Below are 72,089 nucleotides of genomic sequence, written 5' to 3' on the forward strand. Positions count from 1 at the left end.
CCCATAAGGATAACATTTATAGCATTTAACATTTAGCTTGTCGACCATCATCCATGTCCTCTTTGCGAGCTTCATTGACCTGAGTCAGATTGGTGACCATCTGATTAGTAAAAACTCATTCCTTCTATTTATTATACCATAACCATGACCCTGAGTGCTTCTACCACCACATCCTCTACAATTACCTCGCTGGCCTCTACCACGGCCTCTACTATTTCCATAGCTTTTCAGCACCAATGTCATCATTGCTTGCATCCGATCCCTAACTCAACCTCGACTCAGCTGAATCAAACCAACGGTAACTGGTTACATGGGAGGGATGCAAAACCCGGCCGAGCGGCGAGATTAGGTCGGCGCCGTCGCGAATCAATCGGCGAAGCATGCAAAAATTCCCAGAACGCTCGCCCCTTTTCCTTTTTCTCATCCCGTTTCTCTCCCTCAAATTCCTCTCTACCTCCTCAACCCTTGACCTTGCGCCAGCCTCTTTCTCCTTGCTGGATTCCAAGCATTGAGTTTCCATTCCAATCCCGGCAAGCTCGTGTAGGAATTCTTTATCTTTTTCTTCTTCTCTCTCTATTCCACCCTCTGAAGGCTTGCACATCGACATCCCGCCGGATTCCACCACCCGGCGGCGATCGATCCCGAGTTTGTCTTTGGGGTACCGATCCCATAGACTCATTTCACCAATTTTTTTCCCTACTTCCAACCATCGCTCATCTTGCCGGCAGGGTGGCCGGACATTGCGACTCACTCGAGCGGCCGATCTGAGCCAAGCCGACCGCCAAATCCCTTATTTTCTTGGTCGAGAAGTCCCTGTTCTGGAACTGCCCTGTTTTGACCCTTCTCCTTCCTCCCATCGCCATCATGCCTGACGCCGCCTGTGGATCCTCCGCCTACCTATGGTGTCATCGTAGATGGGTCCCAACCCCCTCCATTTCACTTCCCTCGTCCCTTTCCCTCTCACACTTTTTCCTTTCTTTTCCTCTTTTTATTATTATTATTATTATTATTATGAATGAATCATACATAACGGACACGAGTGCACTCAAAAAAAAAAAATAAATAAAAAAAAATAAAAAAAAAAATTCACCGGATAGTTCCTTCTCCCCCAGCCATAAGGTTTCCCCACAGTGGTTAGCTATATAGGAGGGTATCTAATCTACTGTCCCGTTTGCCTCTCGATACACAAGCTTGGCCTGCAGGGCCATCCTCCTTCACCATCTTCCGAATATTTCTAAATAGCGGATGGTATGTGGGAGACCTTACGGATCTGATCCCAATCTTGAGAAGATGAACCGCCTCAAACTACAATACCTGGAGACTTTTCTTGGATGCTAAAGGCGTGGATCACTGGTTCTTTAATGGTAGTAAAGAACAAGAGCTAAGCGAAAATAGGCTCTTCTTCCTTATGGCCTAGGGTTCTTAGGGACGGCGGCTTACGTGCATAAGAGGAAGAGAAGAGAAGAGAAGAAAATAGGGTTTTTAGGGAGAAAGGAGTATCATCTAATTTCATTCCCCATACACAAAAGACGTGAGTGTATACATACATAGTTACTCATGACCCAAATCCAAAAACTCCCCTAGGCTAAACCACGTGAGAAAGCACTCAACCCAAGCCCATGTACACCCATGACTTGCATGCTCTCTCTCCCTTTGAGCCTAAACCTAGCCCAATAATAGTTAGCCACCTCAAGATCCAAGTACTTGAGTCTCAAGCAGGTAGAAAACTAAATTCCGTCTCTACCTAAATCTGAAACAGACCAGGGGTCGACCCTTTAACAGCATGAGTCGACCCTTGCTCTTCAGGAGTCGACTCTTTAACAGCATAGGCGACCCTTGCTTTTCAGGAGTCGACTCTTTAACAGCATGAGCCAACCTTTGCTCTTTAGGGGTCAACTCTTTAACAGCATGAGTCGACCCTTACACTATTTTTTCTGCAGTTTCTTGCATTCCTTGCTTTGGATGCACCACACTTGTGCCCACAATCTCCACCTTGGTGCTCCAAAGCCTCCGCAAGCTCCACCTGGTTCGTCAACCCCATCAACCCCACATAAGAGAGAAAACTATCCCGTATAAGAATCTTCGTAAGTGTATCCGACTGGTTCTTCTTCGTATGAACTTTCACCAACATCATTTCACCATCCTCCACTAACTCTCTGATCTTGTGGTACCTCGCGTCTATATACTTTGTGCGACCATGATAGACTGGATTCTGAACCAATTGCGGAGTACTCTGACTGTCGCTGTGTAGCACCACTGTACTCTGCTTCACCCCCATCTCCTAAATGAGTCTCTTGAACCAAAGAGCCTCCTTGGCAGCCTTTGTGATCCCTATGTACTCGGCCTCTGTGGTGGACAAGGCCATGATAGGTTGAAGGGTTGATCTCCATGAAACCGGTCCACTAAACATACTGAACACATAACCTGTAGTAGACCTCCTCGTATTTAGATCACCTGCAAAATTTGCATCCACAAACTCTTGCAATGGACCTGAAAACTCCCTTGAGGCATTGGAGTTCCTCCCATGTCCATCTTGCTGCTCAAAAGTCAGACCAAGTTTCCGAGTTCCTTGTAGATATCGAAATATCCACTTTAGTGTCTGCCAGTGCTCCTTCCCCGGGTTTGCCATATACTTGCTCACCTGGCTCACTGCATGTGCTATGTCTGGCCTACAACACACCATAGCATACATCATGCTGCCCACGACATTGGCATATGGAACTCTATCCATGTACTCTTTCTCCTCATCCGTCTGGGAGGACTGCAACTTCGAAAGAGACATGTGGCTTGCAAGCGGTGTTCCAACTGATTTAGATTTATCCATCCAAACCTAATCAAAACCTTCTGAATGTATCCTCCCAATGACAAGTGGAGGACATCTTCATTTCTATCTCTACAAATCTCCATTCCATGAATTTTCTTGGAAGGATCTAAATTTTTCATCTCAAATTCTGCTGACAATGCTGATTTCAGCTCATTCACTGCATTGATACTCCTGCTGGCAATGAGCATATCATCCACATGTAGAAGCAAATATAGAGCATTCTCCTCATCCACTTCCTTCACATAGACACAATTATCATGCTCACATCTGAAAAATTCAAGGCTAAGAACAAATGTATCAAACCTCTTATACCACTTTCGGGGTGACTGCTTCAAACCGTAAAGAGATCTCTTCTGTAGACACACCTTTTCTTCCAACCCCGGTTGTCTGAAACCAGCTGGTTGCTGCATGTATATCCTCTCCTCTAGGCTCCCATGTAAGAATGCCGTCTTCACATCCATCTGCTCCAATTCCATATCATACTGTGCTACCAAAGACAATAACACCCGAATTGAAGCATGTCGCACTACCGGAGAGAATACCTCTGTGTGGTCCACTCCCTCTCTCTGTGAATACCCCTTGGCTACTAGCCTTGCCTTGTACCTAACTCCACTTTGCTCTGAAGGCACCTCTTTCTTTGTGAAAACCCATTTAGAACCAATGGCCCGAGCACCTTCCGGTTGATCCACAAGCTGCCATGTCCCGTTCTTCTCAAGAGATTGCATCTCTTCCATCATGGTTTGAATCCATGATTCCCTTTCAGAGCTCTCCATGGCCTCTTCAAATGTCTCTGGATCTCCATTTGCAGTGATGAGAGCATAGGAGATGGTCTCATCAATGCCATACCTGATAGGCTTAAAGATGATATGTTTTTGCCTATGCGATGCCACTCCCCTAACAAGGTCCCTCAAACCGGAACTCTATGGCTCTACCTGCACCTCTTCCTGGACTGATGGCCCTCCTAGCTGGTCCTCCACACGTGTGGGAACATGCCTACCAAATTTCATCTCAAAAGAAACACGTTTCGAGATAGAATTTGAAGGAATATCACCTGTTAGTGAGTGTTGTCCACTGCTGTCCTGTCCAGCCTTTTGCGCTTCATCTGCTACTCCCGGCCTCTTCAGGATGCTCTCTTCATCAAAGATAACATTTTTACTGATGGTGGATTTCTGTGAATGAGGATCCCATAGCAAATAACCCTTGATCCCTTATGGATATCCGATGAAGACCATCTTCTGCGATTTTGGATCAAGTTTGCTTCTTTCGGTTGCCTCCACTAATGCTTAGGCCGGGCAACCAAATACCTTTAGGTGGCCAAGCTCCATCTTCTTTCCACTCCAGATCTCCTCTGGAATGCCTCCATCAAGTTTTCTATTGGGGGACCTGTTAACAAGAAAACAAGAGAAAGTTATCGCATCACCCCAAAATATTTTGGGAAGTGATGTCTGCAGCCTCAAACTCCTAGCCTTCTCTGTCAATGTACGGTTCATCCTCTTGGCCACACCATTCTGTTGGGGAGTCATCCTCACTGTGAAATGGCGTTTGATCCCATTCTTCTCACAGTATCTTCTGAACTCAAAGCTTGTGTACTCCCCTCCATTGTCAGACCTCAGGTACCTTACTGACTGCCCTGTTTCTTTTTTAACTTCAGCCCTCTAGGATTTAAACCGAGCAAACACCTCTGATTTTTCTCTAGTCAGATAGACCCATACCTTCCTGGAGAAGTCATCAATGAAGGTCAAAAAATACCTTGTTCCACCTCTAGCTGAAACAGGCGCCGGTCCCCAAACATCCGAGTGAACTAGCTGTAGAACGCCTTCACTCCGCTTGAAACTGTTGGCAAACTTTACCCTATGCTGTTTGCCATAAATGCAAGGCTCACATATGTTATTTCCTTCCTTTTCAACTACTGGAATCAGACCTCTCTTACCGAGTTTTGTGAGCCCTCTGTCGCTCATGTGACCCATCCAATAGTGCCACAGTTTGTAGACCAACTGCTTCTCCTGTGCTGCCGCCAACACCTCTGCACCATCTGTCACCACTGAGTCTTCCATCTCATAGAGATTATTGGCCATCCTTCTGCCCTTCATCACCACCAAGGCCCCCTTAGTGATCCTCAAACAGCCGCTGCCCGGTTGGCTACCAAAAGCACACCCGTGCTTCTCCAAGTAGCCTAATAAAATCAGATTTTTCTTCAACTCCGGGACATGCTTGGTATTGGTCAATGTTCTGATGACTCCATCATACATCCTCACCTTAATGGTGCCTACCCCAGCAACCTTGCAAGGATGATCATCACCTAAACTCACACTCCCTCCATCGATTTTCTCATAGGTATCAAACCACTCCCGATGTGAAGTGTAGTGATGCGAACATGCTGAATCCAATGTCCACCGACTGTCTTCCTTCATGTGACCATCTGAAACAACCAGGATATCATCTCCACTGTCTTCAGATGTAAGAGCACCACCATGACTGGCCGAACCACCCTTTGAAGAGTTTTTTTCCTTCTCAGATTTCAGCAAAGGACAATTTCTCCTTATGTGACCAATCTGATGACACTTATAGCACTTCCAAGCCTTCTGCTTGCCCCGAGACTTAGATCTGCCCTTGGACTTCTCTCTAATCCTTTCCCGAGGCCTCCCTTACCTCTCATTAATAGCAAGAACCTCTGAGTTAGAACTCCCCTTGCATTTTTTCTTCCTTTGCTTATTAGACCGAAGAACACCAATCACCTCTTCATAATTCAGGGTGTTTTTCCCATACACCAGGGTAGTGATCAACCCATCATATGATCCTGGAAGAGAACACAGTAGTAGAAGGGTCCTATCTTCTTCCTCAATCTTCACATCAAGGCTCATGACCTCTGAGCAAACTTGATTGAATTTCTAAATATGAGAAATCAAATCTCCTCCCTCCGGCATCCGCAGACTATACAACTGTTTCTTCAACCACAGTTTATTTGTCATGCTCTTGCCCATGTAGGTGTTCTCTAACCTCTCTCATAGCCCTCTGGCCGTTGTCTTTGAACAAATCTCAGGTAGTACCTGAACAGCCAAGCACATACGAATCGTGCTAAAAGCAATCTCTTCTAACTCCTCCCAGTCTTCCAAACTAATCCTTTCCGGTCTTTCCCTAACCAAGACCTTATAGATCCGCTGTTGCACCAGCAAATCCTTCACTCTTTGCTGCCATAGGGTGAAGTTTCCCTTGCCATCAAACTTCTCAAAATCTGTTTTGAGATTTTCCGAAGCCATAACGCCAAACAGAGATTTAATGAACGCAGAAAATTCTATTTTGAAGACTTACCACAGATTTTGATTTTCCTCCACCGAATCAGTAACCAATAGCTCTGATACCAATTGTGGGAGACCTTACGGATTTGATCCCAATCTTGAGAAGATGAACTGCCTCAAACCACAGCACCTGTAGACTTTCCTTGGCTGCTAGAGGTGTGGATCGCTGGTTCTTTAATGGTAGAGGAGAACAAGAGCCAAGCGAAAATAGGCTCTTCTTCCTTACGACCTAGGGTTCTTAGGGACAGCGGCTTACGTGCATGAGAGGAAGAGAAGAGAAGAGAATAGGGTTTTCAAGGAGAAAGGAATATCATCTAATTTCATTCCCCATACACAAAAGACGTGAGTGTATATATACTTGGTTAATCATGACCCAAATCCAAAAACTCCTCTAGGCTAAACCACGTGAGAAAGCACTCAACCCAAGCCCATGTACACCCATGACTTGCATGCTCTCTCTCCCTTTGAGCCTAAACCTAGACCAATAATAGTTAGCCACCTCAAGACCCAAGTACTTGAGTCTTAAGCAGGTAGAAGACCAAATCTCATCTCTACCTAAATTTGAAACAGACCAGGGGTCGACCCTTTAACAACATGAGTCGACCCTTGCTCTTCAGGAGTCGACTCTTTAACAGCATGAGCCGACCCTTGCTCTTCAAGAGTCGACTCTTTAACAACATGAGTCGACCTTTACACTGTTTTTTCTACAGTTTCTTGTATTTTCTGCTTTGGATGCACCACACTTGTGCCCACATGGTAATCATCCGCTCCTCCCACACTCTGCTAGATCCAACTAATGACAGTAGCTGAGTCGCTCTTAAGCACTAAGGTATTGACCTGCAACACACGTCAAGCATACTTTAGGCCGGTCTAGGCAGTCCTCAATTCTACCTCGAGGATAAAGGTATCGAAAATCTGGAGCCGTCTGAACCCCTAATGATGAAGCCAGCTCCCTCTCACTTTCTCTCTCCTTCCCCTGACGCCATTTGCACCGTTTGATTCCCGTGATGACACCCCTACCGACCATCCTCTTTTGGCAGGTCATTCACGACTTTGGACCCCTAATCCTTGCTTATATTGGATCCCCCTTCCCTTGACCTTGTTGATTGCCCCTTGGTTCGGGTCGGATTTAGGATGTTAGGCACCTTGCTAGTGGAATTGGGCGTGACCTGCTTTTCTCAGCTTTGATGGAAGTTGGCTTTGGAGAGCTTGCTTGATCGGTTTCTCTGCACTTTTCACATTCAACCGCTGCTCATGAGCTTCTAGTGAGCCTGTTAACTCATCCATTGTCATTATGGATAAATCCTTCGACTCTTTAATTGTTCAAACCATACTATTAGTATTCACAAGACTAATCACTTGCGATGACAATGTGTTCAAATGTTGCTATTAGTATTCGCAAGATCCTTTCTGCCATAGCAATCTCCATTTGCTCTCATCTAGTTTGTCAAGGCCAACACTCGAAATATTAGGAAGAAATAGTTTTGACATTTATCATTTGTAAAAGCTCAAATTGATATCTCAAAGTTTGAAGGCTCATATTTTTAGCTAAATTTGTTTTCATTTGTCCTTCATTTCCTCATTATTTTTCTAAAAAAATAAAATACAAAAATAAAATGATTCGAGCCTAAATTCGGTTTTGTTTCAACCTTTATTCGGGCCCAGGCTCGGTCAGACCAGGGACATACCCGAGCCCGGCCCAAAAAATAAATTCGGACTCTGTTTCAGCCCTTATATGTATCTACGCGTGCTTGGCATGTAGCCTATTCCTTGGTACCTTCCAAATTTTTTATATGAACCCATGCATGCATTTCTAATAGCTACAAACTTGCTAACCATATATATGTTTTCAGGACTAGGCCAATTTTTTCCTTCGAACAGCCCCAAACACCTTATCTTAATTCATCCCCAAATATTTTTCACATAATCTCACAAAACCAATGAGAATAGGAAGGGCAAACTTGTGCAATCCAATGAAATATCACCTTTTCTACCCTGATACTCATAAAAGACACAAACAGCAATTTCAGCTTACAGGTAATCACTACTGGGGATAACAGCCTTTATCCCAGAACACAATTTCCTTATCCTGGAACCACCAGTATCCACCCGAGTAACTCCAATTTATCCCCACTTCCCCCCTATTCTCCAACCAAACTGGATCTCATGACCTACTATGGAAAAAGGAGAAGCAATCCAAGGACAAGATGTTGTTATCCTCAATGAGTATAACTAATTCAAGAATAATGTAGGATAAGGCTTGTCTTTTTTGGGATAAATCATTTTTATCCTGTCTCATGATTATGCTGTACAATTGCACTAACTGATATTATAATAACTATCTTGAAAGCGAGCGATCCGTGCCTTATTCTTTATCAAAAAAATATTATAGTAATTATTTTTGGATTAAATGACTAACAAGACTTTACCTTCTTGCTTGGTTACCCTTAAAGATAAATTATCCCCCGGATGCCAACAATCCGCTAAACACCAATTGTCCCAGACCTGACCATAATTGTCAAGGACCAGTAACTGCGTCCCACTGAAACAGTCCATTTGTCAATTGCCATTAATTCCACGGATTATGCAGGTAACTGCCTTATCCCAACCTCTTATTCACTTTCCATATGCATTAATCCTTCAAGGGCATGAATGTTACAATAGGAGGCAAGGTGGGCCTTTATCCTCCAAGCTTACAAAATGGAGAAGCAAACAAACAAACAGACAGATAAAAAGCATGGGGAGTTCGTGAAAACAATGTTCCCTGTTTTGGGTGCATATATTCATTGTGTTTGAAACTTTACTAGACTGGCAGACAGACAGACTTGCTCACCAAACTGTCAAAGATTTATACAAGAAGAATATACTCCCTGGATTAATTTTGCATAGGACATCAGAAGCTATATAAATAGTCAGAAAGTCATAAAGAAATTCTGAATGCATGTAGAATAATTTTTTGAATTGGTGTGGTTATACGGAACTATTAAAAATATCTTATAAATAAATAATCTTTTGAAAAAAAATCAATCATCGCATCTTGGATTTCATGATCCATGGATACATGTTCAGGCAAAAGGACTTGTACACAACCCCAACACATTTGACATATATATGAATGCACACAAAAAATACTTTTTTTTGAGATGGAAATACTATTATGGAAGAGATCTTGCACATTGATCTGCAACTTTAAATTCAGAAAAAAATACAAAATTAAGCTCTTAACACTGCCTATTCTTTGGGAAGCTGCTCTCGAACATAAGATAGTGAGCTCCAATTCACCTTGTTGACAAATTGCTAATCAACTTATATACAACACTAGGTATATGTTTGGCCGTGAGCGAAAAAGAGGTATCAGCAGGCTTCTCAGCTGGGCAGAATCTTATCTGTCGAAAGAATGTAGATGCTAAGAAATACTTCAAAAGCAATAAATTTATGTCATGAAAAAAATACCTCTTTATTATGTACAGAAATGTCAGACCTCTTCTAATACAATGTCAACCTTTTCAAATATCAATTCTTTCCCACCCTAGTAGTTTCTCTTGAATGCCAGGCCAAGTTGGTGCAGTGCCTACTTTCTTCCCCACCTCCTAATCAATTCAACTCATAGGTATGGTTTTAATTACTACGCAGGAACCATTGCATTCTCCAAACAGTATATTAAATCTTCATCCATGTTTTGCATCGGCCATTACTCCAGTGGAAGAAATAGTAAATGCTGGATTGATTTTTTTTCTCCTTGACCGCAAAAATGTTCAGAGCTAAAAAGGATGTTTGTTCTTTTCCACTTGTATATGAACCGAGCATAATCTTCTATAATAGCAGGAGTCTTCAGCATCATACATGATAAACCATGCCGACCTCAATCAGGGAGGCATGTGGGATCCCAAGTGCGGCGGCTGGCCTGCGGGAGTTACGCCGAAGAAACCCGTACACAACATCAATCACAAACTTCTTGATAAATGATGAGGACTCATGAGCCACCACACATGTATGGCCCATCATGTATGACACACCAGCCTCCCTCTCGTCCGCCAATTCCCTCACCTCTTGCCTCACATCTGCACCAACCGCCTCTTTGAATCGCACCCTCTTCTTACTTCTCTCAGTCCTTTCAGACCCCATCACAGCATCCACCACCAGGTTAGATGGCTGACCAACCACTGACATCTCACCATTAACCAACGAATCCCCCACTTCCTGCTGCAGATATTCTGCCACTTTCATGAGCAGCTGATTCTCAAACTCGTAACTGTCCCTTCCTCCATCCTTGTACCCATACCTCACAATGCACCGAAAGAGGCGATACTCTGGTGGGCCAATCCTTCCAATCAAGAAGCGCTCATCAACTGGAACTTTTGGCACTGTAAGTGTCCGTAAGCAGACAAAGATGAGGATGCGATGGAATGCAGGAAAGTTTGTGACAAAGTGAGCAAACATGGGAGGGACACCAGTCATGATGTTGGAGTATACAAGGCCAACTCCAGGCACTCGAACAAGGCCAAGGCTGGGGCTGATGCTGAGGAGATAGTCGAGGCAGACCTTGTTCTGTAGCTCGAAGGCCTGTTTCTTAGCAGTGCCATAGTGCCATGCGGACATAACAAGCAAAATGATTAGTGAAAAGATGAGGGGAAACCAGCCTCCATGAGGAACTTTGACAAGGCATGCGGAGAAGTAGAGGAGCTCCAAGGATCCGAAGGTAATAACAAAGAGGAGCACCAAGAATATGGATCGCTTCCAGACAGTAGTGATGATTAGGAACATAAGACAAGTTGTTACAAACATTACAATAATCACAGCAAGGCCTGCAAAAGGAAATATATGTCATATGCTCACATAACACCAGTCCACTCTGTTTCGTTATAATCAAAATGGAAAGTGAAGAAACACATACCATAAGCATTTCCTATCATATCAATGTCTCTAAAGCCAATGGTGACAGCAAGACATAACAGCATGAGAAGCCAGTTCACCTCTGGTATGTATATCTGCCCATGTACATGGCTCGATGTGTGTATAATTTTCACACGGGGGAAACATCCCAAAGCCCTACATTGACTAATTATGGAGAAGGTAGCTGAGATAATTGCCTGACTCCCAACAACCGTGGCTAACGTTGCAATGACAAGCACTGGCCAAAATACGCTCTCTGGATTGGGGGAAAACAGATTGCAGAGAAAGCATAAGATTATATCACTTAAAAATGATTAGTAAACTAGTAGCTCATGAATAAATACTAAATGTTTTATATGATAAAGCCATCATAATAAAGGACCAGCTTGACCCAGTTCTTACATCTACAAGTAAATAATAGAGGACCCAGCAAATATTAGCGAGCAATATTAGGTGAAACAAAAAAAGCTCATAAGGTTATAGTTGTCAGTAACAAACTAAATAATCATGTAAATTCCTAACATTTCCTTCTTCAATTTTATAGGATTATTAAAGGGACAAGTTAAGATTTCCTTTGTTGATGTCCATGAATCACTCTAAAAGCAAGTGGTTAAAAAAAGACAGGCACTTTGACTTTTTTTAATTATGTAGGACAACAAACGTGATCTTCATCTTCCAGTATGTTCATAAACAAAGCATATCTTATGTTTCCATGTCATAAAACAGGAGCTGTAAGCTAATATACCAGGAAGGGCTTTGTAGAAGCTACTGTGGAGGTCCTCCCTATGCTTTGATAGGTAGGCAGCTTCACCCATGTATGCCACTACCAAGCAGGGATAAACTACTGCTGTAAATGCCACCTGCCACCAGAACACATCTAACATAAATATAAATTAACACTGAATAAGCACAGTATTTGGCAGACTAGAGGTATATTAATGATAATAATCAACATGATAGTATGAAGAAAATATGGAATGCACAACAAGATAACTTGGGAATTCAAGAAAATGAGATCACAAGTCTCAAACAACCACAAGAATATATGTAAATGACTGTGAATATTGATGCGTAATTGGCGAAGCAAAATGCAAGGCCTCTGCTATCTTTTGCATCACCATAAATAGACCATGATTTTGAATTTTGGCCATACTTGGAAACTGGACTTGATTATGCTAAGAATCAGTCTGAAACTAGGTTGGTTTCAAAGTTTTGGCCAAAAATGACATACTGGCCCAATTTAATGTGTATATTGACTGTTTGTATTACTTTAAATACATAATGTGTATATTGGCTTGTTTACTTTAAATACATAATCATATATTAACTTCATTAATTTTTTAGTTTTATCTCTTTTTCTGGCCAAAAATCCTAAACTCAAAGTGTAAGTACAGACATTGAAGCTTAATTGGTCCAGCCTAAACTGAAATTGATTTTTCAAACCTTGATAAACAAAATTACGATTGTTGTCATTTTATCCAATCCTAGACAACTAGTTGTTTCATGAATCATTAAAGTGAAAGTTACAAATAATACATTTATAAATCAAATCCATCTGTTTCCCTTCTCCAGAAGTGATATTCATAGTGCATAACACTATGACAACAATAAAACAATCCGGTACCCAATTAATGGATAGAGTTGCATATATTTTATGAGTACATGTCTTCTACATACAAAGATGAGAGAATCCTCATCCCTTCCATACTTGCCTCCTCTAATTGATGTGTCCTCGTATCTTCCCAAATGCATAAAATGCAAGGATATTTGTAGTTTTACCTTCAAGTCAGGGTACATCCATACATGTGAAAGTGCATGTGAGATACCAAGATATTCACAAAATAGAGATAACCTTTTGAATGATATCATCATTCTAGAGTTTGCATCTTGCGGTCATGCTAAATATTTGAATTAATTAAGAACTCATGAACTGAAGAGGTATACATGGAATCATGGAGGACAAGATGCATAAAGCAAACCCTGTACTAATAAGGGTTGCCTATTAAAATTATGATCATGATATCATCAGGTAAAAGGTAGAAGAGCAAAGTTACGACGCATATATCTTAGAAAATTGGTGCATAACAAAATCTCCAGATAGATACTAGATAAGAAGATCAATTTTAAGAACAATTTGGTATTCTTGATGTGGGGAGGTTCGGATATCTTTAGCCTAACAGTGTTTGAAGTAAGATAAAAGCTAGGAAGCCACACCTAGCTCTCCCAACTGATATGCCAGTCATCTGAAACTGGCCACACCTGTTCCCTGAAAGCAAAAAGATTATCGCAACAGTCCTCTTAATCCATATACCAACTACCTTTGCCCCACCTCATACAATTCCAATCCCCTGGTTGTCAAGTTCCCTGTCCCTCTCACCTCCTCCCTACTTTCTTTTCCCTCTCTCATGCAGCTTCAGACCACATTGATCCCCTTACCCCGTATCCCCTCTTATCTATCTCATGGACCTTCCTTCTCTCCACTGCTGATCTATAAATCCAATCCACCCTCACTCCAACCCCAGTACAAGTCATAAGAAGGCCTTCAATTGTAGGCCTCCATGAGAAGGTGGTATCACAAGAGAGTGAATGGTAATTTCCTGCAAAAAAAAAAAAATTGGGCTGAATATATAGAGGCTGAGAAGGCTTCTCGTGCCTTCTCAATGCCTCTTCTCTCATTTTTTGTAAAATCTTGAAAACTCACAAAAAGAGAGGGGATTTTGATGATTTCAAGCTGGATCCAAACCAAAGAAATGTATCGTTCCTCTCTCTCCCTCTTCATTTCTTCTCTTTTCTTTTCATTTTGATGCCGGCAGTAAATTAGAAAAATAGGAAAGGTCATGCCAAATTTTTCAATTTTGGCATGATTTCATGCTACTATTGTAGATCTGGAAATGATCTACAAGACACCGAAATCTTTATTTTTTAATAAATCTGTAATTTTTAAATTTAAAAATATATATTTTTGGATTAAAAATAAGAAATAAATTAATAATAATAAAATACTATAAAATAACAAGCATCTTTAGGGGTATGCATGCTACACTCGACCAACATTTAATGTCACTTTATTCAAGTTTAGGTACAATCATGCGCATAGTGATAAAGGCCCAAATTTGAATAAAATCGAAAAATAAGTGGGCTTCCACATATGACCATGGGCTGAGAAAGAGACATGCAGCATGGCTGCATATCTTTATTTTTAGATGTAACTTGGCTATTGCAAGAACTAAAAACATTATGAGGTTGGAGCAAGTGATGCTTTTCGATAATACTCAACTTATTGGAACTGTTCCATGATTACGCAAAGGGCATCGAGACAGCATACTCAACTTTATGAAAAATTTTGGCTTCAAACTTTCGGCTTTCATTTTATTTAAAAGAACCTCAGCTAACAAAATAACCTTCAACATGCTAGCTTCTTCAGTTTGACAAAAGTTCTTTTAACAAAACTATTGCAATGATATGGAATGTAAAGTTAGTTCCTTGATCTTGATCAAATTTATGATTCCATAAATTTGACAACAAAAACTATTATCAGAAATATTAAACCAGCAGCAGCTAAAGATGAAGAATCTTAATTCTAAAAAAAGAATAGCAGTAGTCCAAGCATATTTTATATTATATGCCTGTACATAGATACAAATGTATTTTCTGAATGTACATGTATATACGTACGCATGTGCACATAACTGAAAATTTTTAGCCCAACAAATAAACTAGTAAAAGATAAAAAGAGTTTCTTGGATGTAAAAGTCATGTTATAAAGATCAAAGGAACTTTTGAACCTATCTTTTTTCATTACTCGGATACCTTCTAAATTATATAGTCAACATGTTTGCGTCTAAAAAATGACCTTACCCTGATTGAAAGCTTTGAGAAGTGCCCCAGGTCAGCAAACATGGCCTCAGCACCTGGTCAAGCATACCCAGTTTATGAGCCCAAGTGAAAGAGTAAAGACTATATTCTACATAGACATATACATATGTACATACATGAATATATATATATAGATGTTTATTTGTACACAGACACATATACATGTACATATGTTTGTATGTTTGTACAGATATATGTATAAATATGTATATATGCATTTGTATACAACCAAAATGCCACCAACCTGTAATGCAAAGAACAACACCTCCAAGTGAACTCCAGCCATCTTTTCCAGCTTTCTTAAAGAAGTTATAAACATAATATGGTGATAGGGCACGGACAACACCAGGATTCCACTTGAATATGTTGTAAATCCCAATTCCACTAATGCAGCCAAGCCACGCAATCAAGATTGGAGCAAAAAGAAAGCTGACACGATGTGTCCCATAGTGTTGCAATGCAAAAAGGCCCACTAACACAATGCAGGACACAAATACAATGCAATCTGTATGCCAAAAGATAGTTCAATAAGACAGAACAGTTGTAGATGATAATGCATGTACTATTGGGATAATATTTTCCTGTTTGGGTTAAGTATGTAAATCTATGACAAAATAAAATATATACATGCACTAATAACAACTCCCGGGCAGAAAGAAATTATCTGGGAAGGAATGGTATAACAGTACCAAGGACAAAAACAGATCATAGATCAAAGCATAAAAGCTGATAATGTAAGAGCTCTACATAATAACGATAGCATACTCCAGTAAGGAGCCTTCAGTGCATATTCAAAAACAACGCTGTAGACTTACAGCATCAGTGAGGTTATCTTTCCAGGCGCTGGTGACTTTTCAAAAGTAAGAAATTATCATATGGAAGAACCCACAGTTCAGGTAGAGAAGTTGATGCTTACTTTCATGTAGTCTGGGAATCTTAATTTTGAGGCCAGATACTGCAGAGAGGACTGGAAAAATGCAAATGAAACAAAGGTTAGTGAAAATTTCACAAAGGTGTTAATAACTTGATATAAAAACTTCTAAAAGTATCAGAATCTTCGTGTTCTACAAACATATACGAAGAAAAAAGGTTTCCATCATTTTCAGCAAATTTGAGCAAGAGAGTCAGTCAGCTACTACTACAAAAATTCTAAATTTCAGCACTAAACAATTTTACTATCTGTAAAACCTTCAACCTGTCATGTGAAACTAGAACAGAAATGCTATCAAATATGAGGTGGATTTCCCAAAATTGCCAAACTCGAAGCCTGCAATCGACCTGTCATCCCATATTTCTCAACACAGAAAAAAAGAGAGAGAGAGAGAGGGAGAGAATGTTTTGCAGATTAACGTTACCAGATCTCAAGGTTTGCAAATACCAATAGTACCAGTGTACCGGTGAAGACCGGTTTCGGTACGGTACCGGTCAGAATCGGTACCGGTCGGAACCGGTACCGAACCGGTTGAGATAGAAAAAAAACCTACGTCCGACGTGCGGACGCGCACGCACCCGCACGCCTGCGCGTTAAAGCCACTCTGTGCAGCATTTAAAGCCCACGCGGGCTGCCCCACGTAGGCTTGCTGCCCCGTGCGGTGAGCCCGCACAGGGAATCGAGCCAGCGCAGGTAACCGCGTGCGGGCACGGTTCCCTGCAAGCGGGCTCGCGATTCCCCACTCGTGCCCAGTTCCCCACTCGGCCCCACGCGCGGGGGTTTTTTTTCCCCTTTATTTTTTTTCTTCCCCTTCTTCTTCCCGAACCCTTCTTCTTCCCCTCTCTCCTCTCTTCTCCTCTCTTTCCCGATTCCCCCGTTCTCCCACGAGCAAGGAAGGAAGAGAGGTTCTGCTCGCGAGCAAGGAACCTTTCTTTATTTTTTCTTCCCCTTCTTCTTCCCGAACCCTTCTTCTTCCCCTCTCTCCTCTCTTCTCCTCTCTTTTCCAATTCCCCCGTTCTCCCGCGAGCAAGGAAGGAAGAGAGGTTCCGCTCGAGAGCAAGGAAGAGAGGTCCTCCTTTTTCCGGTACTTGCTTTTTCTTCTTCCCCGCTTCTTCTCTTCTTTCTTTCTCTTCTTCCCCGCTTCTTCTCTTCTTTCTTCCTCTTCTTCCTCCTCTTCTTTCCTGCTTCTACCGGTGCCGATCGCACCGGTTTCAGTTCGGTACTGGTTTTCACAGCCGAACCGTACCGGTAGCTGTCAGCACCGATTCGGTACAACCTGAACCGACCGGTTCCAGTCAATTCGGCAGACCATGCCAGATCTTTAAAAACCTATAACTGTCATAAATTTGTAAACTAAAGAATATGGATTTCGTATGTCAAGAAGCATTTAGAATAAATAATAGTTCATCAAAACATCAAATCATTCCCCATTCAAAATAAAGACCTATTTATAGGATTTTTTTGGTAAATAAGACCTATTTATTTGATTGAAGTAGACATATTATATCATTTTTAACAAGCAGGCCAACCATACCCGACATTGCTGGGGTCAAAACACCATCACCGATAACCATGCTTGTCCCCAGAAGCACAAAAAGAAGCAATGCAATTCGAGAAGTCCGATGCTTCTCAAAAAAATTCTTCACCAACAAACTAGTCCGTGTCTCCTTGCTAGATGTTTCCAGTTTATAAGCAGATAAATGCTCGTTGGCAGCTTGAGGGGTAGCCAGAAGTCCCATCTTTGTTTTCCGGCACATTAATGAATACAAAGCAAATGTCCCACCTGCACACGTTATAACAACTAAGAAAAGGGCTTGAACCAATTCATAGAAGAAAGAAGAATTTTAGACAGACATTTTGTGGATCCTGGGACCACCTTCGCCGTTGTCATCTGCTCCTAACACAAAGATGATGTACTTGCAAAGAGGAATCAGAGTCAGAGTCCAGAATACCAGAGAGAGGACTCCAAGGACTTCAGCTTCTTCCTCGTGGAGGCGTAGCTTTCCCGAGAAAGTGCTCTTGTAGACGTAGATGGGTGAAATGCTTAGATCACCATATACAACACCAAAGCTCTGGTAGGCCAACAAAAGAGTGGTTCTGTATGCTTTCTACAAGTGAAATAGCAAAACCCATCAGGTCTTTCATCCAAACAAACAGACAAGGGAAAAATTGATGAAGTGGAATCAATAAAATTTAAAAAAGGGTTGGTATGAATGGATTTGACAAATTCTACAATAAACCAAAAAGAAAAAAAAAGGAATCAGAACAATCTGAGAAATAAAAAAATACGAAGAATCAGAGGGATAAGATAAAGGGTGTGATTGGAGGAAACTAAATGTAAGAAAAAAGAAAGAAGATATCCAATAAAAAAACAATGATTAACTTGATATTTCTGCAGTTAAGCAGGTTCTTAAGCATGAAAAAGACCGCTCAAGATAGTTTGGTAGCCAGAACATATAATCCATGGAACTGTTATCTTACGCGATAACCAGATTAAACCAAAATTTACAGAATTGCGTAAGTGCAGTGGATTAAAAATTTCATACTTTTCCTCCAATAACACTCCAGCAAAAACATTATAGTTAATTGTTGGAAAACAGAATATAAACTTAGTTAAACGAATCGTTGAAAATCTTCACAGATAATAAAAAAAATTGAGAACCCATGGGGAATAATGATATGGCTTTAATAATCAAGACACTGGTGATACTAAAAGAAAATCATATTTTTTCAAAATTTAAGAAGCAAATGCTTTAAAAATTATTCTCTTAAAAAAATAAAATTCTAGATAATTGAACGCGGAAATATTAAACCTTCCATTGCAATAATCATTATTTCGTTAAAATTACACACACACAAACACACACACACACACACACACACACATACTTAAGGATTTCTCAGAATCTTAAAAGGAAAGACTTTGAAAAAAATAAAATAAAATGATCTGATCACCCGAGAATTTCGCAGTCCGCAAATCCCTTAACAAGAAAATATAAAGAAAATTAAACAAGAACAAAACCTTATCTCTTTTTCATTGACCAAAATGTCAGTCAGCATACAAAACAGATTTTTTTCATAATTTTCTAAAGAAAACAATTTGAAATAAATAAGACCTGAAACAAAATCTGTACATTTGTATACTGAATGACCATAAAAATTACATTTTTGTAATCAAGATTCCAGTACAGATAATAAAAATTAGATTTTCTCAGAATTTTACGAAGTAAACACCTCAACAAATTAAAATTTAATTCTATAAAAAGTAAAATGTCAACAGCTATCTCCCGTAAAATCAGAAGAATTCTTCACTGTGCCCAGTAGACACCAGAAGAGTACACTCGCATTCAAGAAATTTGATAAAAGGAAAATGTTTTAACATGCAACAAATAAAACAAGAACAGCAAGATAAGTCAGTAAAATCACTGAAAAAATCAACCTTCAAACAACAAGAGGAAGGACAAAGAAAAGGGGAAATTTAAGAGCGCCGAAGAAACACTCACCCAAGAGCGACTCCCGGGAGACCGAGAGCCGGACTCCGGATCCATCACCCGAGCCCCGGTCACAAACCCCTTAATACTCCCACTCCCGAACAACGCCACCGCCGAAATCCACCGCCAGGGGATAAAAATTTCGCCCGGAAGAAGGAATTCCGAACGGAGAGCTCGATCGAACGCCTCTCGAAGTTTCGTTCGCGTCGCGCGCCGAGAGAGAGAGAGAGAGAGAGCGGTTAAGGGGGAAGACGTGTCCTAGAAGACTGTGAGAGAGAGAGAGAGAGAGGGAGCGCCAAAACGTCTCTCCTCTTTCAGGGGCATCTTGAGCCCACTTCCTTTTATAGCCAAATTTGATATTCTACACCCCCAAATTTTTTTTTTGTCCTCGCACTCTGATACTGTGTAAACAGTACAGTGTACTGCACGGCCTCGACTAGCCTGAGGACTGGCTTCCAAGCCTACAGGAATTTGGTTACTTTCTGGTTCGACTCGAGCTCAAGATGCCTCTGATAGGCTAGTTATGAAAAGGAATAAGATAATGTCACTGATAGGCAAGTTGTGAAAAGGAATAGAGGATGACAACCTTTGATTCATTGAAGGGTTTCTTTATAGCTAAGGAATATTTTGGTTATATAAGATAATAACGGTTTTTGTTTCCAATGTAAGTAAGAACTAAATTTGGTTGCTACCTAAACTTTTCGACAAGAAACCATCAGGGCTGGCCACTTCTTCTAGAGGTGGTTGTGATATCGGAATTTAAATACCTACTTTAGTATGGCACAACATATAATAATTATTTAGATTAGTAAATGCAGAACACCTCACAAGATATAAGTTGTTTTGGGATTATATATATAGAGGATTTAAGGTGGATTTCTGGTTGCCAATGACAATTTTATCTTAAACAAATTTGCTGATCTTTATTTCTGTATACTTAAAACAAAAAATAACTTTTCATAATTTAATTATATATTAATGACATCCTAAAAACTTCATATGGATAGAGAATGACATAGTAGATGCCAAATTAAAATAGAATTACTATTTATTTTTGTATAAATAGAAGAATGAAGATGGCGGATCTGATTTTAGGGTATCTGCAAGTTATTCCACTTGATATAATCAGATTGAAGCAAAAAATAGTCACATTTCAAACTAAGAAGTTCTTTATATTTAGATCTTAATCTTAAGTTTGGATTATTATTTTATTTATTTATCAACCAAGTAAATTGGTGTAGCCAAACATCAAAGAGAAAAAAAAAAAAAAAAAAAAAAGCACCACCCCATCCATGAATAGCCACAAATTAAAGCGGCGGACAAAATTTAGAAGTCAGAGAGTAACAATAGCACTAACGTTTTTTTATTATTAGTTTTAAAAACTTTTACCGTTCCCAACGTTTACACCTACCCACCTCCCATTTCTCCGATGCGGCCAAACTACCTTACGGATATCCTCATAGACATTCAAAAACGAGCGCGTCATCCCGTCTGTCCGCATACGGCACCAACCCTCGACCCGTTGGACGGGCGGGATGTTTTCAGGTAGCCATATGGACGGTAAATATTATCTCGGCATATAAATATTTATGCGGTGCTTTGGATGAAAGACCCATCACCGGTTTGCTGTTTGGTCTCAAATTAGAGTCCTAATGGATATAGAAAAGGTGACAGCTGTTGGTTTCATTATTCCTTTCCATGTGGGGCCCGCGTGGGAATCCTCCGCTTCCGTGTGTCCTCTTATGGGTACAAGCGCAAGCAAATGGCAGCCTACCGTACGATGACGGATATGATCTACCGCTGTAGCTGACATGATGAAAGATATGGTGTATGTTTTGGATCAGCTGTGGGAAGGAAACAGCGGATATGATATCTTACGGACACTGACCTGGCACGTTGCCAGTGTTGGGTAGGACTCGTTTGAGTTTGGGCTTGACATGATCTTTACCCAATTCAGGCAGAAATGTGTACCAAACTTTAGCATGGAATTTAAATGATGATGGATTGAGTTGGGTTGGTTAGGTGGGTTATGATGGACCATATCGAATTGGATATTAACTCGAAGGAAATCGACTAATCTACTAGAGATTAGATTAGAAACATAGTCAGTATTTACAAAATTTGCTCTAGCAATTGGACCTTCTATATGTGTAATGGGCCATTTCGGCTCATGTGCTTGTAATTAATGAAGAGAAGTGATGACTCTGACCTAAGTTTGACAAATAGTATTACTAGACCTTTAAAGAGCAAGGCCACGATTAGTGTGGCTCTATGTATACGAGGTTAATTAAACTTATTCTTGCTCTATGCCAGTATGGATCGAGTTGAATTCAAATTCATATGTTTATGTAGTGTTTTTAAGCTTGCATTAGACTTCAATCAGCCTAAATATTTATTGGACATGGATCACAAACACATACTGAGTTTTACCCTTTTTTTTTTGGCAAAATGCATAGCTAATTTTGTGCGGGAGAAGCTTATGGAGATTGCTATGTTTAACGAATACATAGAGTTTAACCCGAAGTTAAATCCCATAAAAAATATTTATTTTCTAGTAATTTATATGATATAGTCCATTGTAGGTTAAGCAATCTCCTCCCAAGAGACCAAAGCCTTGCTTATTTTATCAAGGATCGAATTTGCCTCCAATGCGTAATGAAAACTCATTACTTGTTAGATCCAATGATTTAAGAAGTAATGCTAAACTCTCAAACTTAGTTATCCTCAAAAAAAATTTGAAAGTAAGGGAGCTAAACCTAGTACAAAATACTGATCTTCTTCTGCCATACAACATGCTCACAACACAAGTTTTTCAAAATTGTTATCTCAAACATTTTTCTCATTTAAAATGTATCACTTTTTTTTGTCAAAGAATACATATTCTGAGAAGGTTCTTCATGAGGAGTATTTACCCAATATTGGATTACACATTCTGAGAAAGTTTCTCATGAAGAATATTTATCCAACATTGGATTCCATCCATCCATTACTCATACATACATTGTGGCTGTGTGGAGACCGGCATCTGGAAAACAGGAAGGGCCACCAAGGTGATAGCCTAATGGTACTGGATGGGGATTCTAACCTTATGGTCCCAAGTTCGAGTTGCTGCGGCGACGATTAAAATGTGGCTTCGGCCACTACTTGAAACTAGTTATGTTTGGAAAACAGGAAGGGCCACCAAGGTGATAGCCTAATGGTACTGGACGGGGATTCTAACTTTATGGTCCCAAGTTCGAGTTGCTGCGGCGACGATTAAAATGTGGCTTCGGCCACTACTTGAACATGAGGTATAGGACCGATTTAGCAAAAAAAAAAAAGAAAAAGAAAGAAAGAACTGGAAGAAAAGAAAAACTAGTTAGTGCTTATGAGAATGTCAAGACGAAGATTGTGATTTCTAAATCATGTAATTTTTCATTAATCATGTTCTAGATTGATAAGACTTCAGCAGTCGTAATGGACCGGCAACATGATGGGCCATTAATTTCTATGTAAGACTTCTTCAAAAAGATTTGTATTTTATGTATAACGTCTACATCCAGCTTGATTGATCTTCAACATGACCACCATTATTGAACTATAGTTAAATAATTTTATTGGCACACGAGTGTATTTTTTTTTGGAAATTTATTCTCACTTCCAATCTTTATCTCATAAAAAGAAAAAAAACTTATTCTCTTTCACCTTTTTATTTTTTTTTCTTTCTTTTTAATAAAGTACTAGCACGTGCCTCACAATAATTTTGTATTATAATGCATATGATCCAAAACTGATGCTTGTCGTTCCGAGGAATACATTGTTACTATAGTATTTATCGATCAAAATATAAGGATCTTTTGATAATATTACATCTTTCTCTCTCAAAAATAAAAGTCTTGTTATGGTTTGCACTTATTTCTTGTGGCAGCAAATACAGGATTGTTTGGAGCCTCAACAAGAACTTCGTCTTAAAACACAAGTTATAAAGGGATAGTTGTAGACACTCTATTCTTGACTCACTGCACACTATTTGCAGGTGTCACCATACATAATTAGCCAAAAACTTAGGCCTATTGAGCTTTTGCAGTCCAACTCATCATTCATTCATGCACTATGCCTCAATCACAGCAGCCCTAGCATTAGGCCTTCTGATGGTAAATTTCTTTCTTCGAAAGGGTTTCAAATCTTTTCTTTTTTGTTTTGATATTCGGACTAGTATAGTTTCGCAATCAGATTCAAATTTTGAATTTTGTTGTCCTTGGATTTGTCCTTGAGATCATGGAATGGCCTAACAGCATGCTAGTACCCCATGGTAGATTCTACCATCAGGGACTTCTAGTGGCATTTTTTTTTTTTTTTTTTTGCCTTGAAGCTTTCTTATGGTAGAGTTCTACCATTAAAAGTTCTTTTCCTTGATGTGATTTTGGTGCAACAAAATTTCAAATTTGCTTGGTGGATAGGCTAAGGTTATCCACCTCCAAGGGCCTCTATAAATAGGCCTCCACCCTCGCCTCACAAATGATGGTCAATATTCATATTCCACTCCTAGTTCTTGAGTAATGGAAGGCTTTAAAAGGGTCATGTTAAATTGCGAGGGTAGAGCTGGAGGTGCTAGGCATTATAGAGGTGCTCAGGGATTATCCTACATCAAACCTACTCTCTCTCTTTTACTCTCTCTTCCTTTTTTTTCCCTTCATTCACATTTTTTCATTCATACCTCCTATGCAAACATATACAGTACTATTTGACCTACCTACTCTTTTCTTAAGTAGTTTAGAGAGAGTCTCATACCCCATTGCTTCCCCACCATACACCAATGTGTATCACTTAACGGTAGTGTTATTCATAATGCATGTATTGACTATGATACTATGTTTCTATGAGTCTAGTCCTCAATCCCACCTATTTATGTAGCTGTCTCATGAAGCCCCTAATGCTAAGCATGCTCTAAGCTAGGGAGAAAGAGTCCACATCACAAATTGCCACAATATTTATCAAGGAGGCATCTCCACGATCAACGATCGAGTGGTGATCATCCAGCCTGAGTAGAGCCCAACACAGCAGTTGGAATATTGCATTAGTAGTAACCCTGCATCGATGGAGTGTGGTGCACCAGGCTTTACGTGTGGGGGTGCCAATACATTACAACCCACAAAGAAACACTGGTACTTCTTACTAAAAAGCATTGAGAGGAAACATGCTGGATGGAAGAAAAATATTCTTTCAATAGGAGGATAGTTTATACTTCTCAATCCAGTTTTATCTTCAATTGTTACATTGGATGGCTACATTTTTTTCAAATTGGCTAATTAAAAGGATCAATAGAGAGAAAATTTTGTATAGAAAGGCAAGGAGGAGGGTAAGCTCTTGTTGGAGTTTGTCTAAATGAAAAAGTATGAAAGATGTAAAGAAGTTTAATGGAACAATGCTAGCTAAATAGTGGTGCTATGAACAAAGAAGTATTTGGAAGCCATTAATAAAGAGCAAGTACCATCAGAGAAGAAAACTTGGAGGTAACTACATTAATGAAATTAGCATGGTGTCACCATTCTCAAAAGCGGGGTAAATAATTGTGAGAAGCTAAACTTTGAAAGGCTCGAGCTTCATGTGAAAGATTTGTAATGACGTAGAACCTTATTCAAAAAAGCTAACCAAGAATGTATTATTTAGATTTCTTAACCACATATAAACGCCCATAATCTCCCCACTATATAACTAATGTAGAACTATACACACGCCAACACGGGCTCTCTCCGTTTAAGCCTTGGCATTCTCTAGGCTAAAGATCCAAATCCAGTTAGAAACACCAAGATTAGCCCATGCTATAGTGTCTCCTAGTCTATATGAGTTATGGGTTGCATTTGCTCTATTATCATTTGTAGCAATGCATGATCTCACTCAAAAATATCTGATCGAAAGGTATTGTTTAAAATTTTTTGACTCTTAAGTACCCAAAATCTCCTCATTGTATAAGTAATGTAGGACTAAATATATGCCGATACAGGCTCTCACAAGATTGGTTGAGTACTAACTTTTGGCTAACAATGACAATTTTTGGTCACTTCTCAACTTGCTTTCATTATCTCTAAACCAGGATAGCTTAGTTAAACAATGCTTGAAGAGGTCAAGGCACGGGGAGCATTAAACTTAGAGAACCGATTTCAAATGAAGCTGCGAAGGAAGCTCAAGTGATGCATGGTATTCTTATAATTAACTGAAGGAAGGATATAGTCCAATGGAGATGGATTGGAAGGGGTAAACTTTCAAAAAGGAAGCTTTCAGAGTTCTTAATTATGTAGTATTGTCATATAGTGCTTTAAGTATCCTTGGAAACTGGTCTCTTCCATCAAAAGCTTTCATTTTTGAGTTTGGATCCTCTACAGTGTTTGCTTTGCATCGCAAAGAGCTGTGCATATTTGGATCGGCGATATATTGCCCATCTTGGACATAGATGGCTATCGCCCATCACTTGCTATGCCAAATATGGCTAGTATACCGAACATGGTAGGTTGGAAGATAGGTGATAACCATCTATTTTTGTGAAAGGCAACATGCTACCCATCCAAATATACACGAGACTTTGCTGTGCAAAACTCGCACCATAGAGGATCCCAGTTCCTTGTGTTTTCTAATTGGCTAACTACTCAAGATAGAATATTAGGGGAGGAAAATTCAAAGAAGCAATGCTAGAATGCCCCTTTGCTTGAACTACATGAACAAGGAGGAGGCTAGTGGCAATTTATTATTGGGTTGTGCATTTTCCAAATAGATTTGGAATTTCATCACTTAGTTTGTTGGATTGCCTCTTGTACCCGAGGACCTTGTGAATTTACCAGCTATTTGGAGGAGCAATTCAATGAAGAGCAACTTCACAAAGGATAGATTGTTCTCGTAGTTATTATGACTTGGTCATTATGGCTGGAGAGAAATAGAAGGCTAGCATGGAGTTTTTGTTGAATAGTTGGCCGTGTTTGTAGGGAAAAAAGTTCATTTTGCTGAAACCTATCTTATGCTTAATGGCCAGATGCTTATAACCAATATGTAGGTTAGTTTCTAAGAAAAAAAGGATGCATCATTTCTCTTTGGGGTAAACCATCATCTTTGACTTCCATTCGAAACAGGATGCTTTATAACTACTTTTGAAATATGCTTTGAAGGTTTGGGTTGCCTTCTAGCCTGATTTGTATAAGACTAAAATCTATTTTTGGTTGAGAATAAGATAAAATATAAAATCAAAATCTTGTCTAGGTTCAAATTTTTATGTTGCAAGCAAAATATGGTTCTTGGCAAGCTAGTGGAAGATGCTAAGAAATTAGATAGAATTTATGAACGTTGGGCACACTTAGTGGTTGATTGGAGTCTGTGGGTGTTTGGCAACTACAATTAGTTGGTTTGTACTAAATAATTCTCTTAATTGCAAACATACTTAGCGATGATTGTGACAAGATTATATTTCCGAAATAGAAAAAAATACTAGCATATAACAATCCTTGAGGTACATTATCTTTTTCTTCTTGAAATATAATATAAAAATATAATAAATTATAGTAAATAAAATATTCTAATAGTCAAATTTTTGTTTTATATTAAACAATAAATGCGAACAATAGCTAAGTAGAAATTTTTATCATTAATAGCAGCATATGTATAATGAATGAAAAATACTGTACGAGCTAAGCCTTCATGGAAATTTTTTTTTATTAATACCGTGTCTAATAATGGGCAATATAGTGGTGCATCACAAGAGGATGGTTGGTCTGCATGTATTTTAGGATATAGAAGGCCATGGACCATTGAATTCGATGGCAAATGCTCTATTTTAGCATAAGGCATAATTTGATCTGCTAGGTTGTTTATGATCTACATATTGTAAAATGTCTAAAGATAGGCTTTGGGGATTTTTTTGTTTTTACATCAAGTTGCTAAAGAAATAAACTACACCAGTAATACTCTTAAGCGATATCCAAAGTAAAATTCAGATTCATATAGCTGATTAAAATTTACATGCACCCAAAAAAAAAGCATGAAGCAATTTAGTTTCTAAACTACTAATTGTATCAAAACATTGTATCCAACCATTAAAAATTTTAGTTGAATTCAAGTTCTAATCCCTACTGAAAGTATCTCTCTCTGGTAACTATCATCCAACGGCTAGCCCAAGCATCTAATTAAAAAAAAAAAAGAGGATTGCGCATTTTATTCTCATATAATTATTATACTTCAAAAATGTCTCCCTCTTAATAGCAACAAAAACTGCACAAACTAAAAGTAAGAGCACATTTATCAATCAAGTAAATATTAAAAAAAATCATGACAAAGAGCGGATTACGTTCACATATCTCGTCGATTAAGGAACAGACATTCATCTAAAATTCTTCCCTTAGATCAACCAATCATTTTGTAATGAGAGAGGAAGGATGAAGCCCTCACGACAAGCACTTTTTTTTTGTTTTTCTTTTTTTGACCTGAGGCACAACAACGGACGACAATACCCCGTCTGACGCAATATGCTGAGGTGTCACCATGTCCATATCAATCACCATTTCATTTGCTCTTCAAGTCTCCGCATGTCCATATCAATCACAGTTTCATTTTTTCCTTCCAGCCTCAGCATGTCACCTCAACTCTCAGGCTATACAAATAGATTATAGTTTGACTCTGATGAGGAGGACCACTCATTCACATATACGCCTAATGTCAAGCTCCAAGGAGTGCACGGAACCCAAAAGACACCAAGACCACTCAATTGCCTCCCTTCAGTGCGGGACAAAAATAACAGTTTAAAAAGAAAAACAAAAGGCATTGGTACGGTCTGTCTGTCGGCAGAAGGTATCAAATTAGGTGTTATAAGTATGTGGCCTTTCACGTTTCCTAATGAGGTGTGAAAAAGGAATCCAAACTACCAATTTTTTCAGTAGATAAGGGAGGACAATCAGTTGACATCAAACGAGCTGGCACGAAGGCTTTCAAAATTTCCGGCATTAGGGTTTTAGCTCCAAACTATTGGAGAAATCTTTGAAAAAATCTTCCAAAAAAAAGGATCGGATGATGAGAGCAGATCCTGAAAAATCACTCGCCCGTACAGCACATCATAATCAACCAACTGAAATTGTAACCAAGCACCTTTCATATTGCACGTGTCATGCAATGCGTGGTATTTTTGTCGGCATGAATTTATGAATGAAATAATATCGATAATTATAGTGACTGGGCTATAAGAAAAATGGACTTGAATAATTTGAAAATTTCATCAAATAAAAACTCCACCACATAAATTTGTTGGCAGATCTTCTGCAACCACCACACTAACAAGAAATTTTTATGGAGCACACGAAAGCATTTGATAGGTTTCCATATTTCTTATAGAGTTGTATCATCTATTTTCTCTTATTACACCATATATCTAATATTCGTTTGGATGGTCTGAGTGCCAATCGCTTCGATTGGCGAAGTTACTCAAGATTCATCGTCGATGGCAAAGTTTGAGTTGTGCACTCACTTGCTCATTTTGGTCGGACTTCTGACTATCCCTTTTTTTCCCTTTTTTTTCCAATGAATGACGGTCAAAAGTAAAACTCATATTGCCACCAAGGTGGTAGCCTAGTGGTATTGGGTGTATTTTCTATCCTCATGGTTCCAAGTTCGAGTCGCTGCGGCGTCGATTAAAATGTGGCTATTACATTGATTCAAGTCGCCTGTATACGTGTTCGACATGAATTTAAACTTAAAGTTATTTCGAGATATCTTGACCTGCTCATAAACTAGGTCTGTTTTAGGGCAAACTTTGATTTGATTGTTACGTGCATGAATTTGAGTTTTCATTGGGCTGGGTTCCAAGATTGTCATGGTTGGGCCATGGAGCCTTGGGTTGTCTGCTAGATACTACAAGGAGCCATGATAGCTACTATTATCAAATCTTGTAGGAGTCACCATGGTTTTAGCTTCGTTAGGTTGACTTTAAAAGGTTAGGACAATGTTTACAGGAACATGTAGCTGAAACTTGCTTGAACTCTGACTTGAATCAAATGTATGGTCCACTTTCAAAGCAGAGAATGTATCACCAACCTTCCTGTGCGTAAGTTCATACGTAGAAAGTACCAACCTTCTCATTTGATGTTTAGAGTAACTAAGAAATCTTTAGATCTCCAAACTCCACATTATTAAGGTTTGGAACAAATTCTGTTTCTTTTCATATATCTTAAAACACATATGATCAACCCTGAACCTCCTCTCAAGTCCCAGCAGTTGTAGGATCACATTTTTCTTATGTACAGATCCACGGCTCTCCACAGCAGTTGGCATTCCATTTTTCACCACCATAGATCGAGCAGATTGTTATGCACCCTCCATGCCTCTAGATCATCAGAATATGATCGGGTAGAATTTGGGCATCAACAGATGCTATATTAATGACATCGATATTTGATGTTTTTAGCCATTATAAAAATATATTACTTTATGTGTAACAAAAATTTGGATATTAAAGTCTTCTATTTATTGTAATTTGTTGTATTATTACATTTCAAAAATTGTTAAAAAAGAAGAAAAAGAAAGCGTACCTCATCCATCGCATGAGATTAGTATTAATGACGTTGGTATTAATAGTGGCAGTTTATCAAAGTCCAAAATATATTACTTTTAATATAATAATCCCATGAAATTATAACGGTGATCCTAATACTATTACTAGAGGCTTCTAATTCAATGTATATGTTGAGAATGAGAACCTAAATAACATCAACTATTTGAGACAGAATTTAAGTCCGGTGGCCCGGATTCTATCTACATTGCACTTGTGGCAGAGGATTGTTTAGCTTGAACCGGAACTAAGGCATTTCTTTTATAAACTTTTTGGATCATTTGATGTTATCATTTTCATCAAAATAAAATCCTTTTATTTTTAAACTAAAATATCTATGCCAACTAGATCAAACATCTAATTTGTTATTTAATGAATGATGATTAAAACAAAGAATGGTATTTCTTTCGTTATTGACTATTAGTTTTCTATTATCACAATAATAAGTGTTATTTCATTTCCAAATATCTCCATTTAGGAGTTCAAATTCAAAACAACAACTAATTTTGAATATAATGCGCCTATGTCAACCTTGCATGGTTCATATAGATTTGGACACCATATCAGAATTTTTTTTAAAAAAAAGGAACAAAAGCCCAAAAAATCAAGAAGATTAGTCAAAAAATAATGCACTTGATTATGAGAATAATGTCAAAAATCATTAGCCATGGGGCCCATCGAGAATGGATGTTTGTTGCCTTTCAAAGATATTTGGGTCTGAAGGGAGGTCATGGGACTAGACTTTTGGGGCCGACCATCATCAAGCTATCAATCAAGTTGGAGATGTGCCACTTCAGTTTGACATTATAGGGATGGAAGCTGAATTTTATAGCTAGACGTGGTTCACAATTGGTTAAAGAAGCACAGAACTACCACCGAAGTGGTGGCATGGTGGGACCGAGGCTTTAATTCCACCGGAGTGGCCTAGGTTTGAAATGCGCGGACGTCGATTAAATATAGAGACCGGATGCCTTCCGTCTGGTTTGCCCGATGAAGTCGCTATCTGGTCTGCCGTTTGCTTAGGTGGTGCTGGTGTGACGTACTCACACAGGGATAGGGCTGCCATGCTGGTGGGGCTCTGCCTCAGGTGGGGAGGATATGAGTAAAAAGGGTTCTACCTGCATTGAAGATTCTCCAGTGGAGAGGGGGCTCAGTGGGGATTGCTACGCGGGTGAGGTTCTCCTCATCCCCGGCTTCCCATTTTCCTAACAAAAAAAAAAAAGAAGCGCAGAACTTGGGATTGGATGATGGAAGGAGATCTTGTGGGCCACCCGGCTTGTGGAACATGCTGACCCACGTGTATCTTATGCTCTACTTTGGTGCCCATGTCAAGCTGCAAATCAATTGATGTTAGTTTATGATCTGACATCCAAATTTTAAAGTCATATTTGGGTTAGTTGATAATTTGGTCGACTGTGACATGAAATTTGAAATGGAGGAATCGAATTCGAAAAATTATTGAGTTTCTTACAAGTATGATTTGCGTTTAAAGTCAAAAGTAATGAAAAATAAATTCTAAGTAAGGTTGCGGTGTTATCTCATCCGCATATACCTAGCAAGGTCCAAGCATGACAAGATAACATATTGTCAAGCCTTGACCAATGTAGTAACACCATATTTGATGGTTAATGTGACTACGGATAAGCACGATTACAAAAAAATTCTTTGCCGAAATAGGTTTCTCATCAATAACATCAGTGCAATGTTATATATATATATATATATATATATATATATATATATATATATATATATATATATATATATATATATATATATATATATATATATAGACACACACACACACATGGACAATCTAAATTACACGAAATTATATATATATATATATATATATATATATATATATATATATATATATATATATATATATATATATATATATATATATATTAATCACTTGATGAATAGATTAGGAAATTTTCAAACTATATAATTTTTAATATATAAGTAGTCTTAAAGTTAGTAGATTACATCCAATGGTTCGGATCATCAACGTGAGACCTCTACTGTCCAGCATAGACTTAACCAAATCTAAGTAGAGATCCACTTGAGTGGAGCACAGTCTAGCTCTCTCTGTATATGTCTATATATAGTGTGTGTGTAGCTAGTAAAGAGCCACAAAAGAGTGTTCGATACAGAAAGATGTATGCCCATATACATGTAGACATATAGCATGTAAATGATAATCACTTAAGGGGGGCTGCAATGGGCTGGTCCTATGCCCCATATACCAAAATGTACGGTCAGACTAAAGTTGCAAACTGGGCAAATATAATATTGGCAAATAGGCTAGCTCATTTGCTTCTCTAGTAGACCTATTCACAAGTTGGGTGGCCCGCTCAGCCAGCTCAACCTCAAATTCGAAGCATTTGGAAAGAGGAGAGGGGGAGGCTCGACATGCTGTAGATTATTGATAATATTTTATTTATATTTAGCATTTTTTAAAGTATTTTTATGTATTTCAAGAAAAAATTAAAAAGATGGTGAGAAAGTTCAAGGCCAGGCCTGAAGTTCAAAGCTCGATTAAGTGCTAGGCTTGGGCTTGGATCATAGGCTTGGAAGCCGAGATGATTCGGACCCAGTCTAAGTACATAATGTTAATCTTTAGGCAAACCCGGCCCGAGCCAAACATATGAATAGGTCTAATTTCCAATATTAGAATCGATAACAGACTTGAATAAGAAAAAGTTGGGTATACTAATACAAGCATCCACACTCTGCATCAAGCTGAACCTAAAACCTAAAGCTTCCTTATGTTATCCAAACCTAGGACAGCTAACTTGATATGATTTGAAATAGAATGTACCAAATCAAATTTATCGACATCTCAATCTGGCCAATTTTGATTTTCTTGTTGTGTTCTCAGGTATGATCCATTGCAGGAATACTGACGCCACATTTGGCTTCCAAAAAATAGAAAGAATCATAATAAAATAGAATTAGAAGGCAAGAAATTTGAATCGTGATTCCTATTCCATTGTTTGAACGTGAAATGGAGGAATGCATAGAAAAGAAATAGATTTAATTTCAATTTAACATACGTCTTATATTAACTAAGAAATTAACTAATTTTATAATAATGATCAGTAATTCTTTTGTTGGGCACTCTAAAACTTTTTGAATTTTCCTTAGCACTACGACATAATATATAATGTTTCCTATTTCTATTTTTATATTTTCTACTAGAAGATTTTATTTTATTTTATTTTTATTTATTCAGATTTTATAGTTTAAATTTAATATTTTAGTCTTTAAAATTTTGGTCTTATTTATTTCTACTTTTGTTATGATTTTATTCACATTTTAATAATGCCTAGATATAGTTTATTTTTATTTTTTACTTTAGTTAGTAATTTTAATTAATTTTTAGTTTTTATCTAACATTCTAAAATTTTCTATCTAATACTATTTAATAATTGATACTTGTATGTACATTATTCCGTTGCATTCCATAATCCTTATGTGCTAGCATATAAAATATATAGTAAATCTTGTAAGTAACTATTCATATACTATTAACACACATGCTACTTGATCTTTTACTATTTTCTAAGTTATATTATTTATTCTTATTTTATACGATAATCATTGATAAGTAACTTATATCAAATAGAGCGAATTTTGCTTATGGTGTTGGCTCACTAGGCGTGCGCTCTATGCTCTCTTCAGTGAGCGTGCTCTTTGTATGGCTCTGCCTTTGGCATAATACTTTGTGTTGATCTTTTAAATTATTATGATGCCCGACCCAATTAGAGAGTTGGGCTTGGTCCACTTGACTAGCTTAGTTGAAAAGAATTTCAGCCCAAAACAAACAAAAAATGGCCGCATGTGCATGACACATGCGATGAGAGTCCTCTTCCTACCATGTTTGCGATCGAGCTCTATTTAGAGCTCCCCTGATTCCTCGTTTGTCCCACCAAAGATTCAGCCTCGATCAGAGCTCACTGCTGGAGCATTTCTTCGAATTCCTCTTTGAGCATCGATTGCCATTTGCGCTATCGTCGTGGCCAAACGCCACCAAAATGCCATAGCCGAAGCTCCGACTACCATAGCCATAGCCGAAGCTTAGACTACTAGGATGCCATAAATTTCATGATTTAAGATGTTGAAATTTTTGTTTTTGATCAGTTTTAAGGTCATCGGTCGTTATGGGCCAACCGCGGGTCCCCTGACCCCAAGGCACCACCCACAGCCACCCTCTCTCTCTCTCTTCCTCTTTAGATAGTGTTTAGATTTGGTTTTGAATTGATGTATTTTATATACTTATTTTCATCATATTATTAATTATTTTATTGCTTGATTTATCTAGCTAAAATATTCATTGCTTACTGGGTTGTCTAGCTCATTATTCCATTGTTTTTATATATTCGGCAAACTAGCTTGACCTGGAGATTCGTTATGGGAGAGCAACTAGAGATAGAATTTTGACATGTTTATTTAGATTAGATTTTTATTTAAGTTGATGCAACAATTTAGAATATTATTTGTTTGGTGAGATATTAAATTTTGATTTAGTTATTTTAATAAAAGTTTGAATATTAATAATTTGATTATCAATATATTTTTCATAAGATAGTGAAATCAATATATTTTTCTCAAAAAATGAAATAAGTACAAACAATAGAGAGAAAGGTGGCAGTTTTTTCTATGTGATCTATGTGCACATGCACACATTGACACATCCAAAACATGAAATCCACTTGTTAAATTTGCATAGTCTTTATACATTCACTTGATGCATAGGTAAAAGACTTTAGAAAACATAATATCTAGATCCTAGGTCATTTTTATATTACAAATCATGATGAACTATGTAGATTTTAAGAGTTCTACTAAAATAGAAAGCGCATAATCCCAATAGTTTGAATTCTCAAAAGCATTCAAGTTCTACTCTCACTCACTCTCTCTCTCTCTAAACACATAAACAAATTACTGTTGGATATTTTAGTACGTTGATCATATAAATCTTAAAATAATTTTTCTAATTTAGTATGCCCAATTTGGTCTAATTCAACAAAATTAGACTGGTCAACAATTCTAAAGATATAGTTTGTTATATGGCTATAACATGTGAGTATGGAAACTACGATTATTCCTTTCTCCTCTCCTAATTGTTATAGACACGGATGGAATCTTAAAAACCTCTTGTGCATCCTCTTTTTGAATGACTTTTTAGTGGTTTAAATAGATGGTCTAACTTTGTCATTCTGAGTTCCCTTCCAAAAAATGTCTAAGTAGATGTATATACCAACCAATGTATGTATGTGATCAATATAGTCTTCTAATTTCAAAATATCAATTTATAAGCTTAAATAGTTTAAAGAGCCTTCAATGTTGAAACTTAGCTTATCCAAGGCGGTGTATGCTAGATTAGGCTTAGCTGAAAACAATCTCAAATAATTCTTTTTTTAAAAATAAGTTGGATAAATCACACAAATCTAGTATAAATACATCTACAGGAGTCAGAAAATAAAATATTCTGGAAAGGGATGGCAAGGCTATACCCCTCATCCACAATATTTCTCCAGAGTAATCGGCAACAAAAGATGCAACACAGTCCGCAGCTTTATTAGTCATAGGCTCAAATAATTCTTTTATATATGGTGATGCTAGTTGTTCGTGATTTGACACTTGTGACATGGCAGATTTCTTTTAAATTTCATCTTAAAATGAGAAGAATTGAAAACTTTAAACATTAATATAATTAAGTAGTCCCATGAACCAAACTAAATCCAACTATTCAAATGAGCCAATGCGATGCCGTTGTTTTGAGTAATTTTTCTGGAGGTGGTCTCTATTTTAAGAGACCAATCCATTAAACATGGTGAACCATTTCTCTTAAAACTAATAAACTTGTCATTCATTGCTAGTCATTTCTATCATCTCATTTATTTGGTATATTCTATTCTCGAAAAGAAATGTTTACCATCATTATTTCCCCCCTTGGAGAATTTACAAATATACTGGTGAGATGGTTGGCTCGCATCTTACATGACATTCTCACTATCAACATCCTGGTAAGTTTTTTGTGCTTCATCGAAATCCAACCTATCAACATCCTTACATGACATTCTCACTATTGAGCTCCTCTATTTACAAGCAATAAGGAGGGTCTAGTTTTGATTTAAAAAAAAAAAAAGCCAAGAAGAGGCCTTGCTGAAAGCATAATGCGGCTTGTCCAAGTTGTTAACCACAAAATTTATAACTAAATATGAGATACTAGATGTACACAAAATTACCAAAAGCTACTTTGGTACCAAAAGACGCGTGGCTTCTTTGATAGCAGTTTGTCCTTAAATAAAAAAAAGATGCATCATTTCTCTTTGGGGTAAACCATCATCTTTGACTTCCATTTGAAACAGCAGTTTATAACTCCTTTTGAAATATGCTTTGAAGGTTTGGGTTGCTTTCTAGCCTGATTTATATAAGACTAAAATCTATTTTTTGTTGAGAATAAGACTAAAATATAAAATCAAAATCTTGTCAAGGTTCAAATTTTTATGTTGCAAGCAAAATATGGTTCTTGGCAAGCTAGTTGAAGATGCTGAGAAATTAGATAGAATATATGATTGTTGGGCACACTTGGGGGTTGATTGGAGCCTGTGGGTGTTTGGCAACTATAATTAGCTGGTTTGTACTAAATAGTTCTCTTAATTGCAAACATACTTAGCAATGATTGTGACAAGATTATATTTGCAAAATAGAAAAAAATACTAGCATATAATTTTACAATCCTTGAGGTACATTATCTTTTTCTTCTTGAAATATAATATAAAAATATAAAAAATTATAGTAAATAAAATATTCTAATAGTCAAATTATTGTTATATATTAAACAATAAATGCAAACAATAATTGAGCAGAAATTTCTATCATTAATACCAACATATGTCTAATGAATGAAAAATATTATACAAGCCAAGCCTTCATGGAAAAAGAAAGTATTAATATTGTGTCTAATAATGGCCAACATAATGATGCATCACAAGAGGATGGTTGGTCTCCATGTATTTTAGGATATAGAAGGCCATGGATTATTGAGTTCGATGGCAGATGCTATATTTTAACATAAGTTATAATTTGATCTGCTAGCTTGATCATGACCTACAAATTGTAAAATATCTAAAAATAGGCCTTTGGGATTTTTTTGTTCTTACATCAAGTTGACAAATAAATAAACTACACCAGTAATACTCTTATACCATATCAAAAGTAAAATGCAGATTCATATAGCTGATTATGATATACACGCACAAAAAAAAAACATGAAGCAATTAAAATTTAGTTTCTAACGTACTAATTGTATCGAAACATTGTATCCAACCATTAAAAATTTTAGTTAAATTACTTATGGATGCTTTTGCACCAACAAAATTTAAGTTCTAATCTTTACTGAACATATCTCTCTCTTTGTGCATCTCCCTCGCTGGTAACTGTTACCCAACGGCTATCCCATGCATCCAACTAAGAAAATAAAGAGGATTGCGTATTTTATTCTCACATAAATATTATGCATCAGAAATGTCTCCCTCCTAATGACAACAAAAACTGCACAAACTAAAAGTAGTCCATTTAACAATGCAACTAAATAGAAAAAAAATCAGGACAAAGAGAGGATTACATTAATATATCTCGTCGATTGAGGAACGGACATTCATCTAAAATTCTTCCCTTAGATCAATCAAACATTTTGTAATGAGAGAGGGAGGGCACTTGGAAGAAGCCCTTGTGACAAGCACTTTTTTTTTTTTTTACTGTTCCTCTTGAGTGCATGGTTCATCAATTTTTTTTTTTTTTTTTGTTCTTCAGTCTCACCATGTCCATATCAATCACCATTTCATTTGCCCTTCAAGTCTCCGCATGTCCAAATCAATCACAGTTTCATTTTTCCTTCCAGCCTCAGCATGTCACCTCAACTCTCAAGCTATACAAATAGATTATAGTTTGACTCTGATAAGCAGGACCACTCATTCATATATACTGCTAATGTCAAGCTCCAAGGGGTGCACGAAACCCAAAAGACACCAAGACCACTCAATTGCTTCCCTTCCGTGTGGGGCAAAAATAACAATTTAAAAAGAAAAACAAAAAGGCATTGGTACGGCCTGTCTGTCGGCTGAAGGTATCAAGCGTTATAGGGAGGACAATCAGTTGACATCAAACGGCCGGCAGGAAGGCTTTCCAAATTTCCGGCATAAGGGCCCTAACTCCAAGTTGTTAAGGAATCTTTGAAGAATTCTTCCAACTGCTCGCACAGCACATCATAATCAACAACTGAAATCGTAGCCAAGCACCTTTCATATTGCGCATGTCACGCAACATATGGTATTTTTGTTGGCATGAATTTATAGATAAAATAATATCGATAATTATAGTGACTAGGCTGTAAGAAAAATGGACTTAAATAATTTGAAAATTTCATCATATAACTTTGCTGGCAGATTTGCAACCGCACTTACAAGAAATTTTTATGGAGCATTTGATAGATTTCCTTTTTTTTTTTTTCAATGAATGACAGCCGAAAGTAAAGTTATTTCGAGATACCTTCACTTGCTCATAAACTAGGTTTACTTTAGGGCAAACTTTGATTTGATCGTTACGTGCATGAATTTGAGATTTTATTAGGTTGGGTTTCAAGATTGTCATGGTTGGGCCACGGAGCCTTAGAGTTGTCTGCCAGGTACTATAAGGAGCCATGATAGCTACTATTATCAAATCTTGTAGGAGTCACCATGGTTTTAGCTTCGTTAGGTTGACTTTAAAAGGCTAGGACCACGTTTACAGGAACATGTAGCTGAAACCTGCTTGAACTCTGACCTGAATCAAATGCGTGGTCCACTTGCAAAGCATAGAATGTACTAACCTTCTCAATTGACATTTGGAGTAGCCTAAGACATCTCCAAACTCCGCATTATTAAGGTTTGGAACAAATTCTATTTCTTTTCAGATATCTTAAAACACATATGATCAACCCTGAACCTCCACTCAAGTCCCAGCAGCTATAGAGATCAAATCCATGTTTTCATACTTGACTAAGGTTGGCAGCCAACCTGATGGGTTAGTCATTCCTTACAGTCCCAAGGCCCAACACGCGCGCGCGCGCGCACACACACTCTCATGCATGCGCGCAAGTGCACTTATTTGTTAAAATCTCTAAATATCTGCTAATCTAATATGTTATATCATACCTATTATCACATATTTATATATCTAAAATAGAGGCTCAACTCATATCAAATTCTCTATTTACCATATCGATGGTGATGTGTCCTAAATTTAATCTGTCCATCATGGGTCGATATGTGAGGACTATTTTGAAAAGATTTGAATTTCAAAAAATCTAAATTCTTGGCGGGGTCCAATGAAGGAGATTACAAAAAATACAACTAAAGAAGGAAGTTATGACAATCTCTTGATTTGCCTCCAAATCATAACGGATCCATTCTACGTCCTCTATATAGACAAAGCTAAGGAATTCCCAAAGGGAAGGGATGAGCAGCCATAGGCTCCTAACTCTCAAGCTCTCATAACAACAAGCTTTTATGGCAAGAATCTCTTTTAGTTACCTCTATACCCAACTCCTCTTCCACAACCATCCATGCATGCTATATCCTCTCCAGACGAGATGTGAGTCTTTGGAGACCGAGATTTGCATCCCTAAAGGCCGGCCTTTCGTGCCAGCCAAGATCCAAGCACCATGCATATAGGGATGCGAGTCCTCTCCATTGGCGCTTTCTTAGAAATCAGGATGCGAGTCTCTTCTCTTTATGTACAGATCCACGACTCTCCACGACAGTTGGCATTCCGTTTTCCACTACCGTAGACCGAGTGGGTTGTTATGCACCCTTCATGCCTCTAAATCATCAGAACATGATCAGATAGGATTTGGGCATCAACAGATGCTATATTAATGATGTCGATATCGATGTGCTTAGCCATTATAAAAATATATTACTTTATGTTTAACAAAAATTTGGATATTAAAGTCTTCTATTTATTGTAATTTATTGTATTATTACATTTCAAAAATTGTTAAAAAAGAAGAAAAAGAAAGTGTACCTCATACGTCGCATGAGATTAGTATTAGTGATGTTGGTATTACTAGTGGCAGTTTATCAAAGTCCAAAATATATTACTTTTAATATAATAATCCCATGAAATTATAACGGTGATCCTAATAATATTACTAGAGGCTTTCAATTCAATGTATATGTTGAGAATGAGAACCTAAATAACATCAGCTATTTGACTAAAATTACTGGCTACAATTTATTATTGTGAACAGAATTTAAGTCTGGTGGCCCGGATTCTATCTACAGTACTGATCGGTTATTTCAATTTCAAAAATAAACCACGCAATAGCACGTATCCTGTAGGATAGTGATTACGGGTGTCGGTCCACAGGGATTGAAGAATAAGTTATTTTTCTTTTAAAAATAAATCAACAAGAAGGATTTGCTAACTTGATTTAACTAAATCAAACTATGAGTACGGATTGAAATTTTATCAAAGTAAATAGATCTAGGGTTTGGAATCCACCACATAGCATTGCATCAAGGTTTGTGTTCTTAATCTTATCTTTTGGAGAGGCATGCAATTTTGGCTACAAGCCTTATAAAATAAAAGCATAAAGAGTTTTAGAAAGATCCATCTTCGGTATAGCATGAAGTGTCTACCTAAGTATGCTAATCTAGGGTGTAGCACATCTCATCTTCCTAGGCATGGATCATCTTAGACTACTTTAGCAACATGAATAGTAAATGGCATGCTCAAGGTTTAAACATCATAAAATAATTTTTCATTGAGAATGAGAATTTAAACAAACTCCAAAAAGATTAAAAGAGTAAGAACTACAATGCCCTGTTACATTGCTAGGGCTTCATCCAGCCCTAGACTAGGTGTTCAGCCGCGCATGGTGGCCGGATGTCCTTCCATCTTCAAATGAAAGCCTTCACCTCTCATTCTTCCCAGAATAACACAAACTCTTCTCTTTCCTCCTCTCTCTCTTCTTTTTTTTTTTTTTTTATTTCTTTCTCTCGGCTGGTGGCTTCTTCTTCTTCACCGAAACAGGGGTTCTCCCCTGTTTTCTTTCTTCTCAACCGAGCCCCCTCTTCTCCTCTGCCGTCCTCCCATTTATATAGCTTGCCAAAGCCTTGAAGCCGGCGAAGGATCAAAACGGTCGCGGGATCAATGGGCGCTTGATTTTCTTCTTCTCGGAAAACAGGATCATGGCTTGATCGTTGGGAGGAATGCACGGATGGTGGGATGGATCGCTTGCGGAAGGAAGGAGGCGCTTCACGAGCAGCTAGGATGGAGTGCTAATCCGGAAGCTTTGGAAGAGGAGGAGACGTGGATCCGGGCGCTGGGAGGAGCCGATCACGGGAGGACGCCATTCACGGATGCGGTGCCGGCTTGGAGGCGGAACGTGGGGTCGCGGGCTGTCCGGACGCGGAGGCTGCAGTAACGGGATCGATCGTGGAAGGAAGGAGGCGCGCGTGGAGGCGGAGGAGCTGCAGATCCGGAAGGGGGAAGAATGAATGCACGGAATGGCTGAGGGCTTCACGGCTTGATCGGTGGCTTCGGATGCTCTGTGGATGGCTGATCACGGACGGCTGGCCGCGGGATCGACGGGAGGACGTCGTGGAAGGTGGACGGCCGCGGGATCGACGGGAAGCTAATGCGGAATGTTTGGATGCACTGCGAGGGAGGGGGGGAAGAAGATAAACAGTGGAAGAAGAAGAAGATAAACAGTGAACTTATATATATATTATTTATTAATTTATTTATTTATTGATATATATATACACATAAATATATATATTTGTAAAAACACTGTTCATATGAACAGTGTTTTCACGGGATACTGTTCATATGAACAGTGAATCCAGTAATTCTTCCCGAACTTATTTTTATTTATTTTATTATTTATTATTATTATTTATTATTATTATATTTTTTTAAAAAAATTATAAATTTTATATGAAGGCACGCAAGGCATTGGTTGGGAATTGACTTTGGGTTTGAGGTGGGTCATGATCGTTGATTTGCTTGAAATTGTTCTTGAACCCAATGTTATTTAAATTTAATTCTTGCTGAGCTGCTTCAGATCGAACTCGACCAGACAAGACTAAAAACCGGACCGTGACCTAATAAAAAGGGTTAATCAAACTTTTGCCCCATACATAATTAATTATAACGATCGAATCAGGACCAAAACCTATTTAATCATAGCCTTAGCTTGATTACAACCCCATCAGGTTACTAAACCGGGTCAACACAATCTCCTCCTTATATGAAAGATTACAACCAGGAGAGAGACAAGTTCAAAGTCTGTTTTGAGAGAAGAATTATTTACCTCTTACCATATTTTAAATTTATTTCAATGTTTATTCAATTTTATGGTAAAGTATGTATTTATTAGTTTAAGAACATTGATAAGTGCTATGAAAAGATAACTAAATTATAAATTATTCAGCACTTATCACACCCCCAAACCTATGTTTTGCTAGTCCTCGAGCAAAATAAAACTAGAAAAGAAGAATTTTAACTCACTTTCGCAGGCATCGCGATTGCATTTACCATATGCAACAAGGCTTTAAACCCCTAGGTTACCCTAGTGGACGAGTTATAGTCTCGTGAGGGTTTTCAGTGAAGATACCCACAAACTTTAATAAATCATTTTTTTTATTATTATTTATTATTATTATTATTATTTATTTTTTATTTTTTATTATTTTTTTTATTAGATCGATTGATCTATGAAGTGAAAATCGAATTCCAAATGCATACTAGCTAAGATTTTCAAAAACTCTCTTTTATTATTATTATTATTATCTAAGATACATAAATAATAAGAATTTCAAAGCACACACGGTTTTATTTACTAAGTCAGCCCAAATTCTAGGTTAGTATGCAATCTAAGTTAAAGTCATTAAGTTTCCTTTTAGGGAGTTGTAAGACTTATTTATACTGGAGTGCTCGGTGAAATCTGGACCGTACCCAAGCTAAGAGTTCGGATCTCCAAAATATTGCTAATACCAGTAGTTTCCAAGGATTGGTCGAAGGAACCTACTCACTGATTCAAAATCATCTTATCTGCAGGATTTCGAGAGTTGTGGATGTTTACTTTAGTACCTCACGGGTTTTATCTGTAATATTCCAGTTTACTCGAATTTTTACAACGACGGCTTTCACACTATTGTCTTTTTGGTCAATACAGCATTTTTTTTTTCTTCTTTTCTTTTTTTCTTTTTTTTTTTAAAGAAAGATATATAAATTGTGCACTTTTACTCTTGTGGTGATTTCTCCGTGTAACGAGCAATCAGTCGACAACTCTCACACCAGTTGGCATAAGGTGTCGGGCATCAAGACTCCCCTACGGACTTATGCTCGGAGTCCTCATCACAAGCCCACTTGACCTTTGACAATAGGTAGCCCTTTTCGATGTTCCTGACTAAATCCATTTTTATTGATTTTTTTTTTATTTTTTATTTTATTGGATTAGATAAGTATGATTCATCAGGGTCCAAGGTTGCTACTATACTATCAACATAATGTCGAGCCTAGACCTTAGAAGGGTCGGCCAGTGTGTAGTGAAATTCCAAAGTATTAATTAGCTTACAACTCCCTAAGAGAGACTTAATAAAAAGAACTTAAATTTGTATTACTTCCCACTAGTCATTGGGCTGTTAGATTTTATATACCTTGTGTGTTTATCATTCTCGCATAAATGTATATAAATTAGTTTTTTTTTTTTAACAAAATTTTTTTTTTAATAAATTTTTTTTTATTATTTTATGAAAATAAACACATTTTTTTTTAAAAATATTTTTAATTTTTTATTATTTTTTTTAAAGATGATTTTTTTTATTATTATTATTTTTTTAAATCAAGATGTTTTTTTTTTTGATGAAAATCAAGATGAATACCCCCAAACCTAAACCTAACATTGTCCTCAATGTTAAAGAAAACTAAAAGAATTGGGTTGCCTCCCAACAAGCGCTAAGTTTATTGTCTTCAGCCAGACACAGTGGGTCCTTAATTATTTTGATAAACAGGGTTCGTTAAATTAAGGGATTCGATCAATTGCCCGTCGGCAACACAGTCTACATAAAGTTTTAACCTTTGACCATTGACTTTTAAAATATGTTCACCATTGAGGTGTTGGATCTCTACTGCACCATAAGGAAAAACCTTTTTCACTACGAATGGTCCATCCCACCTAGAGCGAAGTTTACCCGGGAAGAGTCGCAACTTGGAATTAAACAGCCAAACCTTTTGACCAGGTTCGAAGGACTTACGGTTAATATTTTTATCATGAAAAGCCTTAGTTCTTGCTTTATAAATTTTAGCATTTTCATAGGCCTCATTGCGCAATTCTTCAAGTTCACTTAGTTGGAGTTTTCGGTTAGGACCAGCTACTGCCATGTCTAAGTTAAATTTTTTTATAGCCCAGAAAGCTCTATGTTCAAGTTCTACCGGTAAGTGACAAGCTTTTCCAAAAACTAATCGGTAGGGGGACATGCCAATAGGAGTTTTGTAGGCAGTACGATAGGCCCAGAGTGCATCATTTATCCTTTGAGACCAATCTTTCCTATCGGGACGTACCGTTTTCTCTAAGATGTGTTTTAACTCTCTATTGGACACCTCGACTTGTCCACTCGTTTGGGGATGGTATGGGGTAGCAACTTTGTGGGTGATGTTATATTTGCGAACCAAAGCCTCGAAAGATCGGTTGCAAAAATGAGATCCCCCATCACTGATAATGGCTCGGGGTGTACCAAAACGACAAAAGATGTTTTCATGTAAAAATTTAATCACAACCTTGTGGTCATTAGTTTTAGTGGCGACAGCTTCTACCCATTTTGAAACATAATCAACCCCTACCAGAATATATTCGAAACCAAAGGATGGTGGGAAAGGGCCCATGAAGTCAATACCCCAGACATCAAAGATTTCTACAATTAAAATAGGATTGAGAGGCATCATATCTCTACGAGAGATGGTACCCATCCGTTGGCACCGTTCACAAGTTTGGCAAAAGTTATGGGCATCTTTGAAAAGTGTGGGCCAATAAAATCCACTTTGTAAAACTTTTGCTGCAGTTTTTCTACCCCCAAAATGTCCCCCACAAGCTTGTGAATGGCAGAATGAAAGAATACTTTGAAATTCACGTTCAGGGACACATCGACGGATGACTTGATCGGGACAATACTTTAATAAATCAGGATCATCCCAATAATAGAACTTTACTTGTGAAAAGAATCGGTTTTTATCTTGAGTTGACCAATCATCAGGAATTCGTCCTATGGCAAGGTAATTCACTATGTTTGCAAACCATGGCATTTTTATTCTTTGTACCTCAAATAATTGTTCATCTGGAAAAGAATCGTGTAAGGGTGAGGTATTTTTACAAGAGGGCTCAAGAAGAATCCTAGATAAGTGGTCCGCTACGACATTTGCAGTTCCTTTCTTGTCACGAATTTCTAGGTCAAATTCTTGTAGTAAAAGAATCCATCGAATTAGACGGGGTTTGGTATCCTTCTTTGCAAGAAGGTGTCGAAGGGCAGCATGATCAGTGAATACGGTAACCTTGGATCCTAATAAGTAAGATCGAAACTTGTCTAGTGCGAATACTACCGCTAGCAATTCTTTCTCAGTGGTGGTGTAGTTTAATTGTGCATCTGAGAGTGCTTTACTAGCATAGTAAATGACATGAGGTACTTTATCTAGCCGTTGCCCTAAAACTGCCCCAATGGCATAGTCGGATGCGTCACACATTAATTCAAATGGAAGGGTCCAATTAGGGGGCCGTATGATAGGTGCAGTGGTCAATTTTGAGCGAAGATTTTCAAATGCCTCCTCGCATGCTTTATCAAAGACAAAGGGAGTGTCCTTGGCCAGAAGATTGCACAAGGGTTTGGAAATCTTACTGAAATCCTGAATGAAGCGACGGTAGAAACCAGCATGGCCAAGGAATGATCGGATTTGTTTCACAGTTTTGGGTGGGGGGAGATTGGAAATAAGATCGACTTTGGCTTTATCTACTTCAATGCCCCTCTTGGACACGACGTGTCCTAAAACTATGCCTTCTTAAACCATGAAATGGCTCTTTTCCCAACTTAATACTAAGTTGGTCTCCTTACATCTTTTCAAAACTAAGGTCAAATTGTTCAGACAATCATCAAAAGATAGGCCAAAAACTGAGAAATCATCAATGAACACTTCTAGAAAGTTTTCCACCATATCTGAAAAAATGGCCATCATGCATCGTTGAAAAGTTGCGGGTGCATTACATAATCCAAAAGGCATCCTCCTATATGCAAATGTCCCAAATGGGCAAGTAAAAGTGGTTTTCTCTTGATCGTCCGGGTAAACAGGTACTTGATTATATCCAGAATAACCATCTAAGAAGCAGTAGAAACCTTGACCAGCCAACCGTTCCAAAATTTGATCTATGAAAGGTAGAGGGAAATGGTCTTTCCTAGTCATCGAATTAAGTTTTCTGTAGTCAATACACACGCGCCAACCCGTGGTTGTACGTGTTTGTATTAATTCTCCTTCCGTATTCTCAATCACAGTGATACCTGATTTCTTGGGTACCACTTGTGTCGGACTCACCCACTTACTATCAGAAATTGGATAAATGATTCTGGCATCTAATAGCTTCACCACTTCTTTCTTGACTACCTCCTTCATGTTAGGATTGAGTCTTCTTTGCATTTCTCGGGTAGGCTTTGCATCATCTTCGAGATGAATTCGATGCATGCAAACAGAGGGGTCAACCCCTTTCAAATCGGCTACAGACCATCCTATGGCTTGTTTATTCTCTTCTAGCACCCTCAAAAGTTTACCCTCCTGTTCAGTAGATAAGTTGGCTGCGATAATTACAGGGAGGCTATCTTCTGGTCCTAGAAAGGCATACTTAAGATTTGTTGGAAGTGGCTTTAACTCAAGTTTAGGTGGTGAATCAATGGAAGGACAAAGTGGCGTGCTAGCAATGGAAGGAAGAGGTTCAGGTCGGCTCTTCCAAGGAAGGAAACTCACAGGAGATTGATTGTCAAGTAAGATGTTAACTTCTTCTATGGCCTTGTCTATATCAAAGTTGTCAATGTCAAAATGGGCCAGACATGCCTCTAAGGGGTCATCTGCTAAGATATAGGGAAGGGCTTCCTCTACAAGATCATCCATTTCGTCAATTAGGCAACACTCGTCTTCCCTCACATGTTGGTCAGCGGCATGAAACACATTCAATTTAATTTTCATGTTCCCAAATGATATATCCATTGCCCCAGTTCTACAGTTGATGCATGCATTGGCTGTCGCTAAAAAGGGACGACCAAGAATCACAGGGATTTGTTTTTTTAGGTTGGGCACATGTTCCATGTCAAGGACGATAAAATCTACTGGAAAATAGAATTTGTCTACCTTGACAAGAACATCTTCAATCATCTCCCGTGGTATCTTCACAGATCGATCAGCCAATTGTAAGGACACCGAGGTAGGTTTTAATTCACCTAACCCAAATTTTTCATAGACTGAATAGGGTAGAAGATTCACACTTGCCCCTAGATCTAAAAGTGCTCGATCAATGGAGTTATCTCCTATGACACAGGAAATAGTGGGAGCGTCAGGATCTTTGAATTTTGGAGGGGTGTTGTGTTGGAGAATTGAACTTACCTGTTCAGTAAGTAAGACCTTTTTAGGCACATGTGTCCTAGATTTTCGCTTTTGGGTGCAAAGGTCTTTGAGAAATTTGGCATAGGAGGAAACTTGTTTGATGGCATCAAGGAGTGGGAGGTTGATTTTAACTTGTTTGAAGACCTCCATCATCTCTTCTAGTGAAGTTCCCTTCTTGCCAAAGGGAGTGGGTGCATTAAGTGCTTCAGGGAATGGAGCCTTTGGAATGTGGGTTGTAGCAGATGGTGAACTAGTTGAAGAAGGTTTTGGATTTTCATGTGATATGGTCTGTTCCTCTTCTTCACCTTCCTTATTGTTACCCTCCCCAACCTTATTATCTATTATACGTCCACTCCTTAGGGTAGTCAAAGCATTGGCTTGCTCATGATTTAGTCGAGTTTCTTGAGCCACGTATTGTCCCCTAGGATTACTCATTGGTTGACTTGGAAGCTTACCTTCCTCTCGCTTGTTTAATGCATTAGCTAGTTGACCCATTTGGGATTCTAGCTTAGCAATTGATTGCGTGTGAGAGTGCAATAGTTGTGTGTTTGCCTCCAAACCTTGAAGGGCAGTCAACACCTTCTCCTCAAAGGCTGTATTTCTTTGGGTTGGAGGAGGAGGGTGCTGAAATTGAGTTGAGGGATGGTAGAGATGAAAATTCTGAGGATTTTGAAAATTTTGAGAGTGGGGTTGGGCAGAGTTCGAAGCTTGCTGTCTCCAAGAGAAATTTGGATGATTCCGCCATCCCGGGTTATATGTATTGGAAAATGGGTCATTACTCGGTCTGGGCTGTGTTTGAGCAGCATTGATATGTTCTTGTACGAGTTCGGAAAATTGGGGTGCTGAGGGGCACTCATGAATAGAATGTGATGGGCTAGAACAGATAGCACACACTTGTGCTTGGGAAGAGCTAATGACATGTCCCCCTACCATCAGTTGGTCAATCTTATAGGACAATGCATCTACCTTGCTAGACAGGTCCATAGAATTACTTATTTCACAAATGGTTCCTCTTCTTTGAGAATTCGGGGGTGCTTGACGAGAACATGAAGCATGGTGGAGGGAGTTTTCATTAAGATTTTCAAATAATTGCCATGCTTCATGCTCATTTCGAAGCATGAAAGTCCCCCCGCATGCAGCATCAATCATATGACGGTTTCGTTCAGTCAATCCATCATAGAAGCATTGCACTAGCTGCCACTTAGGTATTTGATGATGAGGGCATTTACGGATTAGGTCCCTAAATCTCTCCCAAGTTTCATGAAATTCTTCTCCCTCAGTTTGGGAGAAGCTTGTAATGGCACGTCTAAACTGGTTCGTTCTTCCTATGGGAAAGTATTTTTTAAGGAATTTTTGTTGCATTTGATCCCAAGAACGAATTGAGTTAGCTTCTAAAGAATTCAGCCATTGTTTGGCTCTATCTTTAAGGGAGAAGGGGAATAACCTAAGTTTCAAGGCATCATCAGTGAAGTTTTGAATCTTGACAGTGGTGCAAATCTCAAGAAATTCATCTAAATGTTTGTATGGGTCTTCATTGGTGAGCCCATAAAAAGATGGGAGCATTTGGATCACACTAGACTTTATTTCATATTGTACAGCTGCTACCTCAGGTAATCGAATGCAAGATGGGGAAGTGTAAATGGTGGGAGTAAAGTATTCCCTCAGGAGTTTGGGTTGTTCTTCAGCCATCTTAAGAGGTGGGGATGATCCTAATATTTTGATCTTAGCTCAAATGTTCCTAAGGGTTCGTTCTATTTCAGGGTCAAAAGGTAATAGGTTTTGTACTCTAGAACGACTACCGTGCATACACTAGTACTCGATCAATCAAGCATGCAATAAAAGAGAAAAGCATACCAATCCTAGTCTTTGTCCTAAAATCACTAGACAGCTCCTAACTGGTTTGAAGAGGGCACCTAAGCCTCCAATCCGGTCTAATGAACCGAGTTGACCAGGTAAGCTCCCAGGTAAGTGGAGGGGTCACGATGCGTTCGCAAAGGTCCCACTTAAAACCCACTTGCCTCGAACAGATGAACTGTCTCCCTTATAGGGACAAAGCTTGCCTAGACATCAACTAAGCCACAGAGCGAAATTGGTGCAACCTTCGGTGATCTTCGTCCTATTGAGCTCGAATGTCCCTAGGGGCCAACGTCTAATTGATTTTAATTAAAGATGACACTATGTGAGATTGAGTTCACCTAAGTTGGGCAAGAGTCCGGTGATGAAATCCGGCTCTTATCTTGTTGGGGTGATTGCCCTTACTAGGTGCAAATTGATTTGTGTATGTGTATCAAGCATGCATTCACAATTTTGCTATAATTAACATCAAACAATCACCACAAAATTTCAAACTAATAATTAATTTAAATAAGAAAAGTTTAGAGGTTACCAAAGGAAATTTCCCCAGCAATTTAATTTTTTTTTTTGCAAACCTCTACAGCATTTCTTTTCCGGCAGTTCTCCTTTTGATCATCCCAGATTTTTTTTCTCGATTCCTGATAAAATAAATAAATAAATAAATAAAAATTAGTAAGGGAGAAAAAGAAGATAAGAAAAGTAACAATAATAGAAATTTTTTTTAAAGAAATTTTTTTTTTTAATTTTTAAATAATTTTTTTTTTAAATAAGAAAACTAACTATGCTAGCAATCCCCGGCAACGGCGCCAAAAATTGATCGGTTATTTCAATTTCAAAAATAAACCACGCAATAGCACGTATCCTGTAGGATAGTGATTACGGGTGTCGGTCCACAGGGATTGAAGAATAAGTTATTTTTTTTTAAAAAATAAATCAACAAGAAGGATTTGCTAACTTGATTTAACTAAATCAAACTATGAGTACGGATTGAAATTTTATCAAAGTAAATAGATCTAGGGTTTGGAATCCACCACATAGCATTGCATCAAGGATTGTGTTCTTAATCTTATCTTTTGGAGAGGCATGCAATTTTGGCTACAAGCCTTATAAAATAAAAGCATAAAGAGTTTTAGGAAGATCCATCTTCGGTATAGCATGAAGTGTCTACCTAAGTATGCTAATCTAGGGTGTAGCACATCTCATCTTCCTAGGCATGGATCATCTTAGACTACTTTAGCAACATGAATAGTAAATGGCATGCTCAAGGTTTAAACATCATAAAATAATTTTTCATTGAGAATGAGAATTTAAACAAACTCCAAAAAGATTAAAAGAGTAAGAACTACAATGCCCTGTTACATTGCTAGGGCTTCATCCAGCCCTAGACTAGGTGTTCAGCCGCGCATGGTGGCCGGATGTCCTTCCATCTTCAAATGAAAGCCTTCACCTCTCATTCTTCCCAGAATAACACAAACTCTTCTCTTTCCTCCTCTCTCTCTTCTTTTTTTTTTTTTATTTCTTTCTCTCGGCTGGTGGCTTCTTCTTCTTCACCGAAACAGGGGTTCTCCCCTGTTTTCTTTCTTCTCAACCGAGCCCCCTCTTCTCCTCTGCCGTCCTCCCATTTATATAGCTTGCCAAAGCCTTGAAGCCGGCGAAGGATCAAAACGGTCGCGGGATCAATGGGCGCTTGATTTTCTTCTTCTCGGAAAACAGGATCATGGCTTGATCGTTGGGAGGAATGCACGGATGGTGGGATGGATCGCTTGCGGAAGGAAGGAGGCGCTTCACGAGCAGCTAGGATGGAGTGCTAATCCGGAAGCTTTGGAAGAGGAGGAGACGTGGATCCGGGCGCTGGGAGGAGCCGATCACGGGAGGACGCCATTCACGGATGCGGTGCCGGCTTGGAGGCGGAACGTGGGGTCGCGGGCTGTCCGGACGCGGAGGCTGCAGTAACGGGATCGATCGTGGAAGGAAGGAGGCGCGCGTGGAGGCGGAGGAGCTGCAGATCCGGAAGGGGGAAGAATGAATGCACGGAATGGCTGAGGGCTTCACGGCTTGATCGGTGGCTTCGGATGCTCCGTGGATGGCTGATCACGGACGGCTGGCCGCGGGATCGACGGGAGGACGTCGTGGAAGGTGGACGGCCGCGGGATCGACGGGAAGCTAATGCGGAATGTTTGGATGCACTGCGAGGGAGGGGGGGAAGAAGATAAACAGTGGAAGAAGAAGAAGATAAACAGTGAACTTATATATATATTATTTATTAATTTATTTATTTATTGATATATATATACACATAAATATATATATATTTGTAAAAACACTGTTCATATGAACAGTGTTTTCACGGGATACTGTTCATATGAACAGTGAATCCAGTAATTCTTTCCGAACTTATTTTTATTTATTTTATTATTTATTATTATTATTTATTATTATTATATTTTTTTTAAAAAATTATAAATTTTATATGAAGGCACGCAAGGCATTGGTTGGGAATTGACTTTGGGTTTGAGGTGGGTCATGATCGTTGATTTGCTTGAAATTGTTCTTGAACCCAATGTTATTTAAATTTAATTCTTGCTGAGCTGCTTCAGATCGAACTCGACCAGACAAGACTAAAAACCGGACCGTGACCTAATAAAAAGGGTTAATCAAACTTTTGCCCCATACATAATTAATTATAACGATCGAATCAGGACCAAAACCTATTTAATCATAGCCTTAGCTTGATTACAACCCCATCAGGTTACTAAACCGGGTCAACACAATCTCCTCCTTATATGAAAGATTACAACCAGGAGAGAGACAAGTTCAAAGTCTGTTTTGAGAGAAGAATTATTTACCTCTTACCATATTTTAAATTTATTTCAATGTTTATTCAATTTTATGGTAAAGTATGTATTTATTAGTTTAAGAACATTGATAAGTGCTATGAAAAGATAACTAAATTATAAATTATTCAGCACTTATCAAGTACACTTGTGGCATAGGACTATTTGGCCCGAACTGGAACTAAGGCATTTCTTTTATAAATTTTTCGAATCATTTGATGTTATCTTTGTTCATTGAAATAAAATCTTTATATTTTTAAACCAAAATATCTATGCTAACTCGATCAAACATATAATTTGTTATTTAATGAATGATGATTAAAACAAATAATGGTATTTCTTTCATTATTGACTATTAGTTTTCTATTATCACAATAATAACTGTTATTTCATTTCCAAATATCTCCATTTAGGAGTTGAAATTCAAAACAACAACTAATTTTCAAAATAATGCGCCTATGTCAACCTTACATGGTTCATATAGATTTGTACACCATATCAGAATTTTTTTTACAAAAAGGAACAAAAGCCTAAAAAATCAAGAAGATTAGTCAAAAAATAATGCACTTGATTATGAGAATAATGTCAAAAATCATTAGCCATGGGGACCATCGAGAATGGATGTTTGTTGCCTTTCAAAGATATTTGGGTCTGAAGGGAGGTCATGGGACTAGACTTTTGGGGCCGACCATCATCAAGCTATCAATCAAGTTGGAGATGTGCCACTTCAGTTTGACATTATAGAGATGGAAGCTGAATTTTATAGCTAGACGTGCTTCACAATTGGTTAAAGAAGTGCAAAACTAGGGATTGGATGATGGAAGGAGATCTTGTGGGCCACCCGGCTTGTGGAACATGCTAACCCACGTGTATCTTATGCTCCACTTTGGTGCCCATGTCAAGCTGCAAACCAATTGATGTTAGTTTATGATCTGACATCCAAATTTTAAAGTCATATTTGGTTAGTTGATAATTTGGACGACTGTGACATGAAATTTGAAATGGAGGAATCGAATTCGAAAAATTATTGAGTTTCTTACAAGTATGATTTGAGTTTCTTACAAGTATGATTTTCTTACAAGGATGTGGTTTTATCTCATCCGCATATACCTAGCAAGGTCCAAGCATGACAAGATAACATATTGTCAAGCCTTGACCAATGTAATAACACCATATTTGATAGTTAATGTGACTACGGAGTCGATAAGCACGATCACAAGAAAATCCTTTGGCAAAATTGGTTTCTCATCAATAACATCGGTGCAATGTTAAATATATATATATATATATATGTGCACGCGCGCGCGAGTGTGTGTGCGTAAAGTGATCAATATATATATATATATATATATATATATATATATATATATATATATATATATATATATATATATATATATATATATATATATATATATATATATAGTAATCACTTGATGAATAGATTAGGAAATTTTCAAACAATATGATTTTTAGTATATAAGTAATCTAAAGGTAGTAGATACATCCAACGGCTCGGATCATCAATGTGAGACCTCTACCGTCCAATATAGACTTAACCAAATATGAGTAGAGATCCACTTGAGTGGAGCATAGTCTAGCTCTCTCTCTGTGCGCCTATATATAGTGTTTGTGTGGCTAGTAAAGAGCCACAAAAGAGTGTTCGATATACAAAGATGTGTGCCCATATACATGTAGACATATAGCATGTAACTGATAACCCCTGAAGGGGGGGTGCAATGGGCTGGTCCTATGCCCCATATACCAAAATGTAGGGTCAGACTAAAGTTGCAAACTGGGCAATATAATATTGGCCAATAGGCTAGCTCATTTGCATATCTAGTAGACCTATTCACAAGTTGGGCGGCCTGTTCAGCTAGCTCAACCTCAAATTCGAAGCATTTGGGAAGAGGAGAGGGGGAAGGCTCGACATGCTGTAGATTATTGATAATATTTTATTTATATTTAGCATTTTTTAAAGTATTTTTATGTATTTCAAGAAAAATTAAAAAGATGGTGAGAAAGTTCAAGCCCGGGCCTGAAGTCCAAAGCTCGATTAAGTGCTAGGCTTGGGCTTGGATCATAGGCCTGGAAGCCGAGCTGATTCAGACCCAGCCTAAGTACTTAATATTAATCTTTAGGCAAACCCGGCCCGAGCCAAACGTATGAATAGGCCTAATTTCCAATATTAGAATCGATAACAGTGTAAGCTTGAATGAGAAAAAGTTGGGAATACTAATACAAGCATCCGCACTCTGCATCAAGCTGAACCTAAAGCCTAAAGCTTCCTTATGTTATCCAAACCTAGGACAGCTAACTTGATATGATTGGAAAGAGAATGTACCAAATCAGATTTATCGACATCTCAATCTGCCAATTTTGATTTGCTTGTTGTGTTGTCAGGTATGATCCATTGCAGGAATATTGACGCCATGTTTGGTTTCCAAAAAGAAAAAGAATTAGAATAAAATAGGATTCTAATGCAAGAAATTTGAATTGTGATTCCTATTCCATTATTTGGACATAAAATGGAGGAATGCATTGGGAAAAAATAAATTTAATTTCAATTTAACGTATGTCTTATACTAACTAAGAAATTAACTTATTTTATAATAATGATCAGTAATTCTTTTGTGGGGCACTCTAAAACTTTTTGTATTTTCCTTAAGCATTCTGACATAATATATAGTTTCTCCTATTGTCTATTTTTATATTTTCTACTAGAAGACTTTACTTTATTTTATTTTTATTTATTCAAAGTTTATGGTTTAAATTTAATATTTTTGTCTTATTTATTTCTATTTCTCTTATAATTTTATTCACATGTTAATAATGCCTAAATATAGTTTTTTTTTTTACTTTAGTTGGTAATTTTAATTAATTTTAGTTTTTATCTAACATTCTAATATTTTCTATCTAATACTATTTAATAATTGATGCTTATATGTACATTATTCCGTCTTTAACGTGCATTCCGTAATCCTTATGTGCTAGCATATAAAATATGTAGTAAATCTTTTAAGTAACCATTCATATATTATTAAGACACATGCTACTTGATCTTTTACTATTTTTTAAGTTATATTATTTATTCTTATTTTATATGATAATCATTGATAATTAACTTATATCAAATAGAGCGAATTTTGCTTATGGTGTTGGCTCACTGGTCGTGCGCTCTGTGCTCTGCTTTGTGGCATGCTCTCTTCAATGGGTGTGCTCCTTGTATGGCTCTGCCTTTGGCGCAATACTTTGTGTTGATCTTTTAAATTATTATGATGCCCGAGCCAATTAGAGAGTTCGGCTTGGTCCACTTGACTAGCCTAGTTGAAAAGAATTTTAGCCCAAAAGAAACAAAAAATGGCTGCATGTGCATGACACGTGCGACGAGAGTCCTCTTCCTCTCATGTTTGCCGTTGAGCTCTATTTAGAGCTCCCCCAGATTCCTCGTTCGTCCCACCAAAGAATCAGCCTCGATTGGAGCTTACCATTGGAGCATTTCTTCGAATTCCTCTTCGAACGTCGGTTGCCATTTGCACTATCATAGTGGCCAAATGCCACCAAAATACCATAGCTGAAGCTCTGACTACCATAGCCATAGCCGAAGCTCCGACTACCAAGATGCCCATAAATTTCATGATTTAAGATGTTGAAATTTTTGCTTTTAATCGGTTTTAAGGTTGTCAGTCGTTTATTGGCCAACTGCAGGTCCCTTAACCCCAAGGCACCACCCACAACTACCCTCTCTCTTCCTCTTTCTTGGTTAGTGAGAGAAGCTTGTTCTCTCTCTTTCTCATTCTTTTCATTCTCTTCTCCATTCTCTCTCTTTCTTTTTTCTCTCTACCTAGACTTTCTCTCGCTACTCTTTAAGGTAGTTGGATCTAGTAAGTACTCTTCTCAGTGATTTTGTATCGACCTTGGTGAAGGATCTCGATCCATGAGCACTAAGCAGTGTGCCGATCGCCACCTTGGTCCTTGCCAAACATTGTTAGATTTGGTCACCCCCTATTTCTGCCAAACCATCTTTATCTAGTTCAACCATGATCAGATGAAATCATCTTGATTGGATGGACTGGGAACCATGATCAACCATGATCACATACTCCTGATTGGTCAACCCTTTAAGAGTTTTTATTTTTAAAATAATCATGATAAAATTTTGATGAGAATATAATTTCTAAATATTAGGCTTTGAGTAGAGATTTTTGGAGTTAATTAGACTTGTCGGTTGATTCTACTCATAAGATAAGTGATAGTCAACTTTAAAGACCACGCAATAGCACGTATCTGGTAGGATAATGATTACGGGTATCGATCCACAGGGATTGGGGTACAGTTGTTTTTCTTTAAAAATAAAAATATTTGAGAAAGAGAATTTATGAAAACTATTAAACTAAGCAATTTAATAAGAAATGCAATTAAAATGATCAGTTTGGGGGAACCTAGGGCAAGGAATTCACCACTAACATCGGAACAAGGGTTAATTATATTTTAATTTATTCTTGGATTAACATGTAAATTGACTACAAGCCTAATAAGCATTCAAATAAAAATTCACAAAAGTAATTTAGGCATAATCCATCTTTAGTTAGCATGAAATGTCTACCCTAATCTAAGGTGGTAGCACATCGCATTTTCCTTAAGCATGGACTATCTTATATTTACCTAGTGATCATGAAGAATAATTGTATAAACGTCATATTTAAAATCACAGAAATTAAATATGAGATGAAATAAAATATTCATTAGAAGCAAAATAAGGTTTATACAACTCTAAGAATAGAAATCAAAATATAAAACCCGTGGCCCTTTGTTAGGGCTGCATCCAGCCCTAGAGAGGAGATCAGCCTTCCATGGCGTCGTGGGCGACAGCAGCAGTGGCACAGCAGCGGGCTCCATTTCTTCTTTTCTTCCTTCCTTCCCTGGGTCTCTCCTTCCTTCTCTAGCAATTTATTATTTTTTTCTTTTGGGAAGTCATTCCCAAAAAGACCCAAAGTATTCTCTCCCTCCTCTGTTTCCCGTGGGACTTCCACCCGAGAAGAGATGATGGGAGCAGCCCCCGGTGGGGGAAGAGGGAATGCCCCCCGGTGGGGAAGGAGGAATGGCCTTCTCGGTTCACGCCTGGGCCTTTTATAGGCTGCAATTCCTCTCTCTCTCTTCTCCTGTTTCTTCACGGATAAGGATGGAAGCGGATGGATGGGGCTGATCCTGATGCGAAGAAAATATGTGGGGTTAGCTTGGGAGGTTGCCCGTGAAGCTCGGAAGAGATGGCTTTGTTCGTTAGATGCATAATGATCCGTGGGAGAAGGGATGAACTCGGAATAGGGGAGGATATGGTTCACGAACGGGATGCTGGGAATTTGCAGAAGATAAAGATGCGTGAAACAGGGAATGATTCATGGGATTCGGCAGCTCGGACGTTAGGAGTGAAGGTGCTGGAAGCTTGATCTGTATCGCTGGAGAAGAGGGTGAGGCTTGGTTTTAGATGAATGTTGGGAAACAGGGGAGGCGTGGAGAAGATTTGTTGCGGATTGGAGGCGTCTGGCAACGTAATATCTAGATGCTGGGAGGAAAGTTGGTTTGATTCGTGGGAGATGAGGATGTTGAATAGATTGGCTTGGATCAAACGTGGACGTGGAGGGAACTTGGACGCGGCTGAATGCTGGGATTTAGCTGGTTCTGTTTTGAAGAGAGAAAAGATCGGAAGCTGGCTGGGTGTGATCCGCGGATGTGAAGAATCCGTGGGTGATGAAGAGGAGATGGTTGCCGAGGGTTGGATTCAGCTGGATTCTTGCTGACACTGGACATGATCCAGAAGAGACCGACGCTTCTTCATTGCGTGAGCGTTGAAAGATCCCAGCGGCTGGGAGGATGATGTGGAATTGTTGGACTTGGAGCTGTGGATAGACTCGGGAGGTTGACGCTGGATCTGTTCGTGGACGTGGAATCCGGAGAAGGTTGGTTGATTCGGCTGGGAAGGAGTGAAGAGCCGTGATTCGGAATGGGACACGGCTGGGAGCGCATGGATTAACGGGATGATTACGAACGGATTGAACATGAAACAGGGGAGATAAGTTGGGATCTCGGCTGAAGCTGGGAAGTCTGTGGGATTTGATTTTATCCCGTGGAGATATAGACACTGGGAAGAAAACAGAATGAAGGAGCTGGGGTTAATCGGGATGATAGCAGACGTTGGGAAGAAGTCTGGGATCCGGTTGGATTGGATGATGCACGGGATGGCATTCGAAGAAGAAATCTGGGAGGACGTTGGGTAGATGAACTCGTGATGAAGATACGATGGGGAGGCATTGGAACGTGGAGGATCTTGGCTATGTAAGATGTTGGAATGCATGAACTTGGGATGGCTGGGTGGATAAAAAGGTTTAGATGTGGCTCTGTGAACGGCGTGCACACAAGCTGAAGAGTGGGTTAGAGAGGCTGAATCATAATCTAAGAGGACCTGATTCATAGGGTGCGTGTGATTTGGGTTCAGGGGTCACCCCAGATGAATTTGATTCGACCTGCATACATTAGATGGACCAATATAATCAAGCAAAAATCGAATTATTTTTAATAATGCAATGATGAAGATAATTCAATTTTTAGTTGAATTTACAAAAATATGTGAATTAAAATAATGATAAGTGCTATGAATAAGATATTAATTTATGAATTATTTAGCACTTATCAATAAGTAATGTAACTCTTTTTCTATATTTATCAGTAAATTATATAATATTTATATTATTGAAATTTGGAGTCATGTTATTTGTGATTTATGAACTTGAAGTATAGTATTTATTTGTTGAATATCTGCTTTATGGAATATTAATTGATGCGTGATCAAAGGTATTGATTTTTTTTTCTAAAATCGGAAGTATCATACATAACATGTACGGATACAACCAAGAAAGTCAAAAAACAAAACATCATGGAAATCGGCAGGCAAGTCTGCCTCTCTCTCCCACAGGAGGTCTCATGAATGGTTGGCAATAAAAGAAGCCACCCAATCCACCGCCCCATTAGCCTCTCTGAAAACATGCTTCACTTAAATCCTCAGCCCTCCACAAGCCATGGCCCGGATATCTTGCAACAAGGGGTGGTAATCACCGACCCCCCCGAGACCTGCATGATCTATCCAATCACCGTCGCAAAATCCCCCTCCAAGAGGACATCCCTCCCCTGCATAGCACACCAAACATACTGCATGCCAAGCCAGTCCAATCTCAGCTCCGCTCCGGGTACCGAGGTATCAAATAGGTGGCAACTCCCACTCTAGTGTCCGAGCCCCTGACAACGACGACTGCACCTCCACTCCTGCCGTCCTGCAAGACGCATCCATCGAATTTAACCTTGAGAAAACTCGGAGGTGAAAAATATCAAGCGGGGCGCTCAACGAGCAGATGTAGAGATCAACTATTTGATTATGGATTATCTTTGATTAAATTGAATACTGGATGGTTTCATGTATTTCTCGATTTGGAGTATGAAACTAATTTATGAAAAGAAAGTTTGATTCAAGATGATTTTGTGGCCTGATTATATGTCGATATCCCGCTAGTGGAAGTTATGTATTGGTACATCAATACCCTACCACTGGGGGTTATATGCACTTGTACATCGTTACCTTGCTAGATGGGCTATGCATTGGCACATCGTTACCCTATTAATGGGGATTATACATTGGCACCCTGTTAGTGGGATTATATGTTGGCATGTTGATTATCGCTGAGCTCATATTCTAGCCTAGTCATAGGGTATAAATACTGTCATAGTTCATAATTGTCTAGATCATCTTGATGTTTTTGAAAAAAAATAATTTATGAACAAAATTTGAAATTCAAAATGATTGGACAGTGTTTAGATTTGATTTTGAATTAATGTACTTTATATACTTGTTTTCATCATATTATTAATTCCCTTATTGCTTGATTATTTAGCTAAATATTTATTGCTTACTGGATTGTCTATCTCATTATTCTATATTCCATTGTTTTTACATATTCGGTGAACTAGCTTGACCTGGAGATTCATTATGGGGGAGCAACTAGAGATAGAATTTTTACATTTTTATTTAGATTAGGTTTTTATTTAAGTTGATGCAAAAATTTAGGATATTATTTGTTTTGTGAGATATTAAATTTTGATTTAGTTATTTCAATAAAAGTTTGAATATTAATAATTTGATTATCAATATATTTTTCATAAGATAGTGAAATCAATATATTTTTCTTAAAAAATGAAATAAGTACGAACAATAAACAGAAAGGTGGCAGTTTTTTCTATGTGATGTATGTGCACATGCACACATTGACACATCCAAAGCATGAAATCCACTTGTTAAATTTGCATAGTCTTTATACATTCAATTGATGCATAGGTAAAAGACTTTAGAAAACATAATATCTAGATCCTAGGTCATTTTTATATTACAAATCATGATAAATTATGTAGATTTTAAGAGTTCTACTAAAATAGAAAGCGTATAATCCCAATAGTTTGAATTCTCCAAAGCATTCAAGTTCTACTCTCACTCTCTCTCTCTCTCTAAACACATAAACAAATTACTGTTGGATATTTTAGTACATTGATCATATAAATCTTAAAATAATTTTTCTAATTTAGTCTGCCCAATTTGGTCTAATCCAACAAAATTAGACTGGTCAACTAGTTTCTGAAATTCTAAAGATATAGTTTGTTATATGGCTATAACATGTGAGTATGGAAACTACGATTATTCCTTTCTCCTCTCCTAATTGTTATAGACATGGATGGAATCTTAAAAACCTCTTGTGCATCCTCTTTTCGAATGACTTTTTAGTGGTTTAAATAGATGGTCTAACTTTGTCATTCTGAGTCCCCTTCCAAAAAATGTCTAAGTAGATGTATATACCAACCAATGTATGTATGTGATCAATATAGTCTTCTAATTTCAAAATATCAATTTATAAGTTTAAATAGTTTAAAGAGCCTTCAATGTTGAAACTTAGCTTATCCAAGGTGGTGTTATGCCATATTAGGCTTAGCTGAAAACAATCTCAAATATATATTTTTTTAAAATAAGTTGGATAAATCACACAAATCTAGTATAAATACATCTACAGGAGTCAGAAAATAAAATATTCTAGAAAGGGGTGGCAAAACCACACCCCTCATCCACAATATTTCTCCAGAGTGATCGGCAACAAAAAATGCAACCCAGTCCGCAGCTTTATTAGCCATAGGCTCAAATAATTCTTTTATAATATTTTATTTATATTTAGCATTTTTTAAAGTATTTTTATGTATTTCAAGAAAAATTAAAAAGATGGTGAGAAAGTTCAAGGCTAGGCCTGAAGTCCAAAGCTCGATTAGGTGCTAGGCATGGGCTTGGATCATAGAAGCCGAGCTGATTCGGACCCAGCCTAAGTACATTATGTTAATCTTTAGGCAAACCCGGCCCGAGCCAAACATATGAATAGGTCTAATTTCCAACATAAGAATCGATAACAACGTAAGCTTGAATAAGAAAAAGTTGGGTACACTAATACAAGCATCCACACTCTGCATCAAGCTGAACCTAAAGCCTAAAGCTTCCTTATGTTATCCAAAACTAGGACAGCTAACTTGATATGATTGGAAAGAGAATGTACCAAATCAAATTTATCGGCATCTCAATCTAGCCTATTTTGATTTGCTTGTTGTGTTGTCAGGTATGATCCATTGCAGAAATACTGACGCCATGTTTGGTTTCCAAAAAAGAAAAAGAATTAGAATAAAATAGGATTAGAAGGCAAGAAATTTGAATCGTGATTCCTATTCCATTATTTGGACATGAAATGGAATGCATAAGAAAAAAAATAGATTTAATTTCAATTTAACATATCTCTTATATTAACTAAGAAATTAACTAATTTTATAATAATGATCAGTAATTCTTTTGCTGGGCACTCTAAAACTTTTTGTATTTTCCTTAAGCATTATGACATAATATATAGTTTTTCCAATTTTCTATTTTTATATTTTCTACTAGAAGACTTTATTTTATTTTATTTTTATTTATTCAAATTTTATAGTTTAAATTTAATATTTTAGTCTTATTTATTTCTATTTCTGTTACAATTTTATTCACATTTTAATTATGCCTAAATATAGTTTATTTTATTTTTTACTTTAGTTAGTGATTTTAATTAATTTTTAGTTTTTATCTAACATTCTTCTTTAACGTGCATTCCATAATCCTGATTTGCCAGCATATAAAATATATAGTAAATCTTTTAAGTAACAATTCATATACTATTAAGACCCATGTTACTTGATATTTTCACTATTTTCTAAATTATATTATTTATTCTTATTGTATATGATAATAATTGATAATTTAGCTCATATCAAATATACTTTTTGTTGATCTTTTGATGCCTAACCCAATTAGAGAGTTGAGCCTGGTCCACTTGACAAGCCCAATCGAAAAGGATTTCAACCTAGAAGAAAAAAATGGCCGCATGTACATGACACGTGTTCCTCCTGTATTCGTCGAACGGAATCTAACTCTAGGCTAAATTTCGGTCGCAGCCAAGCTCTATTTAGAGCTCCCGCTGATTCCTCATTCATCCCACCGGAGAATCAGCCTTGATCGGAGCTCACCACTGGAGCATTTCTTCAAATTCCTCTCTTAATGTCGGTCACCACTGGAGCATTTCTTCAAATTCCTCTTCGAATGTCGGTCACCATCGCTTCAATCTACTCCATCGCTGTGGCCAAATGCCGCCAGAAACCAGGTAAAGACCCGATCTCGTTCAATCTACTCTTCTTTTCCATCTGCTGGGGTTCTTGAAGCCCCGATTCTAGCTGGTGATCGCCGGTTTTTGGTGAAAAAGGGGATGTCCTGTTTCCCTCCATTTCTGTAGACCGAACCTTTTTTTCTTATTTCTAACAGGTTTCACCACTGGGGTCTTCCTCCGGTCCCTTGCAGTGGCCGAAGCTCTGACTATCAGGATGCCATAAATTCTATGATTTAAGAGGTTGAAATTTTTGTTTTTGGTCGGTTTTAACATCATCAGTCGTTTGTTGGCCAACCGTGGGTCCTCTGACTCAAGGCACCATTTGCAGCCACCCTCTCTCTCTTTCTCACTCTTCTCACTTTCTTCTCCCATCTTTTTCTCTCTTTTTTCTCTCTCTACCTAGACTTTCTCTCGCTACTCTCTAAGGTAGTTGGATCTGGCAAGTACTATTCTTAGTAATTTTGGATCGACCTTGTTGAAGGATCCTAATCCATGGGCGCTAAGCAACGTGCTGGTCCCCACCTTGGTCCTTGCCAAATATTGTTAGATTTGGTCACCCCCCATTAGGAGTTATGCACCGGTATATCGATGTCTTGCCAGTGTGAGTTATGCACTAGTACATCGTTACCCTATTAGTGGGGATTATACATTGGCATTGTTAGTGGGGTTATATGTTGGCACTTTGATTATTACTGAGCTCATATTTTGGCCCAACCACAAGGTCTAAATGCTGTCATGGTTCATGGTTGTCTAAATGACTTGATGTTTTTGAAAAAAATTAATTTATGAATAAAATTTGAAATTCAAAATGACTGGATAATGTTTAGATTTGGTTTTGAATTAATGTACTTTATGCACTTATTTTCAGTATATTATTAACTATTTTATTGCTTGATTTATCTAGCTAAAATATTTATTGTTTATTGGGTTGTCTAGCTCATTATTCTATATTCTATTGTTTTTATATATTTGGAGAACTAACTTGACCTGGGGATAGCAACAAGAGATAGAATTTTGACATATTTATTTAGATTATGTTTTTATTTAAGTTGATGCAAGATTTTAGGATATTGTTTGTTTTGTAAGATATTAAATTTTGATTCAGTTATTTCAATAAAAGTTTGAATATTAGTAATTTAAATTTATTCCACTATTTGTTTATGATATCATGTTAAAATGTCTTTGTTCGTCCTTTCCTGTCTAACTAAAAATATGCTAGACAGATCGTTGTTAGAACCGAAGAACAAAAGTTAAATTTAAATTCTACTCTTACCTGTTCTACTCGAAGAATAGCGGTTGTAAGAGGTCGATCTACAGGGAGACGATTGGAGTTGCATAAAAATTAGAACGTTCATTCGGATTCAAAATCGATTTTTGAATGATAGAAGAAAAACATTATTTTGAGGATGTTGATGGATTCTCTAGTCTACCGGAGAATATTTTTTTTATTGAAATTAACTAAAAGACAGGTATTTAAATTCAAAATGCATTTATTTAATTAATCAAAAAAGAGTTTTGGCATAAATTAAAATGGATAAAATAAGAAGATTGAAGCGAACACAAATTGCATGAAGGAAGATTTAATTGTATTGCATAAAAAGAAAAATTACAGAAGTTGAAGAGCGGAATTTGAAAATACAGAAATTAAAAACAATAGAAATTAAAGCTTTAACATAAATTGGATGAAAATAGTGCTAGGAAAATTGCAGACTGGAATATAGATTGCATAAATTTATGGATTGCATAAAAGGACAAGTGCTTACAAGAGTAAGAAAGAAAAGAAAAATATAAAAAATAAAATAAAATATAAAGAACAAGGAGCAAGTAACTCGGTTAAACACTTAAACAAAAGACAAAAAAACATTAAAATAGAATTTCTTTCTTTCTTCTTCTCGGAAAACAGGGCCTCCCCTGTTTGTTTTTTTTTTTTTTCTTTGTGGACCGAAGTAGCCGAGCCTTCTTCTTCCTTGGACCCGCCTGTTCCCCTATTTCTTTGGACAAACCGAAGGAGCCAAACTTCTTCTTCTTCCTTCGACCAGTCAGCCACCACTCCCAATCGAGCACACCCCTCATTACTTCTCCTCCCCTCTTCTTATAGCCCCTTGGAGATGCGGTGGAGGCTGGATCAGTCGGGCAGATCGCGGAAGGGAGGCTGGAACTTGCTTCTTTGGGCCACGGATGCGGGATCGCCGGAAGGGGCGGGCTTCCTTCTTCGGGCGCTGCTGGGAGCTGAAGAGGAAGGTGGGGGCGCGGGCTTCCTTCTTCGGTTGCTGGAAAGGATGCGGAATCACGGAAGAGCTGGGATCTTCCGTGATCGATGGGAGGAACGCACGGAGGGGTTGTGAGTCGGGCGTTGCTGGGATCACGGGCGAGCTATCACGGAGTGGATCACGGCTGGGATTCCGATGCGGAGGAAGGGCTGAAGCCGGAAGAGATGCTGCTGTGAGGCGCTAGGAGCAGGCTGGATCTCGGGAGGAAGGAGAAGGTGGTGATGCACTGCGGATGGCTGGAGCGGCTGCTTGGATCACGGAAGATGAATCGGGAGCTGGGATTTTCCTTGGAGGAGCTGGGATTTTGATCGCGTAAGGAAGGAGATCACCGGATTGGAAGGAGCTGGGGATGTGGTGGATGCTATGCGGTGGAGACGCGCTGAAATGGAAGGAAATTTGGGCAACGCGGATCCTTTCTTCTCCCCTGTTCTTCGCACGGGATCACGAAATGGGCGCACGGCTGGGATTGGGTCGCGGGGATCTCGAATCCGGGAGAGGGGGACGCCGGATCGCTGATGCGGATGGGAGTTAGTTCGTCCTGGGTCATCTGTTCTCACTGGAGGTCAATTGCAAGTCTTTCAAGTTATGGGTCACCCAGCACCTCATAGTTATGATATGGCCAAATTGGATTTGCCCAAAATTCTTTCCCAAGAGCACAAACAAAATGGACCCGATTCGGATCCGAACCCGACTCGGACCCGTCCCGACCTTCAACCGGGTCGGATCTGGGAAGGGATCCTTCTTTAGTCAAATTTGTACTCAATGTGCATTTTATCTCTAATTTATGAAAATCTATGCCAAACCCAAATATAATATTAATCCAGTGAATTTATCATTATCAGTTAGCAATAATACTAATTTAGGTGACATGTAGGTCGCACTTTTGTGCTCTCATCACACCCCCCAACTAGTTTATTGCTAGTCTCTAGTAATTTAGTGCGAAAATGATAAAATAAGAGTGCAAAAGTGTTATTTATTATATAAATATACTAAGATAAATACTCACTTTCGTAGAGCATTACGATTGCACTTAGCACGTGCAACAAGCCTTTAAACCCCTAGGTTACCCTAGTGGACGAGTGTTGTCTCGTGAGGGTTTGCAGTGAAGTTACCCACAAACTTCAATCCCAAAATAAAATTTGGTTTGTGAAATGAAAGTCTTATTTCAAGTACATAACTGATAAGAATTTCAAAAGCACACAAGGTTTTAATTACTAAGTAGCCCAATTTCTAGGTTAGTATGCAATTTAAGTTGAAGTTATTAAGTTTTCCGTTAGGAAGTTGTAAGACTTATTGAGTGCTCAGTAAAGTTTGGACCATGCACAAGCTAAGATTTTGGATCTCCAAAATATCGCTAATATTAGTAGTTTCTAAGAATTGGTCGGACAAGACCTATTTGCTGATTCAAAATCATCTTTTCTGCAGGATTTCGAGAGCTGTGGATGTTTACTTTAATACCTCATGGGCTTTATCTGTAATATTCCAGTTTACTCGAATTTTTACAACGACGGCTTTCACACTATTGTCTTTCTTAAGGTCAGTATACATTTTTTTTTTCATTTTTTTTGTTTTTTTTTTTTGCATTAAAGAGAAATGATAATGTATATATTGTGCACTTTTACTCCTGTGATGATTCCTCCATGTAGCGAGCAATTAGTCGACAATTCTCACACCAGTTGGCATGAGGTGTCGGGCATCAAGACTCCCCTACGGACCTACGCTTGGATTCCTCATCACAAGCCCGCTGACCTTTGACAATAGGTAGCCCTTTTTGATGTACCTGACTAAATCAACCTTTTTTTTTTTTTTGGATCTGAAAAAGATGGTTCATCAGGATTCGAGGTTGCTACCATATTCTCAACACAATGTCGAACCTATACCTTAGAAAATGCAGGCCAGATGTGTTGTGAAATTCAAAGTACTAATTAGCTTACAACTCACTAAAAGGAACTTAATAAAAAGAACTCACTTTGCACTACTTCCAACTAGTCCTTGGGCTCTTAGATTTTATATATCTTGTGTGTTGTATATTTTTTCAAAAATTTTAACTAAAAACATTTTTTTTTATAAAATTTCAAATGCGTAAAAATATCCCCAAACCTAAATCTAACATTGTCCTCAATGTTAAAGAAAATTTAAAGCAGTAAGAAGACAGAGGAGAAGTACCTGATATGGGTGGGTTAAAATTGAAAGTTGGGGCAAAATCCCCCAAACCTGCATGTTAGTAATTTATTGATGATTTTTTTTTTTTATAAAAGAAACTTACATGTTGGGTTGCCTCCCAAAGAGCGCTAAGTTTTATGTCTTCAGCCAGACAAAATGTAAATCTCCTTTTTTTTTCAACCATTATCTAAGAATAGTTTTGGAAAAGTCCGATGAAGAACAGTCGGCTGATGACGATCTATGCTCATAAGGGGAACAGAACTAAGAGGCGCATGCTTGATCCCTTCCTCGGAATGGGCAAGGTAAGCTTCTAAAGGGTCCTTATTATAAGTTTGTAAGAAAGTCTCCTGAACCAGACTTTCAATCATGTCAACTTCTTTAATTTCTTTGTCGTCTGGTGGTTGTTTACTTATGTTGAAGACATTAAGCTCGACTTTCATGTTGCCAAAAGATAACTTCAGCATCCCATTTCGACAGTTGATCACAGCATTTGCTGTGGCTAAGAAAGGTCTACCTAAAATTATAGGTGTGTGACTGTCTGGATGTATTGCAGGTTCAGTCTCAAGGATAACGAAGTCCACAGGATAGTAAAACTCATTTACTTTTACTATTACATCCTCTACAATCCCCTTGGAGTACTTCACTGTCCTATCTGCTAAGGAAAGGGTAATATTTGTAGGCTTTAATTCCCCCAAACCTAATTTTTGGTACACATAGTAAGGAAGTAGGTTTACACTGGCTCCTAAATCTAATAGAGCTCTTTGGATGATCGTCTCTCCTATTTTTATTTCAATAGTTGGGCAACCAGGGTCTTTGAATTTTGGGGCAATCTGTTGTTGAATGAGAGATGAGGCTTGTGCAGCCATAACAGCTTGCCTAGGAATACTTGTTTTTCTTTTGACCGTGGTGAGGTCTTTCAAGAATTTTGTATAGGAGGGAATTTGTCTTATGGCATCGAGAAAAGGTATATTTATTTGAACAGTTTTAAAGACTTTCATGATTTCATCAAAGTTAGATTGTTTCTTGGAGTCCTGAAGTCTACTGGAAAAGGGAACCTTGGGTTTGGATGTTTCTATAGGTTCTTCCCTTTTTTCCGGTTTGTCCTGTTCTTGACCCCTCTTCTGAATAGGGTTCTTATCAGATTCAGATTTATTTTCTTTTTCATTTTCAGGAAGTTGGACTTTATTGTCCACTTGCTTGCCAGACCTTAAAGTGGTAATTGCCTGGACTTCATAGGTCGGATTTCCATTAGAATTGATTTGATACTGACCTATCTGACCTTGATTTTGTTGTCTACTAGGGTTAGGCACTGGTTGACTAGGTAGTTCACCTTTCTTCCTATCCCCTAGAGAGTTAGCTATTTGGCTCAGACTAACCTCAAGTTTTGCAATTGCTTGCGCATGGAATTGGTTAGTCTGGGCTTGGGCTGTATTGGTCTGTTGTTGTTGCTTGATAAAATCTTGTTGTTGTTTCATCATATTAGCCATCATGGTTTCTAATTGTGAAGGTTGCTGTGGGATAGGGGCATTATAAGGCGGTACAGATGGAACCAAAGGTTGGCTCATTTGTGGTGGACCTATCCTGGGGAAGTTGTTCTGAAAACCTGGTGGACCACCTTGATGCTGAATAGGTTCATTTTGCTTATATGAGAAATTTGGGTGGAACCTATTATCAGGGTGGTAAACTGGGCTGAACGAGTTGGGAGTGGGCTTCTTAAAGGCACTATATGAATTTAGAGCATTTGCTTGCTCAGCCTTAATGTTAGGTAAACTAGGACAACACTCCACTAGATGCTCAGAACTATTACACAAGATACATAAACTATGTGACTCATGATCCACTTTCATGATGGGATTTAACTCTTTATATGAACTCGAGCTAGTGAAAACAGTGAAAGCATCAAACTTTTTGCTTAAGTTGTTCATTCCAGTCACCAGATTGGACATGACATTTTTGAGTTCTGGGTTTGCTTTCATTTCATAATTACCTGATTTTCTAGACCCGAACTCATCTCTATTTACTTCCTCACCATAGCTACTCCAATTTTGGGCGTTCTCGGCTAAGTCAACAAGAAATTCATAGACTTGATCCGGGGTTTGGTCCATGAACCTACCTTTGTGCATGGACTCGATCATGTTTCTGTGTGCTGGAGGTAGTCCTTTGTAAAAGAAATGTACTAGATCAGCCTTGTCAAGCCCATGGTGCGGGCACTTGACCAAAAGATCATGGAATCTTTCCCAAAGTTGGAAAAATTCCTCCTCAGATTTTTCTCTAAACGTTCTGATGGCATCCTTAATTTTTTCAGTTTTTACCATGGGATAGAACTTAGCCATGAACTTCCTAGATAGTTGTTCCCATGATGTGATGGAATTTGAAGCAAGGGAATACAGCCATGCAGCAGCACGATCCTCTAAAGTCATGGGAAACAACCTTAATTTAATACCCTCTTCATCTAAGTTTTGATTTCTAAATGTTTGACAGATTGTCAAAAACTTGTTTAGATGAATATAGGGTTGTTCACTCTCGAACCCATGAAACTTGGGTAACATGTTTATTGTTGCAGCCCGAATTTCAAATTGGGCTACATTATTTATTGGCAATACTATACATGTAGGTGGACTAGCGGATGCAGGAGCGAATAATTCATTCAGGGTTCTAATATGTTCACCCATTGTAGAGATCGACGGTTGGTTTACAGTTCGCAGGTTGTGATGAAAAGTTCTATCAATCTCAGGATCAAATGGAGTTAACTTATCCCTTAATGACCTTCTACCATGCATACATTATCACAACTTAATTAGACTCAACTCCTAAAATTAACGAAATCCTAAGAGAAGAGAAGGGCTAGACACAGATGACCACAATCAACACCACATAACCATTTGACCCTATTAGTCTTAGAACTAAGTGAGGTTTAGTAGCTTCTTAAATCTAGTTGCACAAAGACTTTTCAGGTTAAAAAAAAATTCCTGAAATTCTCTCTAGATTAGACAGCTCCTAATCTCCCTTTCAGATTAAGCTTGAGCTTACCAGTTAAGTGATCCAATAACCAGTGACCAGGAAAGTCCCGGGGTGTGCGGTGGTGCCAGAAGGGATACACCGATACCACAATACCCGTAATAGTTCTCACTGTTGTAAAACTTTCCTAGACATCACTAATTACTAAATCCTCACTGGAGTGGCTTTCAGCCGCTTCTTTCCAAGAGCCTAATTGAGCTCGAAACCCTAAGGCCAACGTCTAATTTGATTTTAATTTAATTTGGCTTAGGATAAGTATGCAAGGTGATGATTTTTGGGCTAAGGACAGGTAATGACTTTCCGACCTTATCTTTTTAATGGGTTTTGCCCTTAATTACTTTATGCAAATGCTTAATACTAAATGCAGCAAATAATCAATATTTTTTTTTAAAGTTTATGCAATGTCATTAGGTTGTATTGATTAAATGAGCAATCAATAATTTTTTTTTATTATTTTTATTTTTTTATAATTTTTTTATTTTTTTTATTATTTTTTAATATAGCAATAACTTGAATGTAAACTAAACACAATTCTTATGCGTCAGTCAATCTCTGAATGCCCGTTGAATAAGCTTTGGAGATTACTCCGTGAGAAGTCCCAATAGAGATATGATAACCTCGGAAAATTGCGCCTTATCAATTACTAGCAAAAATAATATAGATTTTTTTTTGAAATTTTTTTTATATAATTTTTTTTTAAATTTAAATTTAAATTTCAAATTTCGAATTTCAGAATTCAAATTTTAAATTTAAATTTTTGAATTTTTGAATTTTGAAATATTTTTTATATTTTATTTTTTTTTTGAATTTTTTTTTTTGAATTTCAAATTTCAGAATTTAATAACTACGAAATTATTAACTGAAAATAATCAAAATAATAAAAATAAAAACTTACTACCGGAGTGCGTTCACTCCGGGCACCCAAAATCCAATTTGATCTTCGTGATCGTTCTTGCTTCTCGATTTGCCTCTCCGGCAACGGCGCCAAAATTTTGTTCGTCCTTTCCTGTCTACCTAAAAATACGCTAGACAGATCGTTGTTAGAACCGACGAACAAAGTTTAATTTAAATTCTACTCTTACCTGTTCTACTCGAAGAATAGCGGTTGTAAGAGGTCGATCCACAGGAAGACGATTGGAGTTGCATAAAAATTAGAACGTTCATTCGGATTCAAAATCGATTTTTGAATGATAGAAGAAAAATATTATTTTGAGGATGTTGATGGATTCTCTAGTCTACCGGAGAATATTTTTTTATTGAAATTAACTAAAAGACAGGTATTTAAATTCAAAATGCATTTATTTAATTAATCAAAAAAGAGTTTTGGCATAAATTAAAATGGATAAAATAAGAAGATTGAAGCGAACACAAATTGCATGAAGGAAGATTTAATTGTATTGCATAAAAAAAAAATTACAGAAGTTGAAGAGCGGAATTTGAAAATACAGAAATTAAAAACAATAGAAATTAAAGCTTTAACATAAATTGGATGAAAATAGTGCTAGGAAAATTGCAGACTGGAATATAGATTGCATAAATTTATGGATTGCATAAAAGGACAAGTGCTTACAAGAGTAAGAAAGAAAAGAAAAATATAAAAAAATAAAATAAAATATAA

At 37.9% G+C, this 72,089-nt stretch overlaps 1 protein-coding gene, 1 long non-coding RNA gene and 1 other non-coding gene across 7 annotated transcripts in view; 1 reads left to right on the forward strand and 2 right to left on the reverse strand.

Annotated features, from left to right (window-relative positions):
• The window catches only part of LOC120106163 (uncharacterized), a 2,726-nt gene extending 1,969 nt beyond the window's left edge, over positions 1-757 (reverse strand). Inside the window, exons 1-2 of the long non-coding RNA XR_015973206.2 lie at positions 186-757; positions 1-79 (exon numbers count right to left, since the gene is read on the reverse strand). The exon at positions 1-79 is cut by the window's left edge and continues 212 nt beyond it. This is a non-coding gene — a long non-coding RNA (uncharacterized LOC120106163). The remainder of the gene's footprint in view (positions 80-185) is intronic.
• Positions 758-9,130: 8,373 nt separating this feature from the next.
• LOC120103837 (putative potassium transporter 13) lies at positions 9,131-19,627 on the reverse strand. 5 transcript variants are annotated; one of them, XR_005508383.3, is made up of 10 exons: positions 19,324-19,627; positions 17,697-17,928; positions 17,355-17,603; positions 15,806-15,856; positions 15,134-15,394; positions 14,872-14,924; positions 11,759-11,873; positions 11,015-11,269; positions 9,602-10,925; positions 9,131-9,506 (listed from the first exon to the last, which is right to left on the reverse strand). XR_005508383.3 is itself a non-coding variant. In XM_039119061.3 (9 exons), the coding sequence occupies exons 1-9, from the start codon at positions 19,366-19,368 to the stop codon at positions 9,958-9,960; spliced, it is 2,229 nt and encodes a 742-aa protein (XP_038974989.3). In that variant the 5' UTR covers positions 19,369-19,627; the 3' UTR covers positions 9,553-9,957. The 5 variants fall into 5 exon arrangements, 3 of the variants coding, with proteins under 3 accessions (XP_038974989.3, XP_088566669.2, XP_038974992.3); XR_005508384.3 differs by having other exon boundaries at positions 9,203-9,506; positions 9,574-10,925; XM_039119061.3 differs by lacking the exon at positions 9,131-9,506 and having other exon boundaries at positions 9,553-10,925.
• Positions 19,628-48,776: 29,149 nt separating this feature from the next.
• On the forward strand, positions 48,777-48,882 carry LOC120106149 (small nucleolar RNA R71). The gene has a single exon (XR_005508374.3). It is a non-coding gene; the product is annotated as a small nucleolar RNA R71 (small nucleolar RNA).
• The last annotated feature ends 23,207 nt before the right edge of the window (positions 48,883-72,089 follow it).

Source organism: Phoenix dactylifera, chromosome 14 (genome assembly GCF_051530095.1).
Source record: "Phoenix dactylifera cultivar Ajwa chromosome 14, Ajwa_hap1_PhDact_Kaust_v1.1, whole genome shotgun sequence".
Taxonomy (NCBI): domain Eukaryota; kingdom Viridiplantae; phylum Streptophyta; class Magnoliopsida; order Arecales; family Arecaceae; genus Phoenix; species Phoenix dactylifera.

Coding starts and splice junctions, on each gene's coding strand:
- LOC120103837 (XM_039119061.3), bottom strand. CDS start 19,368: ATGGATCCGGAGTCCGGCTCTCGGTCTCCCGGGAGTCGCTCTTGG. Junction 17,929..19,323: donor CTCCCGGGAGTCGCTCTTGG/GTGAGTGTTTCT, acceptor TTTCACTTGTAG/AAAGCATACAGAACCACTCT. Junction 15,857..17,354: donor TTTGACCCCAGCAATGTCGG/GTATGGTTGGCC, acceptor GCATTTTTCCAG/TCCTCTCTGCAGTATCTGGC.